At 55.5% G+C, this 69070-nt stretch overlaps 1 protein-coding gene and 2 long non-coding RNA genes across 11 annotated transcripts; 1 reads left to right on the top strand and 2 right to left on the bottom strand.

The window, feature by feature from the left end:
* Positions 1-8844: 8844 nt before the first annotated feature.
* CD82 (CD82 molecule) lies at positions 8845-61415 on the top strand. 9 transcript variants are annotated; one of them, XM_038563507.1, is made up of 11 exons: positions 10029-10088; positions 21710-21793; positions 31318-31390; positions 37218-37300; positions 42719-42791; positions 47631-47755; positions 47884-47958; positions 56750-56851; positions 59640-59846; positions 60052-60135; positions 60455-61415. In XM_038563507.1, exons 4-11 carry the CDS (start codon positions 37238-37240, stop codon positions 60530-60532), a joined length of 807 nt encoding a protein of 268 aa, XP_038419435.1. In that variant the 5' UTR covers positions 10029-10088; positions 21710-21793; positions 31318-31390; positions 37218-37237; the 3' UTR covers positions 60533-61415. The 9 variants fall into 9 exon arrangements, 6 of the variants coding, with proteins under 6 accessions (XP_038419439.1, XP_038419438.1, XP_038419434.1 ...); XR_005373509.1 differs by lacking the exon at positions 10029-10088 and adding an exon at positions 17515-17536; XR_005373508.1 differs by lacking the exons at positions 10029-10088; positions 31318-31390 and adding an exon at positions 8845-9188.
* Positions 47388-50697, bottom strand: LOC119864235. The gene is made up of 4 exons (XR_005373511.1): positions 50566-50697; positions 49073-49136; positions 48440-48595; positions 47388-47989 (listed from the first exon to the last, which is right to left on the bottom strand). It is a non-coding gene; the product is annotated as an uncharacterized LOC119864235 (long non-coding RNA).
* A 705-nt stretch (positions 61416-62120) lies between the features above and the next one.
* Positions 62121-66050, bottom strand: LOC119864135. The gene is made up of 2 exons (XR_005372960.1): positions 65900-66050; positions 62121-62442 (listed from the first exon to the last, which is right to left on the bottom strand). It is a non-coding gene; the product is annotated as an uncharacterized LOC119864135 (long non-coding RNA).
* Positions 66051-69070: the final 3020 nt, after the last annotated feature.

Below are 69070 nucleotides of genomic sequence, written 5' to 3'. Positions count from 1 at the left end.
ATTGCCTAATTGTTCAACCCCTCACGGATCCATTAGCTGGTCTGTTTGTCCACAGGGCACATGCGGTGCCAACCTGATGCCCAGGGGTTCCTCGGTGGATGAAAGTTGTGTGTCCACCACCCAAACGATTTCTCAAGCTTTTTCAGAAACACCATGTCATACTCAGGAAATGTGGTAATGCATTCCAGAACCAACCACACGTTTATAATCGTCTTTTATGTTCTTAATATATGAAAAAAATAGTATATCCATTAGGTGGAGGCAAGTGTGTGGCCAAAAGAATGGTTCCATCCTCTTGTCTCCTTCACTACCAGACTTTCTTATAAGTAGATTAGATTTTCTAGGTCTCTTGGCTCCCTCTGTCTCTGCACAGGCTTTTCCTTCCACGAAGAAGACATTTATACTTAATAATGTGGGGACGATGATCATGGTGGCTCATGGCTGCTTAGACGGTGTAGACACTGGCTGTGGATGCCCGTGAAGAACTGCAGAGATGCAATTGGGACTCACACCAGTCTTCTCACTGGATCCACCCACAGCATAAATGTCCTTATGCCACTGTCCTGCAGACTCACAGAGCAGGCTATTTGCTCATTAGAGAATAAATTTGGGGTAAACATTTTTTCAAGTGAGTGTGTGTGTGTGTGTGTGTGTTGCCCTCTCTTCAGAAGAATTCTTTTTTTAAAAAAATATTTTATTTATTTATTCATGATAGACACAGAGAGAGATAGAGGCAGAGACATAGGCAGAGGGCGAAGCAGGCTCCATGCAGGGAGCCCGATGAGGGACTCGATCCCGGGTCTCCAGGATCACACTCTGGGCTGAAGGCAGGTGCTAAACCACTGAACCACCCAGGTGTCCCTCTTCAGAAGAATTCTTATTCTGTTATCTACAAAACAGCGTAGAGCAGGGTCACCAGGGGAAGAGGGTGGTGGCCCCAAAGCCCCTCCCCACTGAGCCACCAGAGTGGACTCCAGGCACATCCGCAATGACATAAAGGTGATCAGGACCATAAAGCTCCCTCTGGAAAGCACTGAACCAGGTTTTTTCTATATTTCCAACATTGCAGTGGCTAAAGCACAGTCAGTTTTGGGGATCACCTGCAGGAGGTGATATGGAGCTCTGCTGTGTGACTTGCTTTAACCAGAGGAATGTGGGCAGAAGGGACACACGCTACATCTGAGCAGAAGTTCTGGGATCCATCCTGGGGCTTGGCCATGGCTCTGTTTCCCTCTTCCATGAGAAGAGCATATCCCATATAGGGGCTGATTGTTTCATCTTGAACCTAGGAATGACAAAGACACAAGGAGCAGGGACCACCTGACCCACAGAAGTCTTCAGCAGTCACTTACATACGTGAGAAACAAACCTTTGCTATTATAAGTCAATGAGGTGTTCAGGGTTCTTTGTTACTAGAGCATAACCTCACAAAAGCTGACTAATACAGGGTTAAGAGAGGAGGGGGACACTAGAGAAGATAGATGACCTTTGAAGTTCCTTCTAGGCCCTCATTCTAGACTCCTTGGTTCATTCTCAGTCAATGGGATGTGGATCCTGAAAAAGAAGGCACTTTAAGGGAGGTGCTTTGGCATATTTATCAAGTTTTGAGTCCGGCAGTCCCTGGCCAGCTTTGCCGCTTGCCAGCCGTGGGATCTTACTCAAATTAATTTAAACACTCAGAGCCTTAGCTTTCTTCTCCACGAAATGGAGGTGACCATGTTCCCACCTCAGAGGGGCGGTGTGTGGATGAGATGAGGCAATGAATGCCTTCCATCAGCTGGAGCTGTGGGGGGCTACTCTCCTAGCTGCCCTGTGTCTTTGGAATAGTCTTTCTACATTTGAGAAAATTCTCACCCGACAAGCTCTACCTCCCAAGGTGGGCACAGAACACCCCCATCACCACCAGCCTCCATGCAGCCAGCTCCTCCTTACGGATGCCCCCATGCAAGGCTCAGCTTTGGAGGGAACAGGCCCTGCCAGTGTCTCCCATGCTTTACTGGTGTGACTGGGGTAACCTCCTGGTGGAGTGGTGCTTCCCCCGGGGTGGCAAAGTTGACTTCCTAGAGCCCTGGGGGGCATCGGATAGAGCATGACAACAGTGACAGTTGTCTTATGAGGCCGGCTCTGCAGTAGAGATGAGTCTGACTCTCCAGCCAACTCCAACCCCCTCGCTCAACAAATTAGGGGGTTTTGCAAGTACCTTTTAGTAAAGTTTTCTACATTGACAACTAGATTCCTCTTCTTGGGCTTCTAGTGCCAACTGTAGTTAATATTATTTTGTCACCACTAGAGTCACTGGTCCTTGAGGCCTCCAGACACCAGGGGGACCGTAGGCCAGCAACCATCAGCTCTTAAACCCCACACCCCATTTCCTTTTGTGGGACAAGTGAGGCGTCTGCAGCTGGATCTACTGAGGAGACCTAATTTCATGTCTACCCTAGCCTGACCCTCATGCCAGGGCCCCACTCTGCTCCTGGGGGCCTGCCTGCATGGAAGCCAGGAGCAGGTAGGAAGCAGGTGGGGACACCCCCCCTTCCAATCCCCTGCCCCCCAACCTTTCCTCTCCTGGTCTCTCTTCTGCTTCTCTGGATTGGCCGCACTGAGTGGTGTGGACACCAGAGGGCAATAGATGCTCATTTTGGAGGGAAGGGTGCGAAGAGGTTTTGTTTGTTTTTGTTGCCACTTCTGTTGGTGACAGAAATGACTTGGGGACAACTAGCAAGTCCATGGTACAGAGCTAGGGTAGCCAATGTTGTGTGTGCACCTTGCAGGTGAGGACACAGACCCAGAGATGTGAAGGGGCGTGCCTCGGGTCTCAGGGTTCAGGAGTTAGCAGAGCAGGACTGGAGCCTAAACCATCTCTCAAGGCGGGGGGAGGGGGGAGTTGCTGTGCTAACCCTGCGGCTTTCATCGGGAGGTGGTGGAGAGAAGGGGAAAACAGAATGGGGTGTCCTGGTCTCCCTCCAAGGTCTCTGCACTGCTGCTGCTACTCAGAAAGCTCTCCGTGTGAACACCAGTCCAACCAGTATCTGTCCAGCCCAGGATTGCAAACCCAGCTGCCGACGGAGGGCAGGCAGCTCACAGAAACAAGAGAAGCAGCTTGGGTGGGCAATGGGGAGTGGCGGGGACTGCGGTCCGCTCGAGGGTATGTATATAGAATAAGTGAAAGGGGCAGCCACACTCAGGCCCCGCCAGCTGTTGCCCTGTCAGAAGGGTGTGTGGATTTTCCTATTTTCCAACAGAAGCCCCAAATCTAAATGTTATGCGAAATTTCCCAATGTTGAAATGCTGGTGACAAATTCAAAGCTTTTTCAACTCATCGCTCCGAGCCTCGCTGTTCTCAACTGTACGATGGGGAGGATGTGTACCCCACTGGCTTCTTGGGCCTCAGGAGTGTTCTCTTTGACCTCAGCCTGATTCAGAGAGGGATCCCACTCTGGTTTTGTGCAACTCTACTCATTGGCAGGTGTAAAATGGCAGTTCCCATCCCTGTGCCCCTTTCTGCAGCATCTCCCTGTCCTCCTTAGGGACTTTTAAGAATCTGGAGACACTGAAGGAGGGTTGCCCTGAGGAGCATTCTCTGTTTTCTGCCCCCAGCAACTCTTACTTGGGCATGAGTGGGTATGGAGGCCACCGTAGATGGACTACAATGTGAGCTACTGACGTTTAAGGAAAAAAATAGTGAGATAGGTTTAGGTTAACTTTCTTTATTTTTATTTTTGTATGTAGTTAATATGTTAAATAATTTTTAAAAGATTTTCTCTTTCTTTTTTTCTTTTTTTCAAGATTTTATCTATTTTTCACGAGAGACACATAGAGAGACAGAGACATAAAGGGAGAAGCAGACTCCCTCTGGGGAGCCCAATGCAGGACTTGATCCCAGGACCCCGGGATCACGATCTGAGCCGAAGGCAGATGCTAAACCATTGAGCCACCCAGGCACCCCTTATTTATTTATTTATTTGAGAGAGAGAGATTGAGAGAGAGAGAGAATGAGCAGGGTGAGGGGCAGAGGGAGAGAGAGAATCAGGCTTCTTGCTGAGCAGGGAGCCTATTGTGGGACTCAATCCTAGGCCCCTAGGATCATGCCCTGAGCTGAAGGCAGACGCTTAACCTGCTGAGCCACCCAGGTGCCCCTATTTTACATAATTTTTGTCTCATGTTTTTAAATTTTGTTTCTGTGTGTGGTTCAAAACACATAAAATGGCCAGTAAAATAGTATACATCTCAATAATAAATAAATAAACTAACATATGTTAGGGTGTGAGCCCATGACTGTTTGGGGGTGCCCAACCCCTGCCACAGGGTTGAGCTGATGCCTGAAAAGGGAAACAAAACAAAACAAAACCAGGCATCCAGGGAATTGTGGATGGGGACACATCACTGAATCATCTCGAACAGTTTAAAAAAACCAAAGCTTTATAATATGTGAAGTGCTTCACAAATGCTGGTCATCAAATAAGTTAAATATAGTCAAAGCCATTTTTTTAGTGGCTATATTTTTCTAATGGCCCATGGTAAGAGCTTACCTGAAAAATGAAGGCTGCCATGACTGTTGTCCTCTTGCCATTGGCATTGTAAGCCTGCAGCGTGCTCCCCTTCACACGCCAGCCTCCCCACTGTGCCAAAAGCCCCCCTGAGGCCAGGACTGGGTGGCATTAACCCTCAGACCTCGAGTTGTAGCAGGGGGCTGGTGGGAGAGGGGATCGGAACAGGGGTCTAAATGCTTTTCACAAAATGACTGAGACGAGCTGTGGGTCAGGCTCTCAGGTGGGAAGACGAGCTGTGGGTCAGGCTCCCCCAGCTACAAACCAGCTCTAAGGAGCTTAGAGTTAAATTTAGAGTTAAATTTGAGCTTAGAGTTCAGATCCTCCCAGAGGAGTCCTTTGGAGAAGCCAGTAAAGGTCAGGGGCCCTGCTGAGTGCAGTCAAATGCACTCTGGTTTGAGAAACTACTATTAACTGCTCTCTGAGTGAGGACAGAGTTTGGGGCAAGACTTGTGCCAGGAAAGGACCATACAGCCCAGCAGTCTGGGGACCAGCATCCTTTCTGCTTCTTAGGCTGGAAGCTGGGTCCCTTCAACTCATTGTGAGTCTTCAGGGATAGACTGCACACAGGCTCAGGGTTGGGTGCTCCGAATGTGAGTACCTGGGTCCTGCCCAATCTGAGCTTCTCCCCTGGGGCTCAGTTTCTGCAACAGCAAACTGGGTTGGTGACAAACTGTCACTTCTCTTTCTTCCATCGCTGACTAGTTGTATGTCCTTGGGCAAGTTACTTGCCTTCTCAGGGTCTCTATTTCCACATCTTAGAAACCGGCATCATAAGAGATAGCCTATAGCTCACAGAAGTCATTGTTAAGAGGATCAAATGAATGGGATTTAAATGTACCATTTTAAAGAGACAGTCTAGATGAAGAGGAAAGGGGTCTTACCTCTAACCTCTATTCTGAGGACTCTCCGAGGAAGGAAGATCCTACATAACCCAAGCACACAAGACTCATTGTCCCTCGGACTTCTGAGTCATCTGTGTGCAAGGAGTTATGCAAGAGACATTATACACCTTTTTCTTTAAATCGGCTTCATTCAGACATTCAGTTCCCACCAGAGGAAACTCTCCCCTTATTCTGAGGACCCACTTGGTGCAGATTGTATTTTCCAAAGATGGCTGTGACAGTATTTTCTCTTCTGCAGTCTCTTCTAGAACTTTGCCACCCCCTCATCAAGAGAAGGAGATTATGTCTCCTCTCCTTGAAGAGGATGGGCCTTTGTGAATGCTCCCACTAATAACATATAGAGGAAGTGAGGTTACATGGCTTCGGATGCTAGGTCAGAAAATCCCATGTGCTCCTACCTTGTTCTCTGTTTGCTCTTTAAACCCAGCTGCCTGGGGACACCTGGGTGGCTCAGTGGTTGAGCATCTGCCTTTGGCTCAGGTTATGACCCCAGGGTCCTGGGATGGAGGCCCTCATCGGGCTCCCTTCAGGGAGCCTGCTTCTCCCTCTGCCCATGTCTGTGCCTCTCTCTGTGTGCCCCTCATGAATGAATGAATAAATAAATAAATAAATAAATAAATAAAATGTTAAAAAAATAAAAAGAAGAAGAAAGAAACCCAGCTATCTTGCAGTGAGGAAGCCACAGCAGCCTGCAGAGAGACCTCATGGAGAGGAACTGAGGTTTTGGTCCACAGCTCTAGCTGAGTTCCCAGCTAGCACCTAGCACCAACTTGCTAGCCATGTGAGAGCCCCAATCTGTAAAGGATCCTCCACCTCCAAATGAACCAGCTGACATTGCAGAGAACAGAGATAAGCCTTCCCCAATGAACCTGCCCCAAATTGCAGATCTAGGAGCCATATAAATGATTGGGTGGTTTGTTACATAGCAATAGGAAACAGACACACCATTCTTCCCTCCTTCCCTCCTCCCAGAGTTGTGTAAAAGTCTTGGAGCCTTACCTAGGCCTGGGTACCTGGGTACCAACAAGACTCTGATACCAACTTTCTTGACTACAAGGACCTTCAGGTCTCCTGCTTTGCAGCTCCTGTGCCACCTTTGGGATGGGGGAATCATCTCAGAGGCTGGGACCTGCAAAGCCATACTCTTTTTTTTTTTTTTTTTTTTTTTTTTTTAGAGACAGAGCACAAGCAGGGGAGGAAGGGAGGGCAGAGGGAGAGAGAGAATTCAAACAGACTCCATGCTCAGCATGGAGCCCATTGCGGGGCTTGATCTCATGACCACAAGATCATGATCTGAGCCAAAATTAAGAGTTGGACACCTAACTGACTGAGCCACCCAGGCACCCCAAGCCTTTTAAGGTCTTGCCATATCACCATCTCCCCTACCTCCAAGTTGGCCATTTGATAACTTCTCTCAAGTCTTTCTAGGGTAGTTCTTCTTGCTCCTTTTCCCACCTCCCAAACTCTTGGCATCACTTCTGGAATGGACCGAGGAATTCCCCAAAAGGAGGAAGTTGTCTCTTGCTAGAAGCAAATGGCCAAGGCAAATCATGACAAAGCCTGTCCGCTGCTGGGAGACCAAGCTAATTTGATATCTTAGTAAATAATTCAGACACCCCTCTCCTCAATGACTTAAACTTCCAATATGTACCAGGCAGTGTGCTAGGTGCTGGGGAGACAGGGACAAGCAGCAGGGCCATTCATAGGCCCAGGCAAGAGGGCCACCTGTGTCCACTCAGAACTTACACCCCACTGCCTTCCACAGTTGTGCTTCAGATATCCAAAACCCTACACATCTCTGCCTAAGTGGTTCCAATATGGTTCAGATCCGTCCTTCTGAGAGGACAGAAGCACCCGTAGAGGGGTGACTGGGTGGTAGCTGTGGGTAAGAAGTGTGGACAGAGCTTGGGCACGTGGGCTGAGGTCCTAAGTCCTAGGCCACTTGTATGCACAGGACAGACATGGGGCTGGGAAAAGAATCTGAGTGGATGGGCTGAGAATGGAGGGGTCAGGGCTAACTCACCCCACACTGCCTCGTTCCTGCACAGAATTCTAAGGAGTCCGAGAATTCTAAATTTGAGCATGGCCCTCTTGGTCATTTTAAAGAATATTTCTCAAGGTAGGAGGATAAACATTTTATTTTATAGTCTAGTAAATGTTGAAATGTAAGGTATGTGGGGCCCAATCTTATATTAACATGTTAGGGGAGTTCTGTGGAACAGGACCATTAGACCCTGAGCTCCTCTAGAGATAGTGGCAGCTGTGGCACCATGGAGGAACTGCAGAGGGTGGTAGGAGAGTATGGCAGAGATTCTAAAATCTGCCTGCGGATGGCCCCTCCGTGTTGCCACAGCTGCCACTATCTCTGACGTGGAGTGACAGACCAGAAGGGGTAGCAGATGGGACTCTTGTGAGTGAAAGTCTGCCTGGAGGGGAAGGGAGGGACTGATGTGATCCAGCTGTTTTGCCAAGTGCCAATCACCATCATATACCCTCAGCTTGAGGGAAGGGACATGGGATAGGGTAGAAGAGGAGGGTATTCTATGCCCATTTTGCATGGGTTGCCTAGGAACCCAGTCCAAGAGTAGCACACTGGTCCTGAAAGTGGTCCCTGGACCAGCAACATTCAGGAGCTTGCTAAGCTCTGGCCCCTTGCCGGAAAGATGGGGTCCCTTTATGGGAAAGACAACAGTGTGGACACTGCTAGGCTTAAAGATCCCCCAGACTCACTCCCCTAACTTGGTGTGAAGATTCTATAAGGAAGACTTTTTACTGGAAAGAGAATGTGTATTGAGCATGCACAGTGTGCAAGAGTGGGCAAACATTTCATGAACGCTACCATGTTTAATCCTCAACAGCCACTGTCATGACGGGTATTCTTATTCCCCAAGTACAGGCTTTTCCCAGAGAAGTTCAGTACCTTGCCTTGGGTCACCAGGCTCCCAGGATGCTACCCAGTTTTCGTGATTCTCAGACCACTCTAACTTCTTCACCATTATGCCCAACAGTGGTTCTCAAACTTGCTTGTGATTTGGAATCACCTAGAGGCCTTGTTAAAAACAAATTGCTAGGCTCTTGCCCCAGAGTTTCCCACTCAGTCCGTCTAGAATGGGGTTCCAAAACACATGGTCCTAACAAGTTCCCAGATGCTGCTGCTGCTGTTGTAGATCCAAGGACCATGCTTTGGGAACCACCATGCTGGGCTGGGATCCAGCTCCCCACCCTACTCCACCCAGGCAAAATGGGCATAATCATACCCTCCCCACAATGGCGTCCTTTGTGAGATGCCAATGAGATAATGGGAGTTAAAGAGCTTTGTCAGCTGCAAGGTGAATGGTCCTGGTCTTAAGGAGGAAAGCTGCCTGAGGCTGGTTCCTGCCTGGGGTCTGGGAGTGCGGAGGGCTGGGATGCAGGTCCTGGCACCCCAGCCCAGCCCTCTGGAGATCTTTGCAGCCCATCTTAATTCTGACTCACTTCTTAAGAGAGAAAACCAGCTTCTGGGGCTCAGGCCAGCAGCTCCTCCTGCTACCTGCCTCATCAACCCACGCGTCCTTTCCCACCTCGGGCAGCCTGCTGAGTACAGCCCCAACAGCTGGCTGGCCAGGGCCACTTCTCCAGGGGCCAGTCCAGGCAAGCGGGGGCAGCGAGGAGCTTGTGATTCTGGACTTGGGGCCGGATCCTGCTCCCCGCTAGCCTGGGACTCAAGAGGCCGTGACTCCCCTTCTCTGAGTCTCAGGTAGTTCATCCAAAAAATGGGCGCAACAGGAGTCCCATGGCGTAGAGTCGTGCGAATTTAAGGGCCAGTCCTTTTAACATGGCTTGGCATAGAGCCCGGCCGCTGGCGAGGGCCCAGTCAGTGGTAGTTGTTAGTATTTTCAAAAACTGCCTGGGCCCAGGCCGCCTGCTGATAAAGGCCGGGAGCTGGAACGCAAACCGCTCCCACGCCGCCCGGTCGCACCCGGATACACCCGCCCAGGAATGCCAGCTTGGGGGCCGGAGGCCGCCCGCCCCGGGTGGGGGTTGGCCGGGCAGAGCAGGATTAGGGAGGCGCTGGGGCGGGGAAGGGCGCGCCTGGGGCGGGCGGGGTAGGCCGGGGGAGAACGCGACCCCGGCGGGGCGGCGGGGGGGTGGGGGGCGCTGGGGCGGACGAGGTGGGCCCAGAAGGGGCGGGACTGTTGGGCCGAGCAGTGAGTGGGGCTCCCCTCGCAGCCGGGGCTGGAGCGCGGCCCGGGCGGGCGGGGAGCCAGGCTGCAGGCCCCGCAGGGCCGGGGGGGGGCGGGAGGGGCGCGGAGGACCGAGCCCAGGAGGCGGGGCCAGGGCGGGCCGGGGGCGGGCCGGGGCGGGGCCAGGGCGGGTCGGGGGCGGGGCCGGGGGCGGGGCCGGCGAGCCTCTCCGCGGGAGGCCTGGTGGGCGGAGCCAGGTCTGGCCCCGGCCGCGCACTCCCGCGGGCGGGGGCGGGGCCGGGCCGGGCCGGGGCGTGTCCTCCGGAGGGGCGGGGCCCGGCCCGGCCGCTGCGATCCCCGACGGCCGCCCGTGGGACTGGCGAGCACTGAGCCCGGGGCCGCGCAGTCCGACGCGGACGGGGCGAGCGGGCGACGGCGGGCCTGCGGCGCCGAGCACCCAGCGCAGCCAGCAGGTGAGCGGCAGGGGGGAGGCCGGCCGGCCGGACTGCAGCGAAGCCAGTTTTCGTCACCCCTGCCGGGCACGGCTCGGGCAGCTTTCTCGGAGCGAGCGACAGGGCCACGGAGCAGCTGGTGGGCGAACAGGAGCCCAAGTCCCCGAGTTCTGATCCCCCAGTTCGGCTCCGTCGTCTACCAGCTGGGCGGCCCCGGGCCCGGCCCTCCCCGCCCTGCTGACTTCTCAGGTTCCATAAACCGGGGAGGCTGAGCCTGGCGAACTACGTGCTCTGGTTGCCCTTTCCCACAAAAACCCCGGAAGGCGAGGGCTGGCAGGTGAGAGCCACAGGTATTCACACGCGCTGCCTGGCTCTCCCTGCCGAGTGGCACTGAGCCAACTGAACTCTCCTGGATCCTTAAGCGGAGTACTTTAAAGCTCACACCACTTCCTCAGTTGGGGCTTGAACCACAAGCCCTGGGGAAGCAGACTAAAGCAGGGAAATGTCAGTTTCCCCTTCCTCCCAATACTGAGATCCCCCTAAGACTAAAGACTCCCAGCCTCAGCGGGGCTTTTGTCCCCTTCCTGGGGCATTTCCAGGTGAGCTGGCCTGGTAGGCCCTGGTTGGAAACCAGGGGACAAGTTCTTATGGGAGGTGGGTTGGGTTTTGGGGAAAGCAGGGAAAACCCCACCAAACTCTGGGCCCAGAGTCAAGCCCAGGGCCCAGGGCTCTTGCTGCATGCTCGGGGTTAGTTCATTGGGTTGGAATTTTCTGTTCCTGGTGGTAATGGGTGCCCTGTGCCAGGGCCATAGTAAGCTGGGCAGCCTAGTTCCGCAGGCAAGATCGTAGGCTCTGGTACCAGACCGAGTAGGATTCCACTTCCTCCAAGCTTCAGTTTCCTCATCTGTAAAATGGGAGTCCTGATAGTACCCAAGGGCAGTAGCGAGGATTAAACAGAATAATTCATATACGGTGTTTAGCAAGGTCCCAGACACCCAGTGAGCCTGCACTATATGACAGCTGCTCTGATGCAGATGGGCAGGTGATGGGCTGGCTTCCTGCCTGGGAATGAGCCTGTTTTTGGAGGGCCAGAGGCTGGCTGCAGCCCCTCCTGACCAGAAATTCCCACCTGCCACCTGCATCACTTTGTCCATTTCGGGTTTGGGGAGTGTGTCATCTAGACCAAAGAGTGGGTGAGTTTTCTGTAATAGTGCTTGAGGCTGGCAGGTCATCCAGTGAAGTAAACCCAAAAATGTTTACTGAGCACCTACTATATTAGATAGTGCAAGGAGATACAGAGGTGATCTAGCCAGATCTGGGCTCTGCCCTCATTTTGAGTTGCTGACAGTGAGAGGGCTCCCCCACCCCCACCAGGCTCCTGCTGGGGAAGATAACACACACCCAGGGCTTGGGGCCAGATGAGATTTCATGAGTCTGTACTGCTCTGGTGTCTGGGACCCGGCTTGAGGTGAAGGTGAGGGTCAGTGTGGGCGCCTGTTACCTGTTCAATCAAGGCGGGGCACTGAAGAAGAAAGACTGGGGGTGCTGCATGTCAGCTCCCTGAATGCCCTGGGGAGATGCAACCAGCTAGAAAGTAGTATGGGACTGCAAGCTGCACTATATGGAGGAGATAGTGTATGTGCCTCTGGGAGGGGAGGATGCTTAAAAGCAGTGAGACCCTAGAGAAACCAGGGTAGGGAGGGGGGGAGGGGCTTCCTAGTCCTGGTGACAGGAGCAAGAGTTTCTGCCTGGGCTCCCAAGTCCTGGTTGGGCTTGGATCAGCTTGGGGCCACAGACTCCCCTGTCTAAGCATGTAAACAGTGTAAGATTAGAGTGTGGTGTTGTGGGGAGGAAGAGGGTCAGTAGGTGTGAGGCCCGTGGGGGGAGGAGGAGATGTGCATTTCAGACAGTACTTACTAAGCCAATACTGGGAAGTCTTCCCCACACCCCTCCAGCCCACATGATGAATGACGAAGGATGACACACTGCCCCCATCTTCAGTTGCTGACCTTCTGGGAAGGGATACCAGGGACTCTGATAGGAGACAAAGGGAAAAAAGGATTACAGGGAACTTGCATGGATGAGGTAAAATCTGGGGGTGGGGTGGGGTGGGGCAGAAGTGTCTTAAGAATTGGGAAGGTTTCCTCAGCTCCAGTGAAAGCTTTGGGCAGAGGAAAATACCTAGGCAAAAGCACAGGGTCAAGGCGTTCAGGGAATTTTTAAGCAACTGCTAGGCTGATCCCGTCCACCCAAAGGACTGGGATGGCGCAGGGCTGTGAAGGGGGGATGGTAGGTTGGATCAACTCATGGAAGGCCTTCAATGCCAAGGGGAGATGTTTGGATCTGATGTGTAGACAGTGAGAGCCACTGAAGGTTTTTGAGCTAGGGAGTGACATAATCAGAGGGGCACTTTAGGAAAGCAGCCTGCTAGATGTGCTGGGGTGAGGGGCCCAGCGGTCAAGGGAGAATGATCCCGTAGCTATGGTGATGGGGAAGGAGGGGGCTGCAGGCCTGTGGGGATGTCTGCTGCTGGGAGTGAAGGAAGAGGCAGCATCAGAGTGGTGGGACGAGAGCCAGGGCAATGTAGAGAGCAGAGAGAGGATCCCCACATATGACCTGTTTTTCTTCCTATTCCCCCATCCAGCCTCAACCCTGGTGCATAGCAGGGGCTCAGAGGTGCTGGGGAGGGTGATGTATGCTATGGAGTGATAGGGAAGGAGCCGCCCAAGGAGGCCCTGTGCTTACCCATGAAGTGGGGGAGCATCCAGGCCAAGTGGTGGGAGCTTGCACCAGTCAGTTGGTGGGTTTGAGAGCAGGGTGGACGGGGAGCAGTGCCTGTGCCACTCCACCTCCTGGCTATATAGCCCAGGGAGGGCTGCGGTGAAAGCTAGCTGGTGGGGACGGAAATTTCCCATATGTGGGGAGTGAATTTTGGTTGGCTCTTCTGAAATTTCAACAATGTGGGGCAGCCCCTTCTCTTGAATCTTCAGACTTTGGGCCACTGCCTGGAAGCTCCTCCTCCTTCTCATTCCTCCCCACCCTGGGGACCCAGTCCTGTGCCACCTGAAGATGATGCACACACGCACCCAGGGTGAACTGGGTGACTCCTCTCACACGTGTAATAATTGCGCCCACCCCCTCCCCCTTACCTTCGCTTACCCCTCCGGGCCCAAGGCTGAGCAGATCCAAGCCCTGTGCATTCTTCTGGGTTTGGAGTATCTGGGGCCAGCTGGCACCCCCTGGTTTTGGCTTGGCCTTGACCCCTTGATCCAAACCATTATAGTCACTTCTTCCACCCCATGGGAAGCTCCAAGGGGGCGGTTATGATTTAATCAAGAGCATCAAACAGTCAGAAGTTGGCTCAGTGAGAGGTGGGGGTGGGGGAGGGAAGAGCCTGGTCCCCTCTGTGGGACAGGATGGGGCCAGGGCTTGGGGGGTCTGTTTAATCTCAGCAGGAACTGCCCTGCCCACCGGCTTCCCCTCCTCTAAGCCTGGATCTGAGGAGCCAGGAGGGAAGCCCAGAGGTAAACACAAGGAGCAGTGTGGTATGTGTCGCTTCCCTCCTCCCCATATGTCCTCCTGAAGCTGCCTGTCAGGAGCCAACCACAGGCTCAGGACCTCTGTAGCAGGCCCAGTTGGTGTCTGGGGGCTGGCTGGTTCCTGACTCACCCCTGGGGATCCCCCTACACTTTGGTTTTCCTGTCAGCAGCTGATTCACTGTGTGCTGACATGGAGAAGCAGCTGAAAGAGAAGAGGCCTGTATTCTGGTTCTCGGGGTTAGTTCCAACTCTGCCGTTTCCAGGCTATGTAACCCCTGATATGTTCCTTCTCTCTGGGCTTCCCTTCTCTGTTGTGCACATGCCTGTAAGTTACTTGGCTTTTAGGAAGTTATGTGGCCTGGGATCTGTTGTTGGCAAAGTAGGGCACGTGTGAGCACATGCACACACATATGCACACACACACTCAGGGTGAACTGGGTGACTCCGCTCACACATGCAATAATCGCGCCCACCCCCTTACCTTCACTTACCCTACCTGGAGCAACGTCACCTACCTCTGCCTGTCTGTAGATTAGGGAGGTGTCAGGGCCTGATGGCAAAAAGCTGTGGACTCGAGCTGGCATCTGGACACTGCCCCTTCCGAGCTTTGGACTCGAGCTAGCATCTGGACGCTGCCCCTCTTTTCTTTTTTTTTTTTTTTTTTTTTTTTTAAGTTTTTTCTTTTTTTTTTTTTTTTTTTTTTTTTTAAAGTTTTATTTATTTATGATAGTCTTTGTGACTGTGACCCTTTCTGAGCCTCAGTTTCTGAATTTGTAAATTGGAAGATGGGAACAACCTCCTAGGGTGGTGGGAGAGTAAAATGACACAGAGCAGGTGCCTCCTCCGTGTGACCCCAGGCTTTCTGAGGGTGAGTAGGTCTGAATGTGGATGGCAGATTTCTCTGAACCCTTCCTTTCCCTCCTCCCTCCTCTGGGCTTGTCTACACTGAGTCCTTTCCTCTTCTTCCGTTGCTGTTTTGTGGCATATGGAGTGTCTCCGTGAACCCTCCCAGGCAGGGACTGCCTTGTCCATCCTTGTTTCCTTGACTCCTGGCACAAGGCCTGGCACACAGCGGGCTCCTCAGGAAATGATGGTTGAATGAATAAGTAAGTGATTCTCCTCGGGGTGGCCCAGCTCGGTGCCAGATCCTTGGTGACTCCTTGGCAAAAGTGGAGCTGGGAAGCAGGGTCTGGATGCCTGTGCCTTGTCCTTCAAGTCTGCCCATCCTGCTCCTGGAACCTGGGTCCAGGGAGGCGAGCATGGTTTGGCTGGTCTGGGACTGCTTGGGGTAGGGCTTCAGCTTCCGTTGTGAGGCCTGGCCTTTCCCCTCCTGAGAGGGGAACAGCCTGACTTCCTCTGGTTCCAGCCTAGTGAAGGGGCTGCTTTGACCCTTAGTGAACCCTGACTTGGTCAGCAGTTATTTGTGGAAGGTGCTACTGCCCTCTGGGAGGCCCAGCCCTGACAGTCTCTTTGCAGGCCACCAGGTATGTAACTCACTCTCCCCTCTGGCTTCTCTCCCCACAGTGGGGGCTTCTGACTCTCCTTTGGACGCTGTGCCTGACTTTCTTTCTTGTATTGAGGGGTGATCTGGGACAGAAGTTGTTTCTGGACCTTGGCTTATAGAGCTGATGCAGGCGCGTGGACACAGTGCTGGAGTCTTGGTGTTAGGAAGCCTGGGTTCAGTCCTGGCTCTGCTGTGAAGTTGTACAGTGACTTCGTCTAGGGATGTGACTCTCTAGGTTGATTTTCTTATTCTTTGGGCAGTAAGTGCTCCAGAAGCCAGCCTGGGAGTCCAGCTGGGGTTGGCCCAAATTGGGAAAGAACCATAAGCAATGTCACAAACCAAACTGCCTGAGGATGATTCCTGCCTCTGCAGCTTACCTGCTGGGTGAGACCTGTGGCAAGTGTCTTAGCGCCTCATTTCAGGATCTAAAATGGAAATCATAATAGTATTTACCTCATGGGGTTGTTGAGAATGATATGAATTAATATATGTGAAGTACTCATGATAGGTGCCTGGCACATAGTAAGTGCTAATATATATAATATAGTAATATAATATAATATATCATAATATATACAATATAGTAATATATTATATAGTATATAGTATATATAATATATGTAATATAATATTATATATATCAGCTGGCTTTGGTAGTGCTATTATTAATAGGAAGCAGGATTTAAATTTTTTTTCTTTTTTTTTATGATAGTCACAGAGAGAGGGAGAGAGAGAGAGAGGCAGAGACACAGGCAGAGGGAGAAGCAGGCTCCATGCACCGGGAGCCCGACATAGGATTTCGATCCCAGGTCTCCAGGATCGCGCCCTGGGCCAAAGGCAGGTGCCAAACCGCTGCGCCACCCAGGGATCCCCAGGAAGCAGGATTTAAATCTCTGAGGGTATGAAAGCTTGGTGAATAGCCTGAGTGTGAGGATCAGGAAACCCCAGCCCGTCCTTTACTTGCCATGTGACCTTGGCCAAGTTACAGCCTTTCTCTGGCTGCAAAACTATTAACTATTATCTTGCATTTGCTGCAATTAGCTTTTGTAAGTGAGGCGCATGTGATGTCACGGTGGGTAGTCGCAGAGCTTTATTCAGAAGGACTCTGGGTGCCTAGCCCATTCTCCTGCGTGGAGACAGACAGCCACTGTAGGTGGGCAGGTCCTGGTGCTGCCATGGGGTCACTGCAGACACAGAATGGCAGAGCTGCCCCCACCCCACGACTGCACTCAAGGCTGAAAAGTAGATGAATAAGTACATTTAATTACACAACAATGGGATTATACAGATCAGATTACAGACTTTTATTTTTTTTTATTTTTCCCAATTTTCTGAATCTTCTGCAATGATTTCATATTCTTATGCTCAAGAAAGAAGGAACACACACAACAGAGCTATCGAGCAACTACTATACATATTTAAACAGAAATGTATTATTTGAACTTGGAATCACATTCAGATTTTTGTTGTTAATAAATCGTTTTGGTTTTTTTTTGTTTGTTTGTTTGTTTCCCCAAAAGGGGCCAGGATTGGTTTGAAGTGAGTATCAATTTGCCAAGCCGCAAGACTGAAGGAGTGTCTGTGGAGGGAGTGGCTATGCCTGCTGGCCTCAGAGCCTGGGAGACAAGAGGCAGATATGCTTGGAGGTGTCCTCCAACTTCCATCCTGGGGGCCATGCACCCTGAGCGCTGCCTGTTTAGAAAGCTTTCCAACAGTCCTGGACACCAGAGGGCTTAATTTCCTCGTGTGTAAAATAGAGATGATGATGATGATGATGATGATGATGATGATGATGATGATATCCAATTCAGGGCGGTGCTGTAATAATAATAATAATAATAATAATAATAATAATAATAATAATAATAATAATAATAATATATCCAATTCAGGGCGGTGCTGTGAGGATTAAAGGTCCCTAACACACGGTGAGATTTTAGAGCTCCCTCTTCTGAATTCGGAACCCAATGGAAACAGACCACAGACAGCTGGAGCTCCGACAGGCAGCGTCAACACGGAGCAGGCTGGCCGGGGAACGTGGCTTCAGAGCCGGGGCCCACAGGGCTTGCTGACCGTCTGCCCTCGAACCGGCAGAGTTACCTGTCCGGTCGCAGGCGGCGCAGGGCAGGGGCCGGCCTCCCTGAAGGCGCAGGTGGCAGCAGCTCAGGGCGGCGCAGATGGAACGCAGCCTGCAGGCAGCCGGGCTCTGGGGGAGGGGGGCCCTGCGGAGCATGCGCGGTGCGTCTCCTGGCGAGCCAATCACAGAAGCCTCCGTTGGGGTCCGGGAGGTGAAGGGAGGGGGCGGAGCGAGACCCGAGGTGCCCCCCCCCCCCCCCCCCGGTGGAGGTCCCTCCGTAGGGAAACAAGTGGAGAGGGGAATATATGTTCCCCTGGTGACTACTATAAGGCGCTTTGAACGATGCCAGGTATGCAGGAAGCGCTCAATACATGTTAATTTGTCGTTGCTAATAATCCCGATACACCATGAATAATCCTACTACAGTTGGAAGAGTCACTCTCGCGCTCGCTGTTTTAGGAGATGGTTTATTAGGATGTTGTTGCCCTGTAAGACGACCCGGGTGTGTAGAGGAAATAGAAGCTTTAGCTGGAGGGCGGAGGGCGGAGGGCGGGGGGACGATTGGTTTGTCTGGGGCCCCGCGGACGTGAGTGGGTGGCTAGACCTTGGGTCCCTGTGGGTCACAGAGACAACCCCCCCTCGCTGACCTCGGGTGAGCACACAGCAGAGGAGTCGGGGGTTAGGAGGGCGCGTGGGTCTGGCTGCACTGGACATTCGGAGGCCCTGGGCGAGGCCCCCCGAGCCCCGCTCCTGGCGGGGTGGAGCACGGGCTCCCCGTGGGCCAGGAGGCTGTAGAGCACACTACCCAAATGGTGCCTCTCAGAAGTCCCTAGGGGGCAAGCTGCAACTACGTATGGGCCAGCTCCTCCTCCTGCCTCCGCTCGCCTTTGGGTGAGTGTCTCAACGGCTCACAACCTTGGTTTCCTTCCTCGTGGACTTTGGGGTGGTTGGTGATAACCCGCCCCATGGCTCGCCTGGGGGAGGATTCAATGAGGCAATGGGTCTGGGCAGATGCTGAGCAGTGCTCCCCCCCCACACACACACGCACACACGCACACACGCAGTGTGCATCCTCAGGGAACCCCAGAGAATGATGTGAAGGCTGCTCCTGCCACCAGAGACAGAGGACTCTGATCCGGGGTGAAGGAGATTTCCAGGGCTGCCCACAGCTCCGGGGGTCAGGAGGGCCTTAGGCTTCAGGGTGCTCCATCCTGGATGGGACTGTCTGAGCCCAGCTTTGACCTGAGTGTTCTTGGCCTAGCGTGGAACTCAGGGGCTTGTGTTTACCCCGACGGGATTGTAGTTAGTGTCACTACCTATCGAGTCTGTTGGACAGCATCCAGCCTTTGCTCCCATACCTAAAGGCTTGGAGAACTCACTATCTTTCCTCTCTGCCCAGATCTGACTCTTAAAAAAAATATGGTATAGAATCTGAGCAAATTCAACCTCCGGTAGCTTCCACTCATGGTCCTGATCATGCTCATTGAGATGATGTCCCTGTGGAATGTGACGCTCTGTGGGGAGAGCAAGCCCCTCTTGTAGCAGAGGCCACCCCAGGCCAGTGGTTCTGATGTAGGAAAGAGGTATTTCTGTCAACTGTTTAAAAACCATTGTCTATCTGAACCAAATGGGCGCGCGTGCACACACACACACACACACACACACGGTTGGGATTATACCATATGAACCACTTCCTGCTCTAGGTTAACACTGTAGAGGGAGGTTAACACTGCGGAAGGAGGATTGTTCTGTGATATTCAGTATTCTTCCACAGTGTGTTTCCCAGATCCATAGTGTCACACTATGTGGATCTACCGTGACCCAGTTTAGCATTCTCCTACTGGCGCACATTTAGGCCATTTTGAATTTTTCATTAGCTTCCACATCACTATAGTGACCACCTCGTCCATACGTATATCTTGTGCTCAAATCTAATACTCTCCATGGAGTGAATTCCTGGAAGTGGCTTTTAAACTCATGGTCCGGGGGCACCTGGGTGGCTCAGTGGTTGAGCATCTGCCTTCGGCTCAGGTCATGATCCACACTGGTCCTGGGATCGAGTCCTGCATGTGGGCTCCCTGCGTGGAGCCTGCTTCTCTCTCTGCCTGTGTCTCTGCCTCTCTCTGTGTGTCCCTCATGAATAAATTAAAAAATATATAAATAAACTCATGGTCTGAGGACCAGTTCTCAAGACAAAACCTTTTCCCCAATACCCACCAGAATGTACCCCCAAACTTAGCTCCAGCCCCACCAGAGAGAAAGAGGGCATCGTGTCCCTTGGTGCTAGGTGCTTGTGTGTGTGTGTGTGTGTGTGTGTGTGTGTGTGTGTGTAAGAGACAGAAAGAGAGAGTCAGACAAATGGGCTGCTTTTCCTCTTCAACGAGGACTTTTGACCCTCCTTCTGTCTCCCTTCCAGGAGCCTGTGGTGTCATTAACTAATTATAGGATCTCTTTACTATTTAATGACCTTTCTCCATGGTGACTCCTTCCCAACAGCCTTCTGGGAGCCAGGGAATGAGGAGATGAGTCCGTGGGAGGAAGTTTCTCTGGAGCAGGAGGTGGATCCTGGAGGTGTCAGAGTCTCCCGGAGAGTTTGTTAAAGCACAGATCATATCCCCCAGAGTTTCTGATTCCATTGGTCTGGGGTGCAGCCCGGGAACGTGCATTGCTAACAGGTTTCTAGGAGATGCTGTTGCTGCTGATCTGGGAACGATGATTTGAGAACCAATGCAGTAGTGGAATGGGGGCAGGGGAGGCTGTGTGGTGAATCTCAGCTCCTGGTGCTGCTGACAGTAGGAACCCTGTCCTGTTGAGTAAAGGCTTGCATGAGGCCTAAACTCACCTTCCGCCTGCCTCCACCTCATCACCTTTTCCAGTATGTGCTGTTATATTATTTATGTACAAGAGGATAAGATGTTTATCACCATCCCCATTTTACAGAAAGGAAAACTGAAGCTCTGACAGTCAAGCTAATATGTCCAAGGCAGCCCTGAAAGCTGTCAGGGGTACTGATACAGGAACCCCACCCTTGTCACCTCCTCCCTTCTTCCCCTCAATACCCACCCACCCACCACCACCACCCCCCGAACTGTGTCACACACTCTGGGCTTCCCTCATGCAGGTCCAGTGAGGGGGCTGGGAAGGCAGCTTCCCCCACACTGTCTCTGAGCCAGGGTCTTGCTCTACTTCTTATTCCCACTCACACCCTTCCACCCCCCCACCCCGCCCACAAGTCGTTCAGTAACGTGACCCTCTAAGATCCAGTGTTCTCCAGTCAGTTCATGTTCCCAGTTATTGTTCTGGGCATTTTTCTGGGAAGCCTCGGAAATGTGCCTAAGCCGTGGCTGCCACCTGGCAGGTACAGCAGAGGAAGTGGGAGAACCCTCATCTGTGGGGCATCTCATCCGTGCCAGGCCCTGCCCTCCTTGCTGCCATGGTGTCAGTCCCCCTCCCTCCAGGCCCATTTTACAGGTGAGGAAATGGAGGTCCCAGGGCTGTAGCAGCTCGCCCAGGGCCACAACTGAAGGTGCAGAGCTGGCCTTCCATTCCCCAACTCCCTGGTCTAGAGTGGCAGTGGATCCTGGACCAAAGGAGCTGGGACTTGGAGGATGGGGAGGAAACCCATGCTCTACCCACTACCCACTAAGAGGGTCAGCCGGAAAAAAATTAAATAAAAAATAAAAATAAAAAAGAGGGTCAGCCTGAGGGAGCACTTGCTGTGGGAGGGCCCTGGCTTAGCCGGCAGGAGACCCTGTCCAAATGGTGCTCAGCTACCATCTCGGCTGTGTGACCTTGGGAAGGTCACTCCCTTCCTTGGGGTGTCAGAGTTCTCATTTCTGCTAATGATACCTTATGCTTTATAGCTTTTAGCCGTGGACACTTTCTCACGTACCTATTCCCGCCGGCCTCCCCACACCTCATAAAATAGGCTAGCAAGGGTATTATTTCTGAGCCCATTTTACAGATAATGACAGGCTGTGGGTGACATGCCCAGGATCCCACAGCTAAGGGGGTGAACCCCTATTGCCTTTGCTCCCCTTCCTGAGCCTGGCCCATCACCCTGAGCTGCCTCCTCAGCAAGGAGGGAGAACTCTGGCCTCCTCTCTGTTCTCAGCCTCCGCACTGGAGATCCCAGGGCTCTTTAGTTGGGCTGGTGGGTTTTGGTTGCGAGGGGCTCCAGGAAAGGACTGGACTGGGATCCTCGTGCTGGGCCAGGAACCTGTGAAGGGAAGACAGGGTGGCTCAGGCCATCCCTGGTACTGACTCCTGCCTGGGCATTTGGGGTCCCTGATGGTGAGCCCCTAATGCCCAAGGAGGTGGGGTCCAGACCAGCTGCCCTCCTACATCAGCCCCTGGTGGCGGGGCGGAGGGGCGGTGGGGAAGAATGTGCCTGCCCTGCCCCCCTGTACTCCTGTAGAATTTTCCAGACTCCCAGCCTGGGGTGCCTGGACCTCACAGCTCTGTCTGAACACCCTCACTCCCCTCCTCTGTCCCCTGACTTGAGTCTTCCTCATTTTTCCAGGCCCGGTTCTGACCACCTTCTTCCCTGGGGCCAGCTGTGGTGTGCTGGCCAAGCGGACTCAGCTGTCTCGGGTCTGTCCAGCGGGTGAGCTAGTTAACCGGGTTAGTTCATTCCCCACCCAGGCCATGAGGGCAGGGCTGCGGCTGCTGTGGGTCTGAGCCCGCCCCCCCCCCCCCCCACCCCGGGTACACCTGACTGGCAGGGCTCAGGGTGCTGAGTCTGTGTGGACCGGGGATGGCTGACCTCACCTTCAGGGTCGGCCTCAGACTCATGGCTCTCATACTTTGTGACCTCGAGCAAGTCCCCCTATCGTCTCTGAACCTCTGGCTTCCGTCTCCTAAAAATAAGAAAGCTACTTTTCCTCCCTGACCGCTTGTGAGGCTTGCATGTGATAAAGTGTGCAAAACACCTACCACTGATGTCTGGTGGGTTCGAGGCGCTCAGGAAATGCCTATCCCTCCCTCCCCTGCAATCGGCTCAGGCTTCATTCCGCCTCCGCCCACCTAACACCCTAGAGCAGGTGTCTGGTTGGGCCTTGGTCTGAGGCCTGCGCTCTATCTCCTCTAGCCTAGAGGGTGTGCGAGGCTGATAAAGGGGGACAGATTGGGGAGAGGGACAGAATCAGCTGCAAACAGATATGTTTAATCAGGCTCTGCTAGGTCCAAGTTGTGACCCCGGGCACAGGACCCCCCTGAGCCTCAGTTTCCCGACCTGTAGAAGCGAGATACTCCTACCTTCTGTGTTCTCAGGATCACACTGGAGGCTTCCTGGCAGGGTCGGGGTGGGAATGCAGGTGACCTGAAGCCCTGAGTGCAGCCTCCCAGGAGCCTCTCTACCCTGCCAGGGTTCATTTGTACGTCTGTCTTCCTAATGCCATGCAAACAGTTCCCTCTCCCTCTGGTCACCCCGGGGGCTCACCAGGCTGTTGAGTTCTTGGCTCTGGTCCTGGTGTGCTGGGTCGGTCGTCTGGCGGGGAGCAGCATGTCTGAGGGGCTGGGCCTGAGGGTGGTGGTGGTGTCACTACAGGTCCCCATGTTGAGAACTCTTGGAATGCTTGGCCCCTGGGGCCCTCTGAGGACACAGACCCTTTCCTGTAGTGTCAAACACCTTCCCTTTCCATGTCTGTCCACCCCTCCTCCTAGTACCCTATGGCCCAGAACCTTCTTGCAGTGATAATAATCACACGCTTCCCTTTGTGGTGCTCTACCATTTTTATTCCTCAGACCCTCCACCTCCCTGTAAGATGGGAATGAACTGGCCATCATCTCCCAGAGAGGGCAGGGGGCGTGCCGAGGCCCACTGCTGGGACTCATGGCCTTTCCACCCACCCCCGATCCCCACGTCTCAGCCCTGCTCACAGTCTTGGCTGAATTTTGCCTTGCAGAGGCATGTCCCCTGCAACTGGGAGTGGGAAGCAGGTTGAGAGGAGGTGGAAGTAGCAGAGCCTAGGTCTCCAGGGTGAAGGGTCCTGGGTTCCCGCCCCCGGAGATTGGGGTGCTGCGGGCACAGGGCCTGCCCTGTTCGCAGAGATGGAAACTAAAGTTTCGGGAAGGGCCATGAGTACAGGGTAGAGCGAGTTGGGCTCTGTCCCTTTGTTCTCCTCACCCTCTCAGCCCCCCAGGGCTCTGAGGACTCAGGTTAGGGAACTCCATGGGGCTGTTTGGGACCTGGCTGATCAGGACTGGGGCTGAGCCACTGTGGGCTGAGGTCAAGTCCAGCTGCTTCGGCATCTGAGGGGTCTGTGAGTGGCTCCAGAACCCCTTCCCGTGATACAGGCCCAGCCTGCTGGGGAAGGGGAGTCTCAGGGGGGCAGGTTATGTCCCTAGCTCTGCCTGGCACTCCCAGAATGGGGGGGAGGCCAAGGCTGAGGAGAATGTGCAGGGGAGGGGATGGGCCGTTGTTGATGGCTGCTGGGGGACACTGTGGGCAAGAACGCAGGGTGTGAGCCTCTCAGGGAGGCCACAGGGAGGCGGGCTCTTGGCCACAGATGGTGAGGGGTGAGCAGGGGGGAGGCGGAGCTGGGCTGGCTACCCGGGCGGCCTGCCTTCCTGGGTGGGTTTTGCCTGAGGTTTCTCCGGGGGCTTCCTGCACAGACCCCAGAGGGCCTGAGGTCTGTGGGTTGGAGATGTGGCTGCGCAGGGGGCTCCCTTCGCCCAGGGTCTGTCTCTTTCTCCCCCCACCCACTCCCACCCACTCATTCTCTGTCTCTCTTTCCTTACCTCTGGGTCTCTGCCCTCTCTTGCCTCTCTCCCCCTGCCCAACCACACCCCCCACCTCAGTCTACCCTCCAAGTACCTCTGAAGCCAGAACGTCTCTCTCGGGGTGCCAAGGACCAAGGCCACCCTGGCTGAGTCTGCCCAGGCTCTGCTCCTGGGCGATCCCAGAGGACCTGACAGCCCCAGGGCCCTCGCTCCATGGATGTGGACCCCTGACAGGCTGTGCCCCAGACGTCAGCTGTCTGGGCTGGTTAAATGGCCCTCGCCCTGCCTGGGAACCTAGGACTTGGGCTCTACTTGCTGTACGGGAGGACTGCCCTTCCTGCCAGCCTCGGAGGCCCTGGAAGCCTACAGCCCACTGTGGATATGGACTTCTCCAGGCCACACCTCCCTGAAGCTGGGAGCCTGCCCCAGGGAAGGCCTGGCGAGCCTGGAACCTGGGGCCCGTGTGCTGGTGAGGTTGCCCTGGACATGCCACATGTCAGAAGCTCTCAAGATGCAAGCAGAGGAGACTTGAGAGCTGGTCTTGGACACAGGGAGAGACGGGGGCAAGGCTCAGAAGATGCCACCAGCAGAGACAGGGCGTCTACAGAAGGGAAGAGGCAGGTGGGGAGGGGTGGACAGAAGGAGAGAGTGTGAGACCCCAGAGAGCCCTGCCCTTTCCTTCTCACCTGGGCTGAGCTGCTTTAGCTGGGTCTCCGCCAGGAAGATCCCCCTCCCCCTGCTCTTGGAATTAAACACTCGCTCCTGTCCTCTACCCTTGGCCCCATCTTTTCTGTGTTTTCACCTAAGGACCCACGAGAGAGAGAGAGTCCCCATACCCATGCGTGCAACGATTTCCTGTACTGTGTCTCAGTCATCCACCCTCTTTGACTCTGACTCTGTCCCTCTCTCTTCCCATCAGATACCCCTAGAGCCAAAATGGCTCTCAGGCCTAGTGGGGCTAAGAACTGTAGCCTCAGGAGGCAGTACTATTAGCCGCACATCTGTCTGATGCCCACCCTACCTACCTGTGTGGAGGAGATTAGGGCCACCAGGTAGTGCTCTGAGAGAGTCTATGCAGGAGAGTCTCCTGGGAAGGCTGTTTGGAGGAGGTGGCATCTCGGCTGCCCTTTCTCTTTCCTCCTGAACCCAGTACCTAGGGAGAGGATGCTGTGACTGAAGAGCCTGCCTGATGCCATGCGGGGTCCCTGACTAGAGTCCCCTTCCTTCTCCCTAGTTGGCTCCTGGGGGCCCACACTTATCACCCAGCCTCAGTCCCGTATGAACCCCAGCCCTGGCCCAGGGCTTAACCCTTTGTTAGCCACCTGCTGCAGGGCTCTGCGATGGCTGTGAGAGCTGCTCTCTGGTGCCTAGTGAGGTTCCAGAGTATCTTCAGTTGGTTGGGTTTGGAGGCTGGGCTGTGAAGCCCAATGAACTTGGGTTGGGCCTTGGCGAGGCTATTTTAGTTTCCTATCATTTATAAATGTGTTTCTGCAGGCTGTGTAGCGTGACGGCAGAGCGTCGAACTGGTGGGGTTCAAGTCCGAGCTCTATGGTCTGTGTGACCTTGGGCAAGTCCCTTTCCCACCCCACACCTCACTTTCTTCACCCATAAACTGGGGTTCACAGCAGTAGTCACCTCATCCGGCCAGGATGAGGCAAGGATGAGCAGAGCCACGCGAAGCACTTAGCACAATCTCTGGCAAGTAGTAACTGCAGAAATGTCAGGTTTTGTTATTCAGGACCCAAGACTATGTTCTGAGGTGCATGTCTTGTGTCTCAGAGGGAGAGCTGGAGGCTGGGTGCTCTTGAAAGTTATTGTGTTGGATTCCACGCATTGTCGTGGGCATGGCTCGGGGTGGGAACCCTGAGTGGCAGTGGCCACTTGGGAGCCCCTGGGAGGGCAGCCCCTCAGGCCTTCTGACCCATGGGCCATCCTAGAGGAGGCATGCTGTCCTCTTTCAGGTCGCCTGTGCTGGTCAGGCCCGGGTGCGTGTCCTGGTGTTTCAGCCTGCCTCTCTGCACCCACTGCCGTCACCGCTGGCTAGTGTGGGGTGCGGGTTCTGAAACGCTTGTGTGTGAAGCCTGCAGATGCCTGTCCCTGTCCCTGGTTGCTCTGATTCCGTGAGCTCAGGACCCCAGGAACGGCCCCTCTAACGCCCGGCTCCAGTGACCTGAGTGAGGATGCTCGGTGGTAGGGAGCAGTATCACAAAGTGGGCAGGACACTGGATTCCAGAGTCAGAGGGTCCAGAGGAACACAGGCTCAGCTGGGCCACCATCTGTCCTGTGACAAGGCCCAGTGCCACCACCTTCCTGAGCCCCGGAGGTCCCACTTGTAAAGCAGGGACGATGAGGCCCCTCTCTCCACCTCAGACTGGGGTGGGCCTGAACAAGGCAAGGTTAACGAAGCATCGCTCATGTGGGGTTGCTTCCATAGGCGGTCATGTCATTCATCTGTCCCCCTCTGCCTGACATCTGTTTCATGATCTTGGGGACAACAACCTACCTGGGGCAGTTTGCAGGAAGCTCTGTGTCCTGCATCTCAAGGGATGGTCTTCATGCACACTCTCCTCCTGCCACGGGAGGACGGGCATCATTTTGCCTGACCCTTCCCACAGTCTCCTGTCTCTGTATGCTTCCCTCTGAAGGCTTGGTAAGCTGATTCCTCCTTCCTGGCCAAGCCTTGATGTGCCCATTTTACAGATGAAGACACCGAGGCTCAGGGTTGGTGGGCAACTTGCCAAAAGTCACACAGCTCAGTGAGATAGGGCTTGGCACTGAGGTGTCTCTCAATCCAGAGGCCATACGATGACCTGGTTCATCATTCTCTCCCCTGCCATGGGGCTGGGGAAGGGGCTAAATTCTGAAGGCCTGTCTGGGAATTCAGGTCTTCCTGCTAGAGCCCCTCAAATCTGGGGCTCCTGGACAGCCTCTCAGCTAGTTCTAAATGTCCCTCTAACTTAGGGTTTCCCAAACAATAATGCTGAATGTACCCAGTGCGTTAGGATGGTTGGTTATCTTCTCAGCCCTTGGGAACAGAGGCCTGGGCTGGTCACCTTGGACCAGGTGTGGTTCTGTCTGTCTACCTCAGGGTACCAAACAAATATGTCTACTTGTCTACACGTGAAACAGGTTGGGGAGCCCTGCTGGCTCTAAACAATTCCCTCCCTGCCCCCACCAAACATACTAAGCATGTACATTCCCCGGATGGATGGGGGCTCATGGTCCTCCCTGGACCTCAGTCTCTTTGTCTGAGAAATGGGGATGAAGTAAGTGATGTCAAAAGCATCCTTCTAGTGTTGTGGATCAGAGTGTGTAAGCCCTAGAACCAATGTTGGGAGGGAGCAGGGTCTGCCTGGGGCCCAAATAGCCTGCAAAGAAGGCCAAAAACAGTCCAGAAAGGGAGCTGTGGGGAGGGAGAAGTCAGGGGCTATGGCTCAGCCTCAATTTGAGTCTTTGGCTGTGTGGTGCCAGGTAGGGAGGCTGGAAGGCTTAAAGTGTCTGCTCTTCCTGATGCTGCATCCTCTGTGCCAGTGGCCTCTTCTTCATGGCCTTCTGGGCTCGTGGCCTTAGACAAGTCAGTGAACCTCTGAGTCTCAGTTTCTTTATCTGTTAAGTGGGAATAACAATATCTTGGGGTAGGGGATATTTTTTTTTTAAATTTTTATTTATTTATGATAGTCACACACAGAGAGAGAGAGAGGCAGAGACACAGGCAGAGGGAGAAGCAGGCTCCATGCACTGGGAGCCCGACATGGGATTCGATCCTGGGTCTCCAGGATCACACGCTGGGCCAAAGGCAGGCGCTAAACCGCTGCACCACCCAGGTTTCCCCGGGGTAGGGGATATTATAGAGAATAAATCAGACAGTGGGAATGGTATGATGCAAACTCCTCTGCCACTGTCTGGCCAGGGGTGGCTGCTGTCTACATTCCTGTGGTACCCCTGGCCTTTTTCCCTCAAATGCCAGAAGTCCACCCCAGCTCCAGGTGTTAAGGTCCTCAAGAGAACCAGAGCCTGTCACCCCGGCCTGTGGGGTCGTGTGGTAGGAGCCTTGGAGTCTCACTGGGCCTCAGAGTCTGCAGCTGTAAGACTAACAGGAGGGCTTGGGGCTTCACAATCCTGTGATTCCTGGGAGGAGTGAGTGTCTTCTGACCCCGGTTGGCAGAGGTGGTGAGATTTTTACCCCCAGGTAAGAGATGAGACGTGGGAGCTCAGGGAGATTCAGTGGCTCAAGGTCACACAGCTAATAGGAAGCAGAGCTGGGATTCAGACCTAGGTCTTAGGAGGGAAACGTGAGCCTAATCATGTTCGGTGGCCTCGTGATTTTCCTGCTGCCCAGAGAAACAGCTTTTTACTTTTTCTTTTCTGTTTTAACAACAACAACAACAACAAAAGGTAAGAGCAGAGAATGAAAAATACGATAGTGAAGAGGTCAAAAAGCCAGCCCCTGGAGCTAGCTGAGGTTTCAGGAAACATATCACCTGTTACACATGAAAACAAACACAGCCACCTGTGGCCAGCCTCTTTTTTATGGGTGATCAGGACAAAGTCCAGAGAACTGGAGAGCTGAGTGGCTGAGGACTAGCTTGCAGGTGGAGAGCCCACAGGTAGGCGGGCTTCCAGAACAGAGCAGCCAGGCCAGGCTTTCTCATTCTACCTTCTGCCCCAGCAGGCGACTGAGCTCACGTGGTGCGATCAGTTGTCGACTCACCAAACTGGCTAGACCTCTAGGCCTCTGGCAGGCCCCTGAGGCATAGCCAGAGGCTCAGAGACAGAGGCTCTGCCCATGCGCAGGACAGAGGCCCTGTTCCTTAGGTCGCCCAGCCCTGCCCTGTTCAATCCCCACCCTGTGGCCCAGGCCTGCCCTGCTTTACCCTCACCCTCTTGCAGGGGACCAGTAGCCGTCACCAGCAGCCGCCACCCTCTGGCATGGAGGCCTCCAGGCCATGCATACATTTGGAGGCCTAATCAAGCCCCTCAGAGGGCTTTGGACTGTTGGTCAGGAAATCAACAACTAACTTCTGGATAGTAATTGTCATTATTGGTCGCATTTATTTGACACTTCCTGGGTGTCAGGCCCTTGGCAGATGCTAGTTCATATAAGCCCTGCCATAGTTCATTAGTAAGTCCATCTGACAGGTGGGGAAGCTGAGGCACAGTGATGAAGCGATTCCTCGAAGCCACACAGCTGGTAAGATGTGGCAGGTTTGGCATCCTCAGGCAGGGAGAGTGGGAGGAGCGGCCAGGGTGACCAGCATGGACTGAGCCCTACTAGGTACTGGCTGGATTGTGGTTCCTCTTCCTACCTGTGTGTGGTGGGTGGGTTTAGTTTTCCATCTGCTGAGAAGGGGGCAGCGCCACAGTGTTTCCCCAGGTTATGTGGCTGCTTTGCAGCAGCTCCGGGAGGGTTAGGGTGGAGGTGGGGGTAGGGGAACCCAAGGTTGCAGTGTGAGTTTCCTGTACCTGCATGTGCAGAAGGAAGGCCTGGTGAGCCAGGGCAGGGCAGCAGGTGCACTGGGCCCGTCCAAGTCCACCACTGTGTGCTTAGGCTTGATCTTTCGGTGTGACTTGGAGGCTCTTGCTCTTGCCATCCCCTCTGAGAAACGCAGTGATTTGGAAGGTCTTCTGCAGAGTGGATATTGCTTCCCCGGAATAAATGACCCCAGAGGGCGTGAGCCTCCAGGAAGTTGGAGTTGGAGCAGAGGTGCAGGGAGCTTCATGGGAGATTCCCTCAAGCCCACCTACATCTCCCTCTGAGCAGAGGGACCAGGCCGTGCTGGAGACTAGGCTTGTGGCAGTGGGTCTCAACACATTAGAATCCTCTGGAAACCTTAAAAGATCCCAATGCCTGGTCCGTACCCCAGACCAATTTAATCAAGATCCCAGGGACGGAGGCCCAGGCATGAGCAAGTTGTACAGCCCCCAGGGTAATCCTGACCTATAGCCGAGATAGGAGATCAGCGGCTGCTCTAAGGCAACTGGGGGATGAGGGAATTAGGAACCTCTTGGCTTTCTAGGGTTTGTGACCCCCTGAAACCTGACAAAGGCATGTGCATCTAGAGAGAGTTCACAGCTTCCACCAGCTTTCTAACCTCTTTTCTAGAGGAGATTAAAATCCATTCTTGGGAGTAAGCAACCACCCCTTCCCATAAACCAACAATGTCATTTTTAAAGACTGGAAATCTCCAGTTACTGGATCAAGGTTGGTTTGTCCCATCACCTCTAAGCAATCTTTCCTGACCTCCCCAGACACCCACTTCCTTTTCCTTCTTTCCGCAAATACATACGGTGTGCTTAGCCCATGCTTGGAACTGCTTGGGGCTCAGGGATTGTGGCGAATGTGAACGGCCGTCCCCTGGAGGAGCCGTGTTCTAACGGGGGCTCTAGACACACTCGAGAACCCGTAAGCTAATCGCAGTGAGTGGGCCATGTGACAGGCCCCGGTGTCAAGGATGCTGTTCCTTACAGTGGGCAGCGAGGCTCCCTTGCTCCCTCCACCTGTACCCCTCACCCCCACCCCGAGATTCTGGTGACTTGGTCTGGGCAGAGTCAAGGGCCTGGATGTTGGCATGTTTTGATTCTACTGTGCAGCTGGAAGCGAGGCCTGCCGTGTGGATCAGGTGTTCAGGGGAGGCCTCTGGGAGGAGGGAACTTGGCCCATGGGAGGAGGAGGAGCCAGCGGAGGGCTTTGGGGGGAACACTGAGCTGAGGAAGCAAGAGAAGAGATCAGCAAGAGAAGAGAGTAGCCTTAGGAATGCGTGTGTGTATGGGAGGGGGAAGTGCTGAGGACAGAGGAGCAGCGGACAAACCAGGCAAGGCCCCGCCAGGCTCCATAGGAGCCTGGATTTTATAGGGACCATGTCGGCTACATCACGGTTACAGGGTTGTAGGCAGGGGAGCGACAAGGTCTGGTTTACAATTTTCAAACCCCTTGCCGTGTGAATAAGGGATTGGGGAGGATAGGAGTGGAACTTGGGACCCTCAGGGAGCTGCCCTGGTCCAGGTGGGAAGTGGGATTTGGGGCCCCGGCAAAGCGCTGGACTAGAGGAGACAGTTTTGGGCTGTGGGATGAGAGGGAGCATGGGTGAGTGTGGCTTTCAGGTGTTTGGTCTGGGCCAGCAGGGGGGTCACGCAGGGGCATCCCCAGCCCCTCCCCCATCTGCAACCCTGCAGCTCTTAGAATCCTTAGCACCAGCCCCCAAGGTATCCTTGAGAGCTTCTGGTTTGGCATTTCCTAAGAGGTGCTCCATGTGGTATTGAGGGCTATTAAGTGTAAAAATCGTTTGAGTTCAGCAGTGCTTGCTGCCGAGCATTCTGGAGATGTTAATAGGCTGATGTGCCGGTGGCTCCTGGGGAGAAGTGGCACTCCACCGACTGGGTAACAGCAATACCTTCTGTTCTTAACAGCGCGTCTTCTAGGACTCGTACTGAGGAGCCACACCCGAAACCACTGCTCCTGTCCCAGCCCGTCGTTGAACAGGTGAGGCGGCAGGCCCAGGGCGGGCAGTCACCGTGCTGTGCCTCGAACCCCGTGCTCTGCTAGAGCAGGGACTGAGCCTGCACCTCCCCACTTTGGGCCTGCAGGTGCCACGGCATCACATAACTCTTTTCCCCCCCACACTGTTTAGGACACGCAAGTTCTAGGATCAGGCTGGAGGGCTGCTACCCCATCCTCCCAAGCCTCCTACCCTACAGGTGCAAATTCACAGGCCCCGACACAGACAAGGGGTTCTCTTGAAGACACCAGCTCTTCCCCAGGCCCACTTCCTATACTCAGGGTCTTCGAGGAAGGTGAAGGAGCCTTGGCAATGGGTCCTGGCAGTTAGGGCTGGCTCTGAGGGTGCTCACCCCACAAAACCCCCACCCCACCCCTTGGGTGAGGACAGAAGAGGCCTGAAAATAGAGTCTCAGCTGACTCAGGGGCAGAGGGTATCAGTCCCCTTTCAGGTGGCTGAGCACTTGAAAGTTCTGGTGTTTTACATGGAAGTGTCTCTTCCCTTCACTCCTCCATCTTTCCATCTCCCCATCTCTCCATCTCTCCTCCATCTCTCCATCTCTCCATTCTCCTGTTTACCATCCCTCCAACTAGCCATTGCTCCATCCTTCTATTCCTCTATCTCTTAACTCCCCATCTCCTCATTCCTCCAACCCTCCATCCATCTTTCCATCATCCTACCATCCAGCCATCGCTCCATAGATCCATCCCTCTATCCCTCCATCTCTTCATGCTCATGTCCACCCATTCTTCAATCTAGCCATTGTTCCATCCTTCTTTTGCTCTATCTTTTCATTCCCCATCTATTCATTCCTCCATCCCTCCATCCCTCCATCCAACTATCCATCCATCCAGGCAGCCAGCCAGCCAGCCATCCTTCCATTCCTCTATCTCTTCATTCCCCATCCACTCATTCCTGCATTCCTCCATCAATCTACCCATCATCCCTCCATCTAGTTATCCCTCCATCCCCCATCTCCCCATCCATTGCTCCATCCAGCCACCCATCCCATCTTTCATTAGGTAACATTTGCTGGGGGCCCACTTTGTTCTCATAAATAATACATAGTCTTTCCTCTCAAAGTATCACAGTTCACAGGGCAGATGGGACAAATAAGTAGAACATTACTGTACAGCATCAGGAATTAGAATAGCAACTTCCATTTACTGAAAGCCTACCACATGCCAGGCATTTTAGCCACATTATCTAATTTAATCTCTGGACAAATATTCCAAATGGATTTTATTTTCCTACTTTTACAAATGAGTAAGGTGAGGCTCAGAGAGGTTATGTCATTGGTCTGCGATCACACAGCAAGGAGATAAGAGAATCACATTTGTACCCAGGCAGTTGAACACCCGAGCCTGTTCTGGGAACTGATCCAGTCGCCAAAGCTATTGGCAGGAAGCAGAGAGGGAGTGTGGCTAACCAACATGTGTGTTGGCAGGGACAGGCTGACGGTGGTAGAGACAAGGCTGGCTGGAGTAGGAGGTTTCCTGGAGGTGATATCTGAAGTCAGTCTTGAGGAAGGAGTAGGAGTTAGTAAAATATCAGCACAGTAATTTCATTGCATGAATTGATTTGGCGTAAAATTATATATTTGGTCAATTTCAATTGCAGTTGCTTAGAAATGGTCGATTTACCTGCTATACAGTATAACATCAAATAAGTATGGCCTTCCTATTGCTCAGACAGCTGTCAGTGGCTGTTCTGGAAATTTCCAATAAAATGTGCACGCGTGCCATTCCCTTGTGTTGTCGGCGGTCCATATAGCTGGCAGGAAAGCCTGGGAAGACCCCCCAGTGTTTACAGAAAGTGCATACATGGAAGCAATACACTGGGAGACATTCCCTTTGTTCAGTTTTGTTGGCGGATGAAATCCTTGCCCCTTACTCCTTCCAGAAGTGCTGATGAAGGCCTGCCCCTGCTCTGGCCCACTGAGCCCCCCTGTGCCAGCACTGACCTCACTATCTGTTTATAGCGGTGGGTTCAGTTGGGGCCCTCACTCTACAGGTGAGGGGCCTGAGGGCCTGGAAGTCCCCCTTCCCTGTGCCCATGTGCTGGCAGAGCCAGTGTTTGAACCCTTATCTGGGGGGCCTTTGTCTTCTCCCTCTTGTCTGCAATTCCTTACATTCAGTTCTTGCCACCAGCTCGCTTTCCCCCAGGATCTCAAGCTGAAGGCGGTCCTGACCCTTGCTGCCTCTTACAGACACTCGTGTGTACCTCATTGGGTCCCCTGCATTGGGGACATCAACCAGGGGGCATGGCTGTGTGCCCCCGCAACTTTATTTAGGGCCATTATGGTGTGAATTTTGCGTGCTACAAAAAATCTTTTTATTTTCCCAACTAGTTAAAAATGCAAAATCTGTTCTTAGTTCACAAGTTGTACAAAAAAAATAGGTGGCGGGTTGGATTTCATTTAGAGACCCAGCTGGCCACCCCTTGCCCTACAGCAGTGCTTATTCCCATCTCATGTATGAGAAGACTGAGCCTCAGATGCCCCCCGACCCCCTTGTCCCAGGCCCTCTGAATCCAACTTTGTGGGGGAGGTGGTCCCATCGTGGCACCACCTGGGCATGTTCTCAGCCTGAGCTGACCCCCTGCCCTCCTTGGAACTGCCCATCTTCTGCTCCGTGGTGCTTTGAGGGGGAAAGTCTGGACATGGAGGGAAGAGAGCCTTTGCATCCTTGGATACTGGCTAACGTGCCCTGGAGCCGCCACCCCAAGCTCTGGTTCCCAGCGCCTTCTTCTCCCCCAAGTGATTCCGGGTAGCCTCTGGGTCTGCCCAGATGGGCCAAACTGCCTGCCAGTCCTGGGGCTGCCTGGCTTCTGTTCTAACATCCCAGCTGCCTCCTGGAGAGGATGGGGCAGCCTAAGGGGTGAGGCGGCCTGGGTTCTGTCCTTGCTGGTCAATGTGCTGGTGATTTGGGGCCAGCTCCTTCACCCCTCTGTGCCTCTGTTTGCTCCCAGGACACCAAAGGGGCTTTGCCGGATGCCTAGTACAATTTGTGTGAGTGTCCGAGACCAGCAATGTTGGTCAGAGTCTGGAGCATCAGGGGATACCCACTTAGCACCTCCACTTCCTTTTGCCCACTTGGGAATCCCAGCCATCCCCACAGATCCCTTTATACCGTCAAGCCCACCCCTGCTTGTGAGCTGTGTGACTTGGGTGGTTACTTCACCTCCCTGAGCCTCCCCCTCACCTGCTGGGCACAGGAGGATTAAGGGGGATGCCCGACACCAGTGGCTGCCTGGACTCGATGCCATTCGAGGGCAGCTACTCCTCCTCATTCCCTGGGCCCAGAACTGACTCTTGTCCACAAACTTCCCTTTTCTGAGCACTCCCAACCCTGTGAGGCGGCCCTGGCAGCCCAGCCTGAGCAGAGGATGTGGGAGCTGAACGTGTAGAAACTGCTTTCCCGTACCCACGAGAAGCAAGCAGCAGTTGCCAAAGACCGTTTGCTACTTCTCCAATTGCACAAAAACCCAGTGCGCACCACTCGGGCCCTTGGCCGCCGCTAGAGCGTAGTTAGTGAGGTTCTTCCAGTAAAAGGGTGACGTTTCTGTAGACTGCTTGGGGTTCAAGCCTGGGTCAACCACTCGGGGCGTCCCGTGTCACTTACTGGGAGGAGACCCAGCCAGGCACACAGGTCCAGGTAGGAATGAAAAACATGCCTGCTCCATGTGAGAATCTTTCCTCTGCTGCTGTTCTGTTCAGCGCAAGTTTCCGAAGAGCCTGTGGCCTGTCAAGCGCTGTGCTGGAGAACAATAATGCTCCTTTATGTGGACCATCCCCTGCAGGGCTCCCTCGGGCCAGCCTGGGTCCGGGATCACCGATCTCTAGCCCTCCTGACACAGGAGAGTCCTTGTTTTCCCCACTCTGGGTGTGGAGTAGACCCCAGGTGGCATTGCTGAGGCTGGACTTCCCTGACTCCCAAGTCCCAGCTTGGGACCCTTCTTAGACCCAAGCCTTGGACCCTGGTAGACCGGAAGAGCCATTCAGTCAAATCTTCCCATGTAGCACTTGAATCCCCCCAAATGATCTATTCAGACTTTGCTTCCATGCCACTCGTGATGGGGTGCTCATTACTACCCAGACAGCCTTTTCCTTCTCTGGACAGCTTTGTTTTATGTTGTGCCCAAATCTGACCCACAGCAAGGGGTCAGATCTCTAATTGAGATGTCAGAGAACTGGACTCCCTTAAGCCCTCTCCCCTATCCCGGGAGCTATAGAAAGTCAAAGCTGAGCTCCCCCTGGCAAGGATGATGGAAGATTATTATTTCCAGAAAAGGCAGAGGGGACCTCCTTATGGACAGGGGATGTTCACAAGGCTTAGGACTGTGAGTTTTACCCTTTATTACCCTTGCAGGAGGAAGAAGGGGTGAAGCCTGCCCCTCAGCCCTCCTTCCCTCTGCTCTGTGGCCTGCTCCCCACCTCCCCTCCCTTGGGGCCTGTGGGAACAGGACTGGGCCTCGTGCCTGCTTCCCTACCCCCAAGCCCAGCTCTGCCCAAGCAGCTGTCCTATGCAGCTGTCCTGGCCTCAGCTGCCCAGCGCTGGCTCCCATCACCCCACAGAGCTGAGAGCTGGCTGCTCTCATTCCTGGATTGTATGGCTTCAGGGAGGGGTGAGGGCAGCCGGCTTGCAGCTCCCCTCTTCCTCCTTGAGTCCCGCCCTGGCCTGTGGTCCATCAGTGCGGAAAGACAGACACCAGCGTGCTCTAGCATGGTTTGTGTTGTTTCAGAAACATGGGTGTATCACCCAGGATGACAGTGAAGAATTGGAAACAGCCGTGTGTCTAACCATCGAGTGTTGGTTACATGCTCTGTGATGTGTCTGTATCTGGGACTTTAACCCCTAGGATCCTTGGGGGCTCCTGCATGGGTTTTATGGGGCCTGAGAACCCCCGGAAATTATATGTAAAATGCTGCCTGTGCATGAATTTTTCTGGAGGAACCTGACCCTCCAAAATGTTAAATGATCAACAGTATGGAATCCTATGCAACATGTAAAGTTATGTTGTAGAACATTCTTCCAGCATACAGAGACAGTATATTGTAGAATGAAAAAAGCAGGTTACAAATCACGCTATATAGTAAGAGCCCAGTTTTGTTTGAAACCATCTGTGAGACACACATGCTACAAGCATAACTACTAAAATGATGACAGTTTTTTTTTTTTTTTTATCTCTGGGGTGAGATAAAAATTTTTGTTGGATTCATGTTACTCTGCTGGATGTTCTGTCCGTTGGATGTTCTACAAACTTGTTCCTCTACTGGTTCCCATTGTGAGGAAATGGTGGAAGGAGCACTCGGTCCCTTTTCTGAGAGTCTGGACCACCCTCCCTTCTCCCCCAGCAGCCCCCTGGCCCCAGAGGGGGCTGCAGATCCGTGCCACAAGCTGTGGTCTCTTCTCTGGGTCTCCAGCAGTCACCTGCTAGCTTCCTGGCCTCCTAACTTTGACCAGCATCCATGTGGGTATTTCCAAAGCCCTAGAGGATCTTATGTAATTTCCCTCCAGGCTCCATTCCCTCTGGCCTGGTAGAGGGGCCAGGCCAGACTCCAACTGTCAAAACATCAAGCAACCGAGATGGCCTATAGGCCTACCCTGCCTAGCTGTGTGGCTTTGGGCCAGTCATTCAACCTCTCTGGGCCTCAAGGCGCCATAAAATGGGACCTTATGTTAGCACCTCCCTCTGAGATTGCTGCAAGGACAAGCTGGGATGATTTGGGGCTGCTGGGTCACTGATGCCCATCAGCTTTGTTCCCTTTCCTCTTGGCCCTGACCTACCTGTCTCCTCTCTTCTCGCCAGGGAGCTCCAGGACCGGCAGGATGGGGTCAGCCTGTATCAAAGTCACCAAGTACTTTCTCTTCCTCTTCAACTTGCTCTTCTTTGTAAGTATGACCAGCACCAGCCGACCACCTCCAGCAGAGACTCTTCCCTGGGGCAGCCCAGTCTGAGACCCTGCAGAGGCTCCAGGCCCAGGATGGTGGTGGTAGGGGGTGGTGGGTGGGGGCTGAGGCAGACCATTGCAAATGGAAGTGGGTGGGGCCAGCCAGGAGATCTCCTGGAACTTGCATTCCAGCTGGTTCTGTGGCAGGGCCCTGGGTACCTCTCTGAGCTGTCCCCTCTCCTGGAGCACTAAGGTCCTGGCTAGTCGGGGTTGGAGGTGGGCGTGGGTGGGGAAGAGCCCCCTGGGTGTCCCCTCACTCATCCGCAGAGGGTTCCCTGAAATCTTTCGTGCCCTGTGCTGGCTCCCCTGCTCTCCTGCGCCCCCTCTGAAGAATTTGCTGTTAGGATCCTAGATTTCAGCAGCCCCTTCCCCCCACCCCCACTGGGGGGGTTGTACCCTCACCTCCCAGACCGTGTGCAAGAGAGGCAGGCTTGAGGCCAGAGTGGGAACACAGTCCCCCTTCCCCAGACCCACCCTGGCAGGCCTCACCGAGTCCCTGAGCCCCAGGGCCGCCCAGATGGAAGCCTGGTGTCCATCTGGAGCTGGTTTTCCTCAATTTTCCTCTCAGGCCTGGCACTGACTGACTCCTTTTGCTTGCAGTTGCCAGGATGATGATGTGTGTGTTTGAGTGTGTATGTGAGTGAGAGTATGTGTGTGAGTGTATGAGTGTGGACACATGAGTGTATGAGTATGGATGTGTGTATGAGTGTATGAGCAATCGGTGTGTGAGTGTGGGGGGTAGGGAGGAGACTGATGCATGTGTGAGAGTACATGTTAGTGTGCACGTGTGTGAAAGTACATGCGTGTGTATCTGTGAATGTATGTGATGGGGCAGGGGGGAGAGTGATGCATGTGTGTGTGCATGCATGTGTGTGAGTGCATGTGTGTGAATGTGCGTGTATACATGAGTGTGTAAGTGTGATGGGGCAGCAGGGAGTGGCCCAAGAGGCCTTCCTGGGCCCCGGGGGGCTTGGGGGCTGTGTCTCCTCTGTGTTGGTGGTTCAACCTCTAGCATTTAAAAATCAGGCTGAAAAACAGGATGTTTTTATTATGATCTGATTTTATTTTAAAAAACTATACACACATATGAAGATATTTTGAGAGGAGAAGATGCCTCTTCTGACAGGGATTCTTGAGAATTTGGATTTTCTTCTGCATGCCTCTCTACATTTTCCAAATTTTCCACAATGGACATGATTTCCTGGGGAAAAGGCATTACATAGGGTTGTAGACAGTTTGGGAAGTAATCGTTCTTAATTCCCCCTCTAACTATAACCCAACACACAGGTGCTTACAAGTGTGCTCCTGGCACATGCAAACCCACACACGTGCAGGTGCACACGCATGCATCCAGACCTGCCCTGCCGGTTGTCCACACTGGCTCTGGCCCCAGCCCCCTCCTCGGGGACAGTGCTGAGGCCTTGTGTGGCTGTCATCCAGCCAGATCTGGAAGCCACCTAGGGCAGGGCCTGGGCACCTAGGCTTCTCTGGCTTGACAGTCAGCTCCCTCCTGGCTGGGCCAGGGCTCTGGGAAATGGTTGCCCATACAGCCGGAGCCAAGCCTTCCCTGGCAAGTGCGTAGCTCCTGGACCTCAGCCTGGCTTCAAGGCCACCTGGTCAGGAATGGGGAACAGGAGGGTCGGAATGCTGTGCTTCTATCCCTGGGACCCTAGGGATTGGAGCGAGGAGTCTAGGCTATGGCCTAGGAGGTGCGGGGGCTTGCAGCCCAGGGGCACAGCCTGTTCACCCCATGCAGTGAGAGGGAGGGGATAGAGACTTTGCAGAGAAAGGAAACAGGGTTGATGGTTTTGGCCAAGGAGTCCCTTCTCATCCTGCTCCTAGCCTGCCCCGTGGAGCCAGGACTGGAAAAGCTTGTCTCTGGCCAGAGCTTCGGGGGCTGGCTGGCGGGAGTCAGGTGTTAACTCCCTGTGTGCTGGGGCCCAGGATGGCCCCCCAGGATGTGGGGATGGGTGGGGCGGGAGAGGGCAAAGGAGAGACTTACAGGGACATTGTGCATTTGTCCACTCATTCGCTCATCACCCATTCGCCAACGGGATATTTGACATCTCTGTATTCAGACCCCGATTGTGGGTGCCAGGTGGACACGCCAACAGAAGAGCCATGGTTTCTGCACTTGGGGCTGTATTCTGGGGGTGCGGGATGATGTGGGCTCCAGTCAAGTACTTATTCAAATGGATGATAAAAAGGCGGTTGTGCTAGGTGCTGGGCATGAAGGATACGGCCCCCAGGAGAGCAGAGAATAGGGCAGTTGACCCTGTCGGGATGGTCAGCAAAAGCTCCCTGGAGTTGTAGGTGTGGCGGGGCCGGAGCAGGAGAGGAGAGGGGAGTTCTGGGAGAAGCAGCAAAAGTCCAGCGTGGGGGAGTGGGGCAGAGGGTGGCTCCCCGGGATGCAGGCCGCACCCGCCTTCCAGGAAGGATTCTGGTCTTCGTTTTATGCACAGTGGGAAGTGGTTACATGATCAGACTTGTGGTTTGGAAAGTTCGCTCTGGCTGCTGTGTGTGCTCGTGTGTGCGTACGTGTACACGTGTACATCCTTGCCTGCACCCCTTCCCGGCCCCAAACTCCCCGCAAAATTGCCTCATCAGCTATTCTTAGGTTCACAGAAGCCCAGAGGCTGCTGATGCTGTTCTGGGGAAAGACGCTGGCGTGAGGGTCCTGGCTCCTGGCTGAGCCCGTCGGGAGATTCTGGTGGAGCTGAGGGGTGGTTCATGTGGGGGGTGCCCCATGGTTCCAGTCTTGGTTCACAGAGAAAGAGGGGGCCCTAGTGTCTCCCCCTGTTTTTTTTGGCCGCCTGGCTGGGCCTTTCTCCGGCTGGCCTACAGCCTCCTGGCTGGTCCAGCCATACCAGATGGCAGTCGTTGAACATGAGACCCACAGAGGGACCGACAGGCCAGTGCCTTTTTGGGTGCTTTGAGGCCAGCTGAGGAGGTTAGCTGGGCAGTCCTGGATTTCCATCGACTTGGGGCTGTGTTTGCCCAGAGGGTATTTTCTGCCCTACCCTGTGAGAGCAGAGGTGGGCAGGTGAGGGGCTGCCATAGGGCTCTGAGGTACACAGGAGCAGACTGTGGGCCGGACGCCTGGCCATTGGCCAACCGTGCCATGAGGTGCAGGCTTGGGGTGGGCAGGGCCTCGAGAATCATTGGGAACCAGACTCCCAGGTTCTGTAAAGTCCCCCTTCATCCCAGCAAGCTGTGTCACCTGAGAGGAACCTTTCCCCTCAAAAGCACCTCAGAAGCCTCCCTGTCCCCAGAGACTGACTTTCCAGGTGAAGGCCCAGGACCGGTCCCAAGGGTCCCTGCTGCTAGTGTGCCACCATCTGGCCTGGCTTCCAGCCCCTCGTGGATGGACTGGGTGACCTCTGGCAAGGTTGGGGCCTCTGTTTCCCCCATCTGTAGCATGAGGACAGTAACAGGGTCCACCTGGCAAGGGGGGAGGTGGCGTCAAGTGGCCTGCCGGGAGACAGGAGAGATGTAGGGTCATCATCAGAGATGTAGGGTCATCATCAGCTGCGGTTGTTTTTAAGGGGCCCAGAGGAGCGTAGGGTGAGTGAGGTCCTCGCTTGGGGATGAGAAGTGGCACCACGCTGTGCCTCAGGGCTTTGCTCCCTTTAAAAAGCAAAAAAAAAAAAAAAAAAAAAAAAAAATCACAATACCCATCCCGCCTTTATTTAAAAGGTTGATATTTTATCATGGATTTTAAAATTAATTCTGGTTTTTAAAAAATAATTACTGTAAATTCTTATTAATCTTGGTTGCTGAGTTTTTGGTTTTCATTTTTTATTTTTTGGCATCCTCTTAATTTTTATGCCCAGGGCAAGCATCCTGTTTGCCTTACTCTGGGCCTGGCTCTGGCTTTAATGATGATACTGGCTAGAGCAAGGCTGATGGAGCCCCTTGGGCTGGGGTGCTCACACCACCCCGCAGGCTTTGTCAGTAGCTGCTGGCCTTGCAGAGTAGGGGATGATGGCTGAGGTGGGGACCCGGAGCCTGTGATAGAGGTGGGTGGTGACGTGCTAGGACTCTCAAGGTGGCTGATTCCTGAGGTGGGCTCAGGCCAGGCCCTGGGAGAAGGGCAGCACTGTGGGCCTGATGCAGGATCCTCTACTCCCCAAGGGAACCTGGGCCTTTGCCCACACTGCAGGCTCTTCCCAGCCTTAGCTGGCTTGGTGGGATGTGGATCTTGGCTGGGTTCCAGCTGGGGAGATAGGCTCAGGCTGTGGGCCTTGCAGATTAGGGGAAGAGGGAGGAAGCAGGGAATCCCTGGGCCTACCCCTGCCGCTCGCCCCACACCTGCCTTTCTATTCCTGCCTTTCCAGTGGGTTCATGAGCTCATTCCTTTCCTGAGCATTTAGCTTATAGGCCCCTGGACATACAGAGCTGCGTGCAACCTGACCCTGACCTCAGGGAGCTCACAGTCCACCAGAGAGAGACACACACAGAGCACATTAAATCCAGTGGGAGAGGGGATCCCTGGGTGGCTCAGTGGTTCAGCCCACTGAGTGGCTCAGTGCCTTCAGCCCAGGGCGTGATCCTGGAGTCCCGGGATCGAGTCCCACATCAGGCTCCCTGCATGGGGCCTGCTTCTCCCTCTGCCTGTGTCTCTGCCTCTCTCTGTGTGTGTCTGTCATGAGTAAATAAATAAAATCTTTAAAAAAAAAAATCCAGTGGGAGAGGCACCTGGGTGGCTCAGGTCATGATTCTGGGATCCTGGGATCGAGTCCCACATCAGGCTTCCTGCATGGAGCCTGCTTCTCCCTCTGCCTATGTATCTGCCTCTCTCTCTCTGTCTCTCATGAATAAATAAATAAAATCTAAAAAAAAAAAAAAAAAAGAAAGAAAGAAAGAAAGAAAAAAAAAAGCCAGCAGGAATGGCTATTAAGAAGGGTCCAAAGGTAGTTACCACAGAGTAGGGGATCCTCTGTCTGCCTGGGGGGGTCAGGAGCTCTGAACAGCAAGTGGGCTTTGTTGTTCAAGTCCATGGAAGGATTTCTCCAGAGCTTGTTTGGGATGTCCTCAGCCCCTGAGCCAGGCTAGGGTGGAGGGGATGAGCATGGGAGAGGGCCAGGAGGTAAAGTAGAAAGGTACTCCTGGGAGGAGGCTGCACCCCTCAAAGCTAAGAGGCATGGTCTGACCACGTATGGGCATGAGGTAGGGGAGATGGAGGCAGAAGGGGCTCCCCACGCATGGCCCTACTGTGTGGTTGGTGGTGCGTACCAGGACTGGGGGTGTGGGAGTACCTGAGGATGGAGGTGGTGCTCCCCCCCATGTCCTCCCTGGCTGCAGGGGCAGCTGGGCAGGGCCCCCTCAGGCCCCCATTCACTGCTCCTTCTCCTTCCAGATCCTGGGCGCGGTGATCCTGGGTTTCGGAGTGTGGATCCTGGCCGACAGGAGCAGTTTCATCTCTGTGCTACGTAAGGGTCCCTCTGTTCCCCCACCCCTCACCTCCCGCCCCGCCCAGCTGGCTCTGGAGCAGTGGGCCTGGGCAGCAGGCAGGGCAGCTCCTGAGACTTGAGCCTCAAAGCCAGTCACTCTTCCAGCTGACCTCAGGGCCTTGCCCAGGTCCTGTGCTGACCACTCTGCTGTGGGCCCCTCTGCAGGGTTTTTCGGAAAGAATTTTCTCTCCCTCCCCACACAAAGCTGCTGTTGTCTGAAGAACACTGGGGGTTGAGGGAGTCTTGCTCTCCCATCGGGGCCCTTTCCCCGCAGCCCTGACCTTGAGAAAGCCTCTTACATTCCCTGTCCCTCCGTTTGCCAGCTCAGCAAGATGTGGGCAACAGCCCCTCCCCAGTCATTCAGGGAAGTGTAGGAAAGGCCGGGAAAGACTGATTGTCAGGAGTTGATGGTGTGCCTACTGTGCGCCTGGTGCCAGCTAGATGCGTCAGGCCTGTGGACCGAGGGGGAAGTCACCAGCCCAGCCTCCGTTGTTTGTGCTCATTGTGTGCCAAGCCCGGGGCCCAGGCATTTTGCACATGAAAATTGCCTTAATCCCACAACAGCCCTGCAAGGTATTCTAGTCCCACCTTACAAATGAAGAGATGTGGCTCAGAGAAGTGATGCCCCTGGCTCGTGTTCACAGAGCGTCAGTGATAGGTGTGAGACTTGAACCCCTAGAGCTTTGATCCTAAATGCTGCCCGTGGTAGGGGGAACCCAGCATGGAAGCCCCTTCTCTCACTATTGAAGCAGAAGGAAAGAAGCCCAAAGCACTCCTGCACAGACGACGAGAGCCTTTCCAGGTCTACTCACAGCCTCCCCCAGGAAGCCTGCCAGGCTTGCTGCACTGATCTCATGGGCACCCTGAGGTGGAAGGGAGGCACAGCTGAGGGCCCCAAGTAGCACAGTGATGCCACTCCCCTCAGTGAGTGCATCCTTGGCTCACTTCCCTCCCAGCTGCCGCTGAGGCAGCAGGTTTGGCCTCAGGCCCACGACAGCTGCTTGATTTGAATAAAGCGGAACCAGGCTAGGATGGGTGATGGAGAGGCCACACCTGTCACTGTGGCCCCAGGGGGCCAGGCCTCCCCTCAGACCTGAAAGGAAGCAAGGATGGTCCACCCTCCAGCCACATCCGATGCAGCCTGGGGCTGGCTGTTAGTTCTGCCTCCTTCTGGGGGGCTGCAGACTGGGGGCTTGGGTCTGCATTTCCCACCCCTGCTCCCTATGCCTTCCCAATGGGGGACACTTGCTCCTCCGCTCTGATTAGGGCCAGGCTCCCCCACTTCCTGGCTGTGGCCCACACCCAGTGGGCCCTGAACTGTGGGGCAAAGTCTCAAGGCCCAGCTCACCTGCTGCATCTCTGTCCTCTGCACTTCGCCCCCGGCCGCAGGAACCCTCCTGCTGCCCTTCTGGCCTCCTCCCTGTTCAGTTCGCAAACTCTTGAGCTGCCAGGATCTAGAGGTCCCCTAGATGCACCCAGAATGTTTGCACAAATACAAGGGCCCTGGGCCCACCCCAAGGGATTTGACTCCATTGGTGTGTGGGTGGTGGGCCTGGAGCACTGTCGTTTTTTAAAAACTCCCCAGGTGATTTCCCAGGCAGCCAGGGTGCAGAAGCACTGATCTAGCAGAAGGAAAGATTTGCTAAGAGTCACACAGCACATAAGGGCCAGGGCTGTGACCCAGGACTCCTGACCTGCTCTGATCCAGGCCTGCGTGACACAGCTCTTCCCTCACCTAACTGAAGCCTCACTGAGTCCACAGGGTGAGGTGTCTCTGTCCCCATTAAACAGTGCAGGAAACTGCAGCCACAGAGAGGGAAAGTAACTCATCCCAGGACACACAGCCAGGGGCTGGAGCTGGGATGTGAACCAGGCGGCATGGCTCCTGAGCTCCCACACTCCGAGCCCCTGTACTGCAGGGTTCCATAGGTGTCACGCATTCCTGCCTTAACCAGAGGGAGTAAGCGCCATGGTGTGGAGCAGACTCTAGGGCTGGGCTGCCGAGGTTCAGATCCTGGCTCTGCTGCCTGCTAGCTGGGTGATCCTGGGCCAGTTACTTCACCTCTCTCTGCCTCTTCATCTGGAAAATGGGAGTAGGAATAGAATATATCCCATAAGGTTATGGCGAAAAATTAAATGAGTTAATATACAAGAAGCATTTAGAACAGCTCCTCCTAAATAGTCACCCCTACGTAAGTGATTGTTAAATTGATAATGACATTTTTAGGAAGGAGGATTTAGTTCGATTTTAAAGAGAAAGAAACAGAGGCCAGCGAGGCCAGTGAACAGCTTGCCCGCATTCAGAGCCGGTTAGCAGCAGAGCTGGGATTAGACCCCCTATGTTGTTGCCTCGGGTCTCTTTCATATTGGGCCGCTTCTACCTCGCTGGCACCTGCCGGGCCCGGCAAGACCAAGATGTTTCTGCCATGCACAGCGGAGGGCCCCCCCTTCCTAAGTCAGGTTGCTCAGATTGGGGCCAGCCTGAGACTCCGGGTGAGGTCAAGGACTGGCGTCCACTAGATGTTCTGAGAAGCCGAGACCCCGCGGCCGGGCTGGCCTCCTGGGGGAGAACCTGAGTTGGTGGTCTCAGCCCTGGGGTCTTGCCTGCTGCCCTCCCGCCCCCCTGGCGCTCCCCGCTGGGCTTCAGGGCTCTTAGGGACAAATTAGATTGTAAATCTACCCTCAGCGGCCTGTTGTGGAAATAAAGCAGATGATTCGGATAAAGGGCCTTGTTCTGGCTGGCACACAGCGGATTCCAGGCCGTGCCAAGTTCCTTTTCTCTGGGAGTAGTCCCTGGGAGGAACCCGAACCCGGGAAGCTTAGAAAAAGTAGCACTGGGTGGCTTCCTCCTGACCATGCTGATTGCTGAGAGCAGGGCTGTCAGGGCCTGGAATGAAAGTGGGGGTTCAGTGCCAGGAACCCCCCACTCTCCCCCCAGCAGGGCACTGTCTCCTCCTGCCCACATCCCCGCCTGCCTGGGGGCTCCTGCAGAAGAGCTGGGCTGGAGGCAGCCTTGCCCTGGCACCCTGAGAGCAGAGTGGGCTGGCCAGGGCCCTTCCTGAGCTCCAGAACATCCTGTCTGACCAGGAAGTGGAGCCGAATCAGGCCCTCCTCTCCACCCACCCTTCAGCTTTGTAGTTACTTCTTAGGGCAGGAACACCCCCTGGGTGGCCCGGGGTGGGGCCCTCAGCTTTCCGAGGCCCCCCAGGTTGCTGGCCAGTGTTCTCCTTGCTGATGTCACTCCTGCCAGCTCTGGACATGCCCCCCTTAGGAGAGCACAATAATTTGCAGATTCCAGGTGGTCTTGCAGGAAAAGTCTGTCCAGTTGTGATGGACCCAGGAACCTACATCCCTAAGAGGTTCCCCTGATCTGCTAATGCACTCCAGGATGCTCTCCAGCTTTCTGGAAACATCCTGCCCCAGCTGCCTCCTGAGGGTGCAGGGGCTGTGGTGGGAGGAGTCTGCAGCCCCCTGCCAGTGGGGGAGGCACATCGACCCTGGTGCTCCTGGCATATGACCACCCCTGGGTAGAGCGCACCTCGTCCAGGTGGGCTGAGGGTGGGTGTGAGCCACGACCTGTTCTGGCAGGGGATGTGCTGGGCTTCTTGGGAAATGCTGGTCCAGTGCCCCGACCTCCACCCACCTGGTGGGCTCTGTCTGCCCACAGCCCTGAAGAGGGTCCCTTGCCATTGGGCCCCTCCCTCCATGCCTGAAGCATGTCACCTGTCGGACTCACAGTGGCCCGTTCTGTCTCCTTCAAATACATCAGCCTCACTCCTTCCTCCTTGCTGTTCCCACTGCCTGGAACTCCTCCCCCTCTCAGATCTTCACTAGGGCTGCGTCCCCATTCTCCTCTCAGCTCAAATGTCACCTGCTCAGTCCAGCCTTCCCCAGCCACCGGCCCACTCCCTGCCCCACGGCTCTCTACATGGAGCCGGCCTCTGTGTCTGTGTGCAGCTCTTCCCACAACCAGGAGATCTGTTCCAGGCACTTATTGTCTCTACGCCCCCACCCCACTGAATGGCAGCTCCTTGGTGTGGGGACCTCCTCACTCCAACTTCTGTATCCCCAGCAGCCAGCACCCAGTCTGGCCCACGGTGGGCACCTGGTAAACTGGTTAGCTGAATGAATACGCGCCTGTGTCAATAGGTGTGTCCCATGCGTCAGGGGAAGGAGCCTGCAGGTCTCTAAATCCCAGCCCCGCCCTGGGCCCCCACCTCTCTGAGCCTCAGTGAAATGGCTGGGCCAGTGCCTACCAGACAGAGCTATGTCAGAGCTGGGGTTGGTGTGTGTGGAGCCCTAGGGACACAGGGAGTGGGTGGGACAGCCTGGTATTTACCGTTATAGGGACAGGGAGGAAAGCAGGCCTTTAAAGCCTGTGACCTCAGCAGGGGGTGAACCTTCCAGGCTGTGGTTCATTCATTCAGCACACCTTTCGGGCGACACTTTGCTGTGCCAGACGCTGTTAGGAGTGCGGTATAGCTAGGGGCTCAGCAGGGATCAAAGTCCCTGTCCTTGTCCAGTTCACCTCGAAAGGTGGGGTCGCAGACAAGAACAGCAGTAAAATGTAGCTTTTGCAATCCTAAACACCAAGGAGAAAATTAAGAGGACTGGGGATTAGGATAGATTGGGGGTGGAAGGGAGAGAGGGCACACATCCACAGGAGGGATGCGGGGGGAGGGAGCAGGGTCCCCGTGGGTGGGGCAGGGGTGGGGGGCTGACCCCAGTGCTCTGACTCCAAGGGGAGCGGTCCCAGACCTTGGGGCCCTGCTCCTGGTGGTGTGCCTGGCTGATCAAATGCCCTTCTTTCCACCCCAGAGACCTCCTCCAACTCCCTCAAGGTGGGGGCCTGTGTCTTCATCGGTGTGGGTGCCGTCACCATGTTCATGGGCTTCCTGGGCTGCATCGGTGCCATCAAGGAGGTCCGCTGCCTGCTGGGGCTGGTGAGTTCCCTGTTCACCAGTGGGGCCTATGCTACCCTGGGCCAGCTGTGGGAACGTGCACAGCTGTGAGTGGGATGGGGGCACCTGCGGGGGCCATGCAGCTGACTCCATGCTGCTCTGTGTTCCAGTACTTTGCCTTCCTCCTCCTCATGCTCATCGTCCAGGTGGCCGCTGGAGTCCTCTTCTACTTCAGCACAGGCAAGGTAAGCATCCTTCTGGCTGGGCTGGGCTGGGCTGAGGGAGAGACAAAAAGGCCTCTTAGTTGTCACAGACAAACTCATGAGGTGCCCAGCAACTCCCTGCCCCACCACCCTGGGTCCTTCGGTCCCTGTGACCTGCTGGGATATAAGGGGGGACAGCATCTTGGGTGGAGTCGCTGCTGGGCCTGCACACAGCTCTACCCCAGCACTTTGTAGCTGTGGGGCAGCGGGGAAGCCACTCGCCTCTCCGTGCCTGTCTCACCTTTCTGCAAACGAGGGACAGTGATAAATTTGACTTCCAAGGTTCTGGCGAGGATTTATCTTAGTAAAACACAGCACAGTGCTTGACATGGTAAACGCCCAATAAATGTTGTTTTTCTTGTTTTTATTCAAGCACCTCAGCAAGTACTAAATCCATGTCACTCATCCACAGATGAGGCCCAGGGAGGAGACTGTCAAGAAAGAGATTAGTTTTGTGGGGCACCTGGGTGGCTCAGTAGGTTAAGCGTCTGCCTTTGGCTCAGGTCATGATCCTGGGGTCCTAGGATGGAGCCCCGCATTGGGCTCTCTGCTCGTTGCGGAGCCTGCTTCTCCCTCTCTCTCTGTCTACTGTTCTCTCCAGCTTGTGCTCCCTCTCGCTCTGTCAAATTAAAACAAAAAATTAGTTTTGTATCACGGAGAAGGCACTCAGCTTTAAGAAATAGAAAATCAGGCTGACTGCGGCTTCAACTCTAAAGACATTTGCTGTCGACTTAACCAGAAGTTGGGTTGGACTCTCAGGGACCATGCTTCCCACTCTCTGTTCAGTATCCTCATCATGCCGCTTGCTTCTTCACACCACTCACCTCATGGTCACAAGACAGCTGCCACAGCACCAGGCACAACATCCGTACTGGTGTAGCCAGAAGAAAGGGCAAGGGGCAGTGCCAGCCACCCCCCGCCCTTTTATCTGAAAAGCAAGTCCTCCAACAGTCTTGGCTAGACTGGGTCACAAAGGCACCCCTGGCTTCAGGGGGACTCTAAGGACAGAGGCATAAGGGAGAAGAGAAGCTGGGAATAGCCACTGGGTGAGACAGTCAATGGTGACTGTCAAGGTGACCCCCTATGGAACACCTACTGTGTGCACATGGCATCTTCTGGAGGCTTTACACACATTGTCTCATCCTCACGGCAGCTGTGCCCTGTGTTAGGTTGACAGAGGGAGACAGATACTCAGAGAGGTTAGAGCAATAACATCACAAGAACTAAAATCCTCAGCACCCTTGCAGTTGACTCAGGGCACACCCTATACTACTGAGTACAGTGCCGACCACTTTACTTTCATTCTTTCATGGATGCTCTCCATGCCTCCCCTGTCGGGATAGCATGAGAATCCCCATCCAGCAGGGGAGGGGCAAAGGCACCCAGCCTGCCAGGGGCCGGGCCAGGCAGGGGCACAGACTCCAGGACTTAGACCCATGGCACACGGCCCGTGACCCAGCGGACCCTAGGACACCCGCCTTCCTCCAGCACTACGGTTCTCATCCACCGACTACGCAATCAGAGCAGGTGGCTAGTGGGTTCATTTCACCACTGGAAGGTCCAGTTGCCTCAGATCACCCTTAGAAGGAAGGTGGGAGGGCAAGTGGGGGGCTCAGCCAGTGAACAGCAGAGCCCGGATTTGAACCCCAGGCAGCCTGCCTTCTGGGTTCATCAGGGTGAATTTGTCATTGCCGTGGTTCCAACCTGAGTCTGCTCTACTTATCTGTCATCCACGCCCAGCCTGCTTCTCAGGAGAATACAGCTGAGTTCCAGCACAGGGACAGGGTAACTAAAATCATAACAAGAGGTTGGAGTGCACACCGGAGGAGGAAAAGCCATGTCCCGGAAGCCAGGGCACTGGATATTGTCACTGAGGGCTAACTTGAATACTGAGCTTCCCAGCAGCCAAGGCAAAAGGGGAAATAGCAGTTTCAGTAGATGAAAGGAAGCTCTCTTGGCTGTCAGACAGGAGGCTGGTGTTTAAGGGAGGGAAACTCTTTTTCTCCGTGAAAGGATTGTGAGATCCAGTCTTTTGATTTCTGCCCCTTGGCACGTGGGGCTTCTCTGGGACCCAATTAGGGTGGACAAGAACTGGGCCCTGGTGAGCTGGTTTCTATGACTCAGGGGTCTTGGGCGGTCCACCTTCCCACAGTAATAAAGATGGCATCCATCTGTCGGATGCCAACCACATGTCAGGAGCTGGGCTGGTAACTTGATACACATTTCAGTTTCACAAGCGGTTTCCAGTGTAAGAAACTGAGGCCGGGAAAAGCAAAATGGCTTGTGGCCACAGCCACATGTAGCTTGGATGCGTCAGAGTGGAGCATTCCTTCCCCATCCCTCTGACCCAAGGCCCATGCCTCCCTCTACAGCACGCTGCCTCCCTGTGGGCTGTATAATCTGCTTGGCCGACGACCAGCAGCTATGCCTCGGAGGCGTCCCGCGGCCCCTGAGCAAGGCTGGTGTGGCGAATCAGGACTCCGGACTGCAGTCCAGACTGTCTGCCGTACCCGCCCCCCACATTCCCTCCTGCTTTCCCCTCCCCACCAGGCTCCGTGCCTCATGCCCCCTGGTCCCAGCCCAGCTCACCTGGGCCCACCTCTTCTGCAAGGCACAGGGACATTTCCTGGCTCTGCGGGGGAGGTTCTGGCACCATTCTCTGCCCGAGTTGGAATGAATGATTTATTTTTTCTCTCCCAGCACACTGTAAATCCCGCTGGGAGACTAAACATGTCCTTGATGATGTTTATTCCCACAGATGAGGTCCAGCTGGGGAGGTGGGCCTTGGTGGGGCCTGGAGGAAGAGGCCTTTTAAAGGCAATGGGCTGGCCTCCTCGCCCCCCCCCCCCCCCCCCGCACTGTCCAGGCCTCCTGGGCAGGTGGGAGGGCCTGAGCTGCTGGGTTCCCCTCGTCTCCCCAAGTTTTCTCCCGGGATGGCACTGGTCCTTCCTGCCCCGCGTTCCCATCGGCCATTGTCCCCAGGGCAGCAACAGCGGTGGGGTGGGGGACAGGGGAACGGTGGGACCAGGCACATGGCCTCTCAGGCCCTGGGTTCTGTGTCCATAAGTTGAGGGGAGGGCTGCTGGGCCCCCACTCCCACCCAGGGTTGAAGTGAGCACAGCCAGCAACACTTTTATAAGATGGAATGGTGGCCTAGGCCTCGACTCTAGAACCAAACGGCCCCCCTATGTTGGAATCACCTCTCGGAGGCCCTCGGCAAGTGACTCAGCCTCTCCGCTCCACTTGCCTCGCGGGTCAAACAGCAGTAACCACACAGGTCCACTCCCCCTCTGAGCTGCAATTCTGAAATCTAAAAACCACTCCGAAAAGCCGAAATGGCATTTGCAGCTTATTTGATGGCAAAATCAAACCCAAACAGAGCAAGGCTATTTCTGGCCTCTGTGTACCCCATTTAGGTGGCCCTCGGGAACTATGAATGGGAGAGAGTTCGGGGTGTGACACAGACCCCAATCCCTTTCTAAAATTGGAACATTGCTCAGCGCCACAGCACGCTGGGCCCGAGGGCTGTCTCACAGCTCTGTGCTGCGGATCTGAGAGCGACGCCGTATGGGAAGGGCGTAGTGCAGCGCCTGGCCCGGGGCAGATATTTGCTGGCATCATTGCAAGGGTTTATACTGTGATGTTCACCATCATTAACTTCCTTGATGCTTAGTGAGGGCTCAGTAAATGGCAGCCGTTCCTGTTGTCACTGGTGTTAGGATTAGCAAGAGCCGTAGGGGCCAGGATTAGGGAGTGGAGGTTCCTCTGCCTCTTTCCTCCTCTGACTATCCAGCCCCTGTTCTGTGGCCCAAGTCTGGGCTTCCGGGGCCCTGCGTTCTAGGGTGAGCTCTGCCATTGGTTGCTCATGGGCTCGGACGACATAGCCAGCCTCTCTGAGTCTCAGCTGGCATCTTGGGCCTTTCCCAGCTCGACACTGGGATTCGGACTCTCCAGGAGGTGGAGAGTGGGAGAGGGTCAGGAGGGAGGAAGCAAGCACACTCTGCTGGGCATGTGCTGGGCACTGGCCTTGGCACGCTCATGCAGGTCATACTGCTCACCTGCCCCACAGCCCGCACAGGTGAGGCCTCTGGGACTTTGGTGGGTTATGTCAGGGCCTTGGGCCGAAGGCCTGGGGGCTGAGGTTTGGAGGGCAAAGGGCTCGCGTGGGCTGGGTGAACGCTGGGGGTTGAGGTGGTGACAGTGGCCAAGCCGCACCTCTGTGTGCCTCCCAGGGAGGATGGTCAGGGAGCTCTATGATGCCCTCCCCCCTCTTTCCTTTATTCACCTAAGGAGCTCAGAATAGCCAGTGGGCACGTGCCTGCCCTAACTTACAGGTGGTAAGACAGGTTCCCCGAGGACAATGCCTTCTGTGACATGCCTGCTCCCCGTGAGGGAAACTTCCTGATCCCCTGGCCAGGGCTGCTACCAGCCTTGGGGCGGGGGGCAGCTGGAGCCAGGACAGAGAGAGGTGACCTTCGTCTTCCCTTTTGGGAAAGAAAAGAAGGCATCCAGGTGGTCCTTCTGGAAGGGGATCATGGAGAGCAGTGAGATGGAGATTGTTAAGGCCCCGGGTGCTGGGTGCTAGGTGCCTACATGGCTCCCTGGCTGTGGAGGGTGGGGCCTGAGTTGGGCCCCGCCCTCACGGAGCCTACTGGGGCCTGGGGACTTCTGGGGTAGCTGATTGTGTACATATGCAGCCCGATTTCAGGAAAGGCTCAGGTGGTGACTAAGAGTAAACACGCCACCTCCCCCTTCTGCATCCACCATCGCCCTCATGTCCTATCAGGATCCCAGGCTGAAGCCTCAGACCCACTGTATCTGCATTCTGGCAAAGCTCTTGGCGACATATCCTGTGGGAGCCCCGGGAGAGAACAGGAGGGTGTGGGTCCATTTCATTGCTTGGAGAGCCACCTTGTTCTCGAGGGCAATTTGATGCATTTGCATAAAGAGTGTGGAGAGAGCTCTGGACATCATCCCAAGAAGTGGTCAGAGGAGCCAGAGAGGAGGGGGCGAAGGGAGACTAGTCTGGTCTTGAATATCCAAATGGTTTGTCCTAGGAGAGAGCGACCTGATTTGTTTGGTATGATCCCCTCTGGGACTTGGGAGGGAGTGAAGAGGAGAGAACTCAACATTAATGAGTGGAAGTCATTGGAGCTCAATTTAAAATAAAGTGCATATATCAAGAGCGTCCCCACCCCTGCGATGTGCCACTCTGTGAGGTCCTGAATTCCCCGTACAGGGAGCCTTTAAGCAAAGCCTGGAAAAAATATGGGAAGGACTCTTAACATTTGCATGATATGCTACATTCAGAGGTCTCTTCTAATCATCCTCTGCGTGAAAAGTCACACTGCAGGTGAAATGAAAACACAGCATCGTGGTACTGGGGAGTCACCCCAGAGGATGGTGCCGTCTGGGGTCAGGTGGAGATAGTGGGTGGTTTGCTGTGGTTGAGATCTCAGGCTTCTGGGGCTGGAAGTATCAGGGTTACAGCCCTGTCTCTGCTGTTTGCTAGCTGTGTGGTCGTAGGAAATTTAAGCCCACTTTTGGAACCTGCTTTCTTTTCTGGGAAATGGGGAGGATGGTAGTTCCAGGGCTGGCTTCCTAGGCCTGTGATCTGGGCAGTTACATAGCGTCCTCCACTTAGAAGGATCCATGCTTGGTTTATACTCAGATGCTACTGTGTTGAAATTCTTAGTCATTTTTAAGCAAGGGACCATGCATTTTCATTTTGCACTGGGCTGCAATTATGCTGCTGGTCCTGGGCAGGCCTTTTTTTTTTTTTTTTTCCTGGGCAGGACTCTTCATTGCATTGATAATAACGCAACTGGCCTGAGCCGACTGGAGGCTCAGCTGGTCCAGATTTCCAAAGGCTGCCACCAGGACTCTGCCCCTCTCCATCCTGTGCTCCTGCTCTCCTCCGTCGGCTCCCTTCTCAGGCAGGCAGTCCCCCAGCGGAGCCTCAGGTGGCCACCAGCCACAAAGGCCCTCATCTCGCCAGATTAGCAGAAATAGGAGGTCACTTTTAACCTGCCCATCCTTGAACCACTCGCTGTGCCTAGGATGGAGAAGGCGCCAAGTGGCGACCTGGGACTCGCCCGTGTCAGTGAGGGGAGCAGGGCTTCCCAGGCTCGTGGAGGAATCGAGGGGGTGGTTGCCCCTCAGGAAAGGAAGTGCTGTTTCAAGAAGGGAGCATCTGGTGCCCACCAGGTGGAAACCACAGAGGCAGGCCCCGCAGGGATGAAGTGAGAGAGTGAGCATCTCCCCACTCCCCACTCCCCGTTCCTTGCTCTCTCTTGTCTCAGGAACTACCTGGTTGCCAGGGTGACCTCCCTGAGCTCCCAACATGGGCTCCTGGGCATTGGGATCCCAAGGCATCAGCTCTGAGCTGAACCAGCTCCCACAGCGGTGATCCCTATGGCTGGGCTCTGTCTCTCACCCACATTCAGGTCTGCAGGATGGTGTGGTGTTTCCATGGAAACCACCCAGCCTCAGTGGAAACCACCCGGCTCCATCCCTTTTCTCATTTCAGGGGGCCTGAAAGAGGGAAGTCTGGGCTGCGTGGCAACCACACAGGGGTATAAATAGAGACTAGGTCCGCGGGGGAGGGCAGGTAGGACAGCTGTGAGACAGGCGGCTCTCCATGCAAATGCCTCCGGGGGCCACCCCCCTCCTCCTTTCCACGCTTCAGGGATCATCCACCCACCACCCACCCGGGAGGAGAGGTGGAGCAGAGATGGTCGGGGCAGAGAGACCCGGGACCCATGGGAGCCAGCCCCAGCTGTATGACGTAGCAGCTTCTCCGGGCCCTCCTTCACGGGGCCCTGACCTCCTTCAGGGTGTGGCCAAGTGGTTTAAGTGCTGATGGAGCTTAAAGGGTCACAAACTGGGTTCTGGGTCCCGATCCCAGCTCTTCCCTATGTTGGCTGTGTGACCTCCGCCAAGTTAATCAACCTCTCTGGGCCCCGTTTTCCACATCTCTAAAATGAGGGAATGAGGTACCTACCGAGGCCCTAGGTCTGTTCTGAGGATTAAAATGAATTGATGCACTGAAAGTGCTAAGTGCGGGCCTATAACAAGGGTTTGGCAAAAGTTGGCCACCGCTATGGTGATTAATCACCCAGAGGGAAGCTGTGTGCGTCGTCGTAAAGCTCTGTGAGTAAAACAGAGAGTGCCATGCTGGGAGTTCTATGAAGAGGGAGAAAGGCAAAGGGCAGTCCTGGGGGGGGGGGGGGGCATTTCCCAGGGTTAGTGGAGGGAGGGGGCGAGGAGCCAGGGCTGCGGGTCCATCCGGAGGATGTGGGTTCTCTGAGGGCTGCGTTTGTGAGCTGCCTGTGGGGTGCTGGCGGAAGCCTGCTCGCTGCCTTGTGAGCCGGGCCCTGAAAACCCCTGCCTGGAAGTACCTGTCCTACATCCTAATTCCCCTTTCCCCTGAACCGGAGTGGGGGGGGGCAAGTTTGCAGACGTCCCCTTGGTGGCCGGGCCCCTCACCCTGGGGCTCTGTGGTGACAGCAGGTGGCTGTCCCTAGCTTCTTCATGCTGGCGTGCCAGGAAGGCCCCTGAGCAAGGTCCACGGGAGCAGCCAGGCGGGCCCAGGCTGGGTCTGGCTCTTGGGGGGCCCCCCTGGCTCCCACCTGGGGCACGGGCCCCCGTTGTCAGGTCTCAAGGCAGGTTTCGGTTTTACCTCCCTTTGCAACTTGTTCCTGAAAAGCTGCCGCAGTGAGATCCCCTGTTGAGAGCACCACTGAGGGACCTTTGGTTCCCCGCACCCCTCACCCGCCTTCTTGGGAAATCATTGTTCCCTTGGTGTGGGGTTAAGGTAGAGTGGGCGCTTCTCTCCCGCACCGAGGGACCCTGAATTCCCAAGCCTGGTGGAAGACCAGCACAGTCAGGATTTGGGTTTTGTGGGGCCCGGGGGCAGGCATGAGGATTAACTGGGAGAGCGTGGGAGCACCACCCCCACCCGGTGTGTAGCGTATGGCAGTGACCGTGCACCACACATCTGCCGTGGCCAGGCTTCTCCAGAGACGGTCCTTGCTCCCCTGGATCAGACATTCTAGTGGAGGGGACAGATAATATACCCTGAACACAAAAGAGCATGCAATGGCAGTGCCACGGAAGGAAAAGACAGCACGCCTACCCTTGCAGGTGGAGGAGGGTCAGGGAGGGGGTGGTGGAGGGGGTGGAGAAGGGGTGTGTTCTGTCGAGTGGTCCAGGAAGGCCTTTCTGACGACCTGACTGAAGGAAGTGGAGGGGTGAGCCGTGTTAATGTTTGGGGGAAGAGGATACAGGTGGTGGGCATAGCAAGTGCAAAGGTCCTGTGACAGGAGTGCCACCTCGCAGGAAGCCAGCAAGGAGATCTGTGTTATTGAAGCAAAAGGAGCAAAAAACAGAAAATGAGGTTTGGGAAAAGCAGGGGCCAAACAACGTAGGGCCTTGCGGGCCGTTGCCAGGATGTTGGCATTCTCCCCGAGACGGATGAGAGCAGCGACATGCAGAGATTCACATTTAAAGGGTCCCCCAGCCGCCGAGTGCCACTTAGACTATAGCGCAGGAGCAGTTGGCTCTAACGACACTGGGCTTGGTGTGGTGGCCAGGGGGGCTGGCACCCAGGAGGTGCTAGGAAAGTAGTTGCAATGGACGTTGGTCCATTCGACTGTCAGTATGTCCCCAGGGATGGGGTGGGTGACGAGGGAGGCCATTTAAGTAGATGTGACCAAAAGTGGGGCACGAGTTTCAGGAAATCCGACCTTGACTCTTGTTCTCCCCTCTGCAGCTAAAGCAAGAGATGGGCAGCATCGTGATGAAGCTCATCCAGGACTACAAGGACGGCCAAGAGGACAGACTGCAGGAGGCCTGGGACTACGTGCAGGCTCAGGTACGTAGGTGGCGGGGGTGGGGTGGCGTGAGGATCCCGGCCTGATGGGTCTGGGTCTGGGCGTGCATGCGCCTGACACAGTATGCCGGTGGGTGGGTGTCTGTTAGGGACAAGGGGCCTCTGCAGAGTCCCCCTGCCTGGCACCCGGCTAAGCACAGTCCCTCACGCGGGGGGCCCTGGGTCTTGGAGGCTGCCCGTGGCTCACTGTGCTGTGGTCTGTGGCGGAGGGCGAGGGCCCTCATCTCAAGTCAGGCTGGGGAGTCCGTCCTGGGGGTTAAGGAACTGGGTGCCCAGGCCGACATGCTGAGTCTGAGTGAGAGCTACCTCTGGGAGGGTATTGACGTGATGTGCCCATGGGAACCTCCTGGGGTGAAAGGAATGTTCTATCTACATCCTGATCCAACTTGCAGTTATGCCAGTATGTGTGTAAAAATTCATCAGGCTGTTTGTGCACTTTAGTGTATGTGTATTATACCTCAGTTAAAGTGAGAGAGAGACAGACTGACTGAATGACTGATTGGCAGAATGACTGACTGAATAAATGAATCAATCAATGAATGATTGACAGACTGACTGACTGAATAAATGAATCAATGAATGATTGACAGACTGACAGAATGACTGACAGGTTGAATGAATGGTTGACAGAATGATTGAAGACTTCTGACTGAAGACTGAGTGAATGAACGAATGTTTGATGGAATGGCTGACTGACTGAATGACTGACAGAATGACTGAATGAATAATTGACAGAATGACAGAATGACTGACTGACAGACTGAGTGAGTGACTGATAGAATGAATGGATGGATGGATGATGGCCTGACTGGCAGACAAGATGACTGATGGACAGAATTGACTGACTAAATGAATGAATGAATGAATGGATACATGAATACATGAATGATGGACTGAGTGAGACAGAATGAATGACCGACTGAGTGAGTGAATGAATGAATGATGAATGAATAGGTAGATGGATGGATGATGGACTGACTGGCAGACAAAATGACTAAGTGACTGACAGAATGACTGACTGAGTGACTGACTGACAGAATGACTGACAGTGACTGGCTGACAGAATGACTGACTGGCCCACTGGGTTCCCAGCCTGCCCTGATTGGTGAGCCGGTGGCCGCGCACACAAAGGGGCCCCGGGGCCCAGGTCCCAGATGCTGTGCGCCCCGCTGCCTCCCACGTTCGGCCTGACCCACAGTTGCCGACTCTCGGGGACCCTCGGGGACAGCTGGTGCGCGCCCTGGGCGGGGCTTCCCGCGGCACCAAGGCCTCCGGGTCACTCCCGTGTGCCGGGCGCTGCCGGGGATGGTGCCGCTGCCCGAGGCTGCTCCCGTCTGTAAAATGGGGCTACGGCTCGTGCTCGCCCGACCGTGGCACCTGCGCGGCGCTCCTGGGGCACGCGGGTGACGAGGGTTTACCGGCCACACGCGGCCACGGAGGACGGATCTTGGCAGAGGGCCAAGGAGGGCTCCTACTTCTGCCCAGTGCCAGGTGCCAGCCTCCCTGCCAGAGGGGGCAGCCAAGTGTCTCCCTGAAGTGGGAACAGGAGAAAGGAACCTTCTGGAGCAGCTGCCTGGCGCCCCAGAACGCCTGAGCGTGCTTGGCTCGCCCCCTGCTGGCCGCCCAGAGATGGGAGGGAAGCAGGTGGAGGATAGCCCCACGCCCTCGGGCAATGGCATGGAGTGTATCCATGTGAGTCCCCTTAATCCTCCCGGAGACCCTGGCAGAGTGGCTCGTGTCATCCCATTCTCCACGTGAGGAAGCCAGGCCTGGCGGCTCGCCCGGGCGCAGGGCACCGGCCCTCCCTGACTCGGTTCCACCTGCCCCTGGTGGACTTGGCCTCTCAGATCCCAGTCCCATCAGGATTTCAAGCCCAGACGTGATCCAAAACCCTCGGGGTCCCCTTCACGAGCCCCACAGAGGCCCCTTCCAGCACAGGGAGCCCAGAAGGGCCTCTCCCCTTCTGGAACTAGACCATTTTCTCTTCTAAAAGGCACAACTGACCATAACTCCTTTTCACCTTGGCAACCAGGAAGCTCAGAGCCAAATCCCCAGCATGTACACAGCAGCTCGATGTGGAGCTGGTTCCTGTGCTCTCCGGGTGGGGCCCGGATACCTGGCCTGCCCCGTAACCACCGTGTCCTCCCAACAGCCCTTTGACTTCGGAACCTTGGTTACCCCATTTTGCAGACGAGGAGACTTGAGGAAAGCACTTAAACCAAAGTTAAGCCGCTGGCGGATGGCAAGGCTGGGATTCGAACCCAGTAGCCAGACTCTAGACCCTGCACTCTTTTTTTTAAGCAGTTTTGTTTTTTTTAAGTAGGTTCCACAGCCACCCTGGGGCTTGAACTCACGGCCCCGAGATCAAGTGTTGCATGCTCCACCCACCGAGCCAGCCAGGCGCCCCTAGACCCCACACTCTTACCTGTGTGTCCTTCGCCCTTCATGTGTCCACACGTCCGTGTTCTCTTTGCACCGCAACGGTCCCTCCTGTCCTGCCTTTACTTTCCTGCTCCTGACTTCTCTGTTTCTTGCTGTTTTCATATTTATGGTGCGTGTTTCCTGAAAGCCCCTTCAAGTTCCCTGTGGCTCCCAGAAGCCAAAGTGAAGCCTAAACACTAATCCTGGCGGTTCGGCTGGGACGAGTGGGGTGGCAGGGGCGGCGGCGGGCGGGGGGGGGGGGGGCAGCCCTGAGAGGGACAGATGTGAGTCCCCGTCCTGGGGGACCCCGCCTCTGCCAGTGGGCGTGAGCGGCCTGTGTCCCCCGCAGGTGAGGTGCTGCGGCTGGGCCAGCTTCTACAACTGGACGGACAATGCCGAGCTCATGAACCGCACCAATGTCACCTACCCCTGCTCCTGCGAGGATAAGAGGGAGGCCGACGACAGCTTCCTGGTGCGGAAGGGCTTCTGTGAGGCTTTCAACAGCACCAGGACCGAGAGTGGAAACAACCCCGAGTACTGGCCCGTGTACCGTGAGGTGTGTGCGAGGCCGGAGTGGGGATGGGGTGGGGGGGTGGGGGGCACCTGTGCCTTCAGGTACTCAGGCCCCTCGGCTTCTCCTCCCTTCTTCCCTCCCCTCCACCCAGAACCTCTCTCCGCAGGCCCTCTGGGCTGGGGTGGGCCCTCTTGGGCTTCTGCGTCTATGGGGCAAGGGGTGACGTGACTGTGTGCTCCCCTTCTAGGGCTGCATGAAGAAGGTGCAGGCGTGGCTTCAGGAGAACGTGGGCATCATCCTGGGCGTGTGTGTGGGCGTCGCTGTCATCGAGGTCTGAGTCCCTCCCCCCTCCAGCTGCCCCCCCCCTCCAGCTCTGCCCTCTGGGATTGGCCCTGCCTCCTCAGGGAGGCTGAGCTCCATCCCCTTCTAGAGGCCCCAGAGCAGGCCTGGCCTGACCACTGCCCCCCACCCCAGGGGGCCCCTCTACTGCTGAAACCCCAGGCTGGTCACAAGGCTTTAGTTGTGGATCTGCTTAATCCCACTCAAAGCCTGTGAAGCTCAAGGACCTGGACCATGAGATGCTGTTCTGGGGCCTCCAGGGGGACCGGGTGGCCCTGCCTCCCTCTGACTCTTGCCCTCTCCCTCCGTAGCTCCTGGGGATGCTCCTGTCCATCTGCTTGTGCCGGCACGTCCATTCTGAAGACTACAGCAAGGTCCCCAAGTACTGAGGCACCTGCTGTCTCCCACCTCCCTGCCTGCCCCCAGGCTCAGGGCTCCTCAGGATCTCCCTGGCTCTCCTCCAGGCTCACCTCCCACCTCAGTCGCCCGTACCCATCCTGTGCCGGCTGGAGGTGGGGGGCTTCCTGGGGCCTGGACCCATCTCCCCACCTTTCTGTCTCCAGACTTGAGCCCCAGCTGCCAAGCTATTCTGTGGCTCCTCCGCTTATTGCCCGCCAGGATTCCCTTAGCAACCCAGAGAAAATGCTCCCGAGGCATCCCTGCACAGGTAGACTGGGTCTCTACCTGCCTTGGGATCTGTGTGTATTGGATGGGGGAAAATGTATTAAACTTTGGGGTGGGGGTGGGGGGTCAGATAAGGCACCCTGGGCTTCAGGGGACTGCCCACTGCGTGGGTAAACTCTTTTGTCCACTCTAAGGCTTCTCTCTTTGGTTTCTACATTTTCATTGAAGGTAGTGGGAGAGGGTGGGCCTTACCTGACACGAGTAGGAGGAGCAACCCTTCTGCAGGCCAGCTCCAGCCTCACCCGGGCAGCTCAGACCAACCTAGGCCACGTGATAAGCCGGGCCGAAGAGGGGCCGCCTGGACCGGGGCTCCGGACTGGCTCTGGGCTGCCTAGGGAATCCCGGGGGTGAACGCTTGGGGCCCGGAACAGAGCTGGTCCTGCATTTGCCAGGATCCCGAGCTGCCCAGGGAAGTGAGAAGGATGCTCTCCCCCAGGAGAAGCTGAGGCTGGCCTGTCCTTTGCCCCCTGGGGAATGGGTGGGTGAGGCTGTGCCCTGCGAGGGAGTGCGGAGGGGCTCTGTGCATAGTTCCGTAAAACATGTTTGCGATGTGACAGCTAACTATTAAAGAGGATTTGTAACAATCCAGCTTGCTGCCTGGCGGTGCTGCTTCTGGCGTCCAGAGGAGGAGGGACTGGAAAGAGCCAGGCCCCCGGGAAGTGGGGCCGCAGGAGGGCGATGGTCGCGAGGTGTTTCTGCAGAGCCCACCAGGTGGCGCTGCTGCCCCAGCCTGGGAGCCTGGCCGAGCCCCAGTGACTCCCTGGCTTCTCCAGGCCCCCGCCCAGCCCCAGCCCCAGCCCCAGCCCCAGCCCCAGCCCCGGCCCGCTCTCACTCCAGCTGGAGCGCTGGTGAAAATGCAGGTTCCAGGCCTGGAGGATTCTGAGGCAGCAGATCTGGGATGGGGACAAAGAGTCTGCATTTTTAGCAGCCCTCCCAGGTGATTCCTGAATCCTGATTATGAGATTCTTGGGCCCTGCCTGATAAGATGGAGCTACAGATGCCCCCCCCATAAGCCCCCCTCCTGCCCCCTGGTGATCCCCCAAGAGAGACAGAGCAGGGGGAGCAGGCCAGACAGCCCTGTCTTCAGCGAGCGGTGGTGGGGCACACCTTAGGGACAGTCCAACTGTCGATCTGAACCTAACTGGTTTCTTGCAAGAGATTTTTGTGGCTGATACTGTGGCCTGTGGAAGGCACAGGGGACGCCCCTGGGGGTCGAAGGACCCTTACGCTCCACGGACCCTGTTCTCTGCTGCAGTCAGAGACCCTCTCCGGAGCTCACCCAAGGCAGAGAGGGAGACATGCCAGTTTATTTTATTTATAACCTGCCTCATTCCACAGGGAAGTACATGTAATAAAACAGGAAACATAACAGGGAAAATATAAGCTTACAAGGAAGCGTAAACATGGGTGAGATAAGTCCAGCCAAGTTGCCCAACCTGGTGATTGCGAATCCATGCTGTGCTCATCCCACCTTCTCCACCACTGTGCTCGCAGCAGACATCACTAGTTGATCGCCGTTCTCATTTCCTTAGCCGGGATGCACGCTGGCCATGTTCCAAGCTGATATCACTCACGGCAGCCTCGAATCCTTCCCAATTCAGTACCGTCCACCAATCTCGTTGGCATGTAAAGTGAAAGCAATTACCTTTGACAGCTCTAGTGGCTGAGTTGAGTCATATGTAATTTTGCCTCTGAGCTTCCTGGTGGTCAAAGCAAAAAGGGAAACTTTCTCAGTTATAGCTCTCATTTCCCAAGGTTTCCTTAGCTTAGCTACCAGGGGGAACGTGACTGGCTGGAATGTGGAATTAAAGGCCACCCTCAAACACACAAACTCTGGTATCCCTTCACGACTGGAGCAAAAAGCACCCATGAGCTACTGTGCCTGACCTTGTGCTGGTTGTGGGCAGTGAGGACCGAAGCCGTGCATCTGCCTGCCGAGGAGGAGCCAGGAAGGCCAGTGAATGCGCACAAAGCAATTGGGTGACGATCTTACAAAGTAATTGGTGCTTGAAGAGCATCTGCTCTGTTCTAGTCCCGCTGACATATGTTAACTGATTTACTTGCTATAATGCTAGGAGGTGTGGGTCCATTATCCCCAGTTTACAGATAAGGACGATGAACAAAAGGGTTAAATAATTTTGTCTCCTGCAGAGAAGAGCAGGAACCACACCCTGGCCATCTGGTTGTGCAGTCCGCAGGCTGAGGTGGCGTCGCCTGAGAGAGTCACGAGCTGTCCCACATCTACTGTCGGCCTCCTCCGGCCCACAGGGGGACCCGCGTGCCACCCTTGCCCTGATGATGGCCTTGTAGGGGGAGAAAGGCTGAGTTAGGAGACAAGGCTTGGTCCCTGGCTGTGGGCCAGACTCCCCGGGCAGACAAGGAGATCTGAGTCTTCAGGTGGGCGCGGGGCTGTGTGGGGTGGGGACACAGTCTGATTCAGCCCAGAGGTCCCTTGGTGCCCACGCAACTGTCCCATGTCATCAGCAGGTCTCGGGGAGGGCTTCCCTGAGAAGGGCTTGGGCCGTGGGTAGGGCAGGCCTGGGTCCAAAAGGGGGCTTCGCTGCTGTGTAGTCACATGATCCCGGGCAAGCCTCTTGGCCCCTGGGGACCTCCCTGTCCTCGTCCGAATGCCAGGATGTTGACAGGGTTGTGGGACGCTCGGGTGCTGGGAAGGAGGTAGGAGCCTCAGCAAGGTGCCTGGCTCCCTGGGAACCCTGAACCAGAGTGAGCAACCCTATTCCTTGGCTTTGCCCATCCTGCCGTGTTCCTGGCTTTCCAGTCTCCGTGGCAGACTGTGGCAGGACATGGCTGCGGGGGTCCTGCGCAGGGTGACGGTCTGCAGCAGGTGGGGTGTGAGGCGCACGGGGTGTGATGGGGCGGGAGAGAGCAGGCCAACAGATGAGGGGCTTTCCTGCCCTTTGGGGGTGCCTGCTGTGGGGAGTTCCGGCATAAGGCCTGGAGAGGAGGGTGCAAGGGGGCCGGTGGGTTCCCAACGGGGGTCTCTGCCCACGTGAGCTCTCAGGGTTCCATCAGGCACCTGGCTTTGGAGATAATACCCACCCATCATGAACACAGAGAAGCCGGGGGCCCCTGTCTCCCCTCCTTCCCCCACTTTAGGCCTGGGCGGGGGGAGAATGGGATTCTGGGATGGACAACGAGAGCCCCCACCCTAAGAGCAGCAGCAGACGTCAGGTGGCCAAGAATGGGGCACCGAGTAATGGGTCCCTCTGATGCCCAGGGGTTTGGGGCTGAGACTGGAAGTCTCGAGAAGGCTGGGGAGCAGGGGGTGGGAGGCCTGAGATGACCACTGTCCCAGGCCACCTGCTGACCCCCAACCTAAACAGGACCAGCTGAGGGGTGTCAGCCTCGGATCACCTCTCTGGCCTTGGGTTGTCTCCCTCCTGGGTGGGCAGAGCGAAGGGGAAGGAGGAAGATGCTCCCTAACCTACTGTTGAGGGTCCTGCCATCTTCACCCTCAGAGAGGGTACAGGGAGCGTGTCAGGTTGGCTCTTCAGAACAACAGGGGGTCCAGGGACCTGGGTTTGGATCTCGCTGTACCTCCGTCTTCTCATGTGACCCTGGGCCCCAGAGAGCAGGGGTGAGCTCAAACTTGTGCTTGCAAAATAAATACCGTAAAGAAGGCTGAGAAAATGTCAGAAGTTATTAAGAGAGTGGGCTGATCCCCCAGCCCGCTTCCTCCCGAGGCTTGTCCCAGCGCCTCGCAGCTGGAAAGTGCCAGAGCCAGGACTGGGACGGCACAGATCTGACTCTGAGATGTCCTCCTGCCTCCACCGCCTCCCAGGCTTCCTGGGACGATTCCCAGGCTGGGTTGTGTTGTCAGACCATGGGCCTAAGTTCAGTAACATCTGGTCATCGTGAGCACGGAGGCTGCCGGGCCCCTCACTCCTACCTCCTGGGGAGGTCCCGGTTTCCACTGCCCTCCTTGCCCCCTGCCTCCCCCAGGCTTGAGAGATTCATGGGGAGAGAGCACAGTCCGGCTTCTCTAATTCCTGAGTTGGCCCCTATAGCCAGTCACCCATCCCAAGCCCACCTGGGGCTTCCATCCTTCTTGCCTCCCTGCTTGGGCTGCTGAGCCATCTGAAGTGCGACCAGGCCTTCAGTGGGGGGACAGGGCACCCCCAGGCTGTCATCTCTGTCATGAAGGTCCAGGCCAAGGGATATGCCTCTCAGATGACTGGCACAGGGGCTCCATAATGGCCTGGTTGCTGAGACAGAGGGCAGGAAGGCCCAAGGGTGCCCCTGGGTAGAGTCCCTGCTGGTCCCAGGGAGCAGCATAGGTGGGTACCAGCTCGGGGTCTTTGGGGGAGCCAATGGCGGTGTGCAGGAAGTGTCCAGGAAGGGGGGCCGTCTGGCATGGATGCTGGCAATGGGCATAGGCGCCAGACTCGAACTGGAATAAAGTCCTTCTGTGCGGATTGGCAGGAGGTGCAGGGGGGCCTAGGGGTTGGCCGGGGGAGGATTGTTGTCAACCAGGAGAGAAATATTCCGGTATTTTAATGACTGCCATGGCTGCATAGGCGAGCACCGCCGAACGTCCGCCCAGTGTGTGTGTGCACGCACGCAGGCCCTGCCTCCCCTGAGGACGCAGTCCATTCCTAGCTGTGAGGGAACCCAGATCTTCTCCTCAGACGGAGCCGTACCTGGCCAGGGTTGGGCAGGCACGAAGGGGCAAATGTCCGCCAGCCTGGAATGTTCCAGACCCGCCCTGGGAGACCCCAATCCTGCCTGCTTCCTAGCAGAGCCTCCTCCGCTCCCTCCCTGGGGTCTTACAAGTGAGCAAGTTACCCAGGCTGAGGAGCAGCATGGTGAAGGCGGCGCATGCCACTAATGACACGCCAGCCACCAGGGCGTCGTCTCCCAGGCCGGGCCAGGACTGCCACCACTTCCTTTCCCTGCAGGGGGACAGAGACCTCGGGGCAGATAACTGGCGGCCCTCTGGGGTCCCTGGAACCTGTGGGCTAGGCTTCATTTGCTCACCATTTGTTTGTGGTTTCACTCATTCATTCATTCGTTCGTTCATTCATTCCGTGAATACTTAAATGGGCACCTACTATGTGCCGGGCACTGTTCTAGGCTCTTGAGAACACAGCGGTCAAAGAAAAGCAGATCCCTGGGATCCCTGGGTGGCGCAGCGGTTTGGCGCCTGCCTTTGGCCCAGGGCGCGATCCTGGAGACCCGGGATCGAATCCCACGTCGGGCTCCCGGTGCATGGAGCCTGCTTCTCTCTCTGCCTGTGTCTCTGCCTCTCTCTCTGTGTGTGACTATCATAAATAAATAAAAATTAAAAAATATATATATATATATGTTTAAAAAAAAAAAAGAAAAGCAGATCCCTGACCTTTTGGCACCTGTATTCTGATGCCTACACGGAATCTGGCACCCTCACCTGTACTCACCTACGCACCCAGACGGGCACACGTGCCGCACACGCATGCAACCACCACCACTGCTGACAGCCCAGTCCACGCCGAATGTTGCTGTGGGACCCCCGGGGCCCACCCAGAGCCTCTGGCATCCTGTGGAAGGAAGTAGCATAATGAACAGCGAGTGGACAAACAGGAAAGGGTGCGGAAGCGCTCACGCTCAGCCCCTTCCCCTCCAGCCACACTCCACAGGAATCAGCACCCCCCTGGCTGCCCCTTCCCAACGGAAACCAATCGAATCAGCCAGCTCCTGCGCTCAGGAGTAACAAGCCAAGTAACCTCGCCGACTCCTCTGTGACACAGAGGCTGTAAGTCCAAACTCCCGGCGTTACCGTGGGAATTGCATGAGGTAACGGACACCAGGAGCTGCTGCTTCCCATGACCTGTCCTGGGCTTCGGCGGGATCCCCCATTCCCTGGCGATGGCCCTGCCTGGAACTTGGTGCCTCCAGGGCAGGAACTGGGGCAGGAAGCCATCTGTGCCCACCCCTGCCCGGTGGGGTGGAGCCTCCTTGCTTCTGGGGGAGGCCTGGCAGGTGGGAGGGGCCGGTTGGCTAATGCAGGCCATCTGAGCTGTGAGTGGCCGCCCCCACCCCCAGCTGCCCCCTCTGAGGTCATTTCCCCAGCACCTGCCTTCTGGGCTGGGCTGGCTCCCACGGTGTCACCTCAGATGCCTCAAGTAGGCCCCCTGGGAACAGGAATGGGCTTCCTGCAGGATGCTGGCCGTGCTGGAAGTGCAGAGGGGCTGCAGGGGAGGGAAGGATGGAAGGTGGGGTGGAAAGAGGCCACTGAGAACCAGGACCGTAGGGGTCAGAGGGTGCTGGTGGCAGCTGACAAGTGAAGAGCTCTAGCCTCTGCCCGTGCATCACACACCCGGGTGAGCCCCACTTGTGGCTTCTGGGGTGACAGCGGCCCTGTGTTCCCAGCAGCCAATCCTCTTGGTGCTGGTTTACGGAGGACTCTGGGCCGAGGGGCCAGGAGGTATCCTGTGTCCAGCAGGACGGGAGGAGAGAGCCCCTTTCCCAGGGGGGCCGGGCTCCAAGCTTCAGGGAGCCCACGAGGAGGGAGGGAGTGCAGCAGTGAAAGGATGCTGCGACCAGGACCCCAGCCAGAGCCCAGGAAAGAGCCAGGCCAGCTCTGCAGGGGGAGGCGTGCCTTGGGCAGCAGACACAGGCCGGGCAGGGCAGCCGGAGGAGAGAGAGTGGGAAGCCAGCGGGCGTGGGCCGGCGCATGTCCTGGTCCCTGTCTCCTTCCCAGTCCGCAACATCACCATCCTCCGGCCCAGCTGCATTGTGTGCTGCAGGCTGCCTCTCGGCACCGATCTAGGAGGCGTTGTTCACACTGTAGTCTAAATAAGCGGCCCCCCTGGAGTTGGCAGCGAACAATAACCAGAACCACCGCACCTGAGAGCCTCGCATCCACGGCCACACAGTGGGGACACGGGGATTGGCCCCTGGAGCTCGTGGCTCTATGTCCAGTGCCCTCTCCACCGGGGAGGCCAATGGGAATAAAGAGCCCTGGCTCAGAAAATTTGCTGAGGAGCTGGGCCCTTTTCAAAGAGGCTCAACTCAGTGAGATCTGACCTTTCATCCATCCATCTGTGCAGGAACTAAGGGGCGCCCACTGAATGCCAGGCTCTGCGGAGGGAATCAGGGCGCAGCCAGGTGAAGGAAGTCCCTGGTGTCGCGGAGCTGGTGGTCTAGAGAGGGGACACAGGCAAGAAACACAAAGTTAAACCTCAAGATGTACCCTGTGTCAGAGACAGCCGGTCACAGCTCTGTCCCTACCCGCCAGTAAATGCACAGGAGATGACCGAAGAAGCCTGTCCCCAGATGGCTCTTGTCACCCCACGTCCTCATTGCCTGGGGTCCCCGGGGGGCTGCCACTCCCCAGGAGGCTGGCTGGCCGAGGGTTCAAGGAGGCACAAGAACCAATCAAAATGTGGATAAAGGGGCGCCTGCGTGGCTCAGTGGTTGAGCGTCTGCCTTTGGCTCAGGTTGTGATCCCGAAGTCCCGGGATCGAGTTCCACATGGGGCTCCCTGCATGGAGACTGCTTCTTCCTCTGCCTGTCTCTCTCTCTCTCTCTCTCTGTATGTCTCATGAATAAATAAATAAAATCTTTAAAAAAATACATGGATATCAATGTCACGGCGTCTCGTGGATTCCACGTGGGCAGAATGACCTTTGCCAGGCGGCTGAGGGAAACTAAAGCTTGCGATGGTCTAAAGACCACCTTTGGGGTTGGGATAGATTGATGAGGTTCCTTAGTGCCTGTGGGGAGGGGTGTCCTGGGGTGTTGCGTGCGTTTCCTTCCTCTGAGCACTGAGGGGGTGCAGGCATCAGGTCCCCAGGACTCCACGTGTGGCATATGTGCAGCCTGCCCTGTTTAGACTCTGGTCTCCATCTCCGGAGGGTTAGAGAGTTTGCAGGTGGCAACCTGCCTCTGCCTACAGGTAGGAGATGGAGCGGTGAAGCCATCTGGGAGAGCCACGGGCTTTGCTGAGGTGGGATCATGAACTGCCCTGGGGATCAAGAGCCCCGCGTCCTGTCCCAGGGGTCCCCTGTGGTGGCTCCGTCACTTATTGGCAGAAATGGTCACTCTCTTCCCCTTCTTGTGTCATTGCCCTTGGCAACGAGTGTGACTGTGCAGCCTGCTCTTCCCTGAGTCTTGGCTGGCCTTGTGCCTTGCCGTGGCCAATCGGATGTGGGGAGGGGACAGTGAGTCAATCCTGAGCCCAAGTCTCACGAGGCTTCATACCCTCCCTCCGCTCCCCAAATTCAGCCACTGCCCATGAAGAA

This window comes from Canis lupus, chromosome 18, assembly GCF_011100685.1.
Source record: "Canis lupus familiaris isolate Mischka breed German Shepherd chromosome 18, alternate assembly UU_Cfam_GSD_1.0, whole genome shotgun sequence".
Taxonomy (NCBI): Eukaryota; Metazoa; Chordata; class Mammalia; order Carnivora; family Canidae; genus Canis; species Canis lupus.
This window is presented reverse-complemented; position numbering and strand designations above follow the sequence as displayed.

Coding starts and splice junctions, on each gene's coding strand:
- CD82 (XM_038563511.1), top strand. CDS start 37,238: ATGGGGTCAGCCTGTATCAAAGTCACCAAGTACTTTCTCTTCCTCTTC. Junction 59,847..60,051: donor ACTGGCCCGTGTACCGTGAG/GTGTGTGCGAGG, acceptor CTCCCCTTCTAG/GGCTGCATGAAGAAGGTGCA. Junction 60,136..60,454: donor TGGGCGTCGCTGTCATCGAG/GTCTGAGTCCCT, acceptor CTCCCTCCGTAG/CTCCTGGGGATGCTCCTGTC.